This window comes from Crocodylus siamensis, chromosome 1 (assembly GCF_052110815.1).
Source record: "Crocodylus siamensis isolate JL-2025a chromosome 1, ASM5211081v1, whole genome shotgun sequence".
Taxonomy (NCBI): Eukaryota; Metazoa; Chordata; order Crocodylia; family Crocodylidae; genus Crocodylus; species Crocodylus siamensis.
The window spans coordinates 340,484,894-340,556,982 of record NC_143395.1 but is presented as its reverse complement, the minus strand read 5'-3'; the positions used below and the strand labels follow the sequence as shown (position 1 = coordinate 340,556,982).

The 72,089-nt window shown below is 44.8% G+C and overlaps 1 long non-coding RNA gene across 1 annotated transcript; it reads left to right on the top strand.

Moving 5' to 3' along the window:
• The first annotated feature begins 16,756 nt into the window (after nt 1–16,756).
• LOC149874898 (uncharacterized) lies at nt 16,757–61,622 on the top strand. The gene is made up of 3 exons (XR_016438720.1): nt 16,757–16,811; nt 61,173–61,269; nt 61,469–61,622. It is a non-coding gene; the product is annotated as an uncharacterized LOC149874898 (long non-coding RNA).
• Nucleotides 61,623–72,089: the final 10,467 nt, after the last annotated feature.

Here is a 72,089-nt window from a genome sequence, read left to right as displayed (position 1 = left end):
ATGAGCACTCATGGTGCTCTGGCCAGTTCACAGAGGACTGGAAAAGGGCCAATGTGGTCCCCATTTACAAGAAGGGGAGAAAGTATAGGCCAGTTAGTCTCACCTCTGCCCTGGGGAAGACCTTTGAGAAAACTATCAAGGAGCACATATGCAGGGGTCCAGCATGGGATGCAATGATCAGGGGCAACAAACACAGGTTCATTGCAGGCAGATCCTGCCTGACTAACCTTGTTTCCTTTTACAACCAGGTTATCAAGTCCTTGGATACGAGTGTTGAGGTGGATGTCATCTACTTGGACTTTGAGAAGGTCTTTGACACTGTTTCTCACCCCATTCTCATAAAAAAAAACTAGGCAACTGTGGTATTGATGCCTACACAGTCAGATGGGTGGCAGTTTGGCTCAATGGTCACGCCCAGAGAGTGGTGGTGGATGTGTCATTTTCGACTTGGAGGGATGTGGGCAGTGGAGTTCCCCAGGGCTTGGTCCTTGGGCCTGTGCTATTCAACATCTTAATCAGTGACTTAGAGGTGGGCATAGAAAGCACGCTGTCCAGATTTGCTGATGACACAAAGATGTGGGAAGAAGTGGGCACGCCGGAGGGGAGGGACAGAATCAAACTAGATCTAGACAGGTTACAGAGGTGAGCAGATGAGAATATAATGAAATTCAATGCAGACAAGTGCAAGGTGCTGCATCTAGGGAGAAGGGACCTGCAACATACCTATAGGCTGGGGAACACCCTTCTCAACATCACAGTGGCTGAAAGGGATCTTGGAGTCATTGTTGACTCCAGGATGGACATGAGCCACCAATGTGAGGAAGCAGTCAGTAAGGCTAACCGCACTTTGTCATGCATCTACAGATGCATCACAAGCAGGTCCAGGGAAGTGATCCTTCCCCTCTATTCAGTGCCGGTCATGCCACAGTTGGAATACTGCATCCAGTTCTGGGCACTGCCTTCAAGAGGGATGTGGCTAACCTTGAGAGGGTCCAGAGGAAGCCCACTCACATGGTCAAGGGGCAGCAGGCCAGGCCCTATGAAGGTAGATGAAAGGCCTGAATCTATTCAGCCTCCACAAGAGAAGACTGAGAGGGGATCTGGTGGCCATCTATAAACTCACCAGAGAGGACCAGTGGAAAATAGATGAAGCTCTGTTCCCCCGGGCACCACCTGGGATAACAAGGAATAACGGCCACAAATTGATTAAGCAGGTTCAGGCTTAGTATCAGGAGGCATTACTTTACAGTTAGGGCTTCCAGGCTCTGGAATAGGCTCCCAAGGGAGGTGGTGTTCTCCCCTACCTTGGGGGTCTTCAAGAAGAGGTTGGATAGATATCTGCCTGGGGTATTATGATCCCAGCACTCATTCCTGTCCAAGGCAAGGGGTCAGACTTGATGATCTGTTCAGGTCCCTCCCAACCCTAGAAACTATAATAGTTGTCCCTTTAATCTGGATTGAAAATGTGGCAGGCCAATAGGGGGCACTCCTACACTAAGCTGCCTGCCTCACTGCGGCAGGTCAGAAACCAAGCTCTGAGTGCCTCCCCTGGGGTGTCTATGTCCAGCTGACCCCCTTCTTGGAATACACCCACAAGCCTGGGGTACTGTTGCCACCACCTGGACTCAGGTCTTTGTCTGGACCCTGTGCTGCCCAGGATACACAGACCCTGTAGGCTTAGGGGTTGCTTAACCACAGCAGAATATATCTGGGTGCTTCTTATAGCCTGAAGCATAGAAAGTAGCTTCCCTTAGTCAGCTGAGTAAAGGGAGCAAGAAGGCTTGCCCACTCCCTCTCAAGCATGTATGACAAGGCTGGCTATAATGGATAGCTTTATTGGGTAGAGAGGATAGGCGTGGGGAGGAGTACAAGTCAAAGAAGTAGCAAAAGAATAACCCTGAGCAAACAGAAGTGCCTTGGTAGCCTTTTGATATGGGACTAGAGTACGTTAAACTAAGTTCCTAGTTAAGTTTTTGATAAGTTACTCACTTCCTCATCCAGTGAATGAGAGAGAGCTGCAGAGGTCCATGCTTCTATGTGTGTGTTTTAAAATATTTGCCTATCTTTTTCCTGGAAGGACCCTTTTTATAACCTTTTTGACCTCACCCCCTTGACCCACCCACAATCAGGTATCTTCAGACCATGGCTGATACCAGTTAGTCAGTTTAAAAAAATCAACACCCTCAGATGAGAGCTTAGAGTTGCACAAGGCAGAGGGCTCCCCCCCACCTCAGGAATTTCTGGTAGTAAATGAGATGGGACTGTGTTTGCAGCAGTGAGGCAGACTTGGGGGTGATTTCTCCATATAAAGTAAAGAAGAAAAGGAGAGTTTCCTGTTGTGTACCAAGGCCTGGTTAACTAGCACCATACATCTACTAATGTTAATGTGGCATGGAACACTGTTTTGTCCGAAATGGCTCACTAGAAAATTGAAGATGGTGCCAGGTACCTGGAAGGGGTTGTCGATCATAGGATGATAAGGGGGATGTGACAGGCTGCAGGCTAGCAGTAGACAGTTGGGAACAAGCCATCCACCTAAGTGGCCTTATCTTATAGACAGTCAGTAGTAATGAGGGGAAATTGACCAACCAACCACATATAAAAAGACAGGAAGAGGAAGTGAGGGAGGAGGACCTAGATGGGAAATGTTTGGATGGAGTGGGAGGACTCCAAAGGAAGACTGCAGGGTGAGACCTAACCCATGCTGGGAGTGTTTATTTTGGGATTGTTTTATATTTGCAAGTGAGTTCCCTGAGGGGCTTCAATGCTTGTGTTGCTGGGGCCTGGTTAAGGGTGTGTTCATTTAAATGGTTTTATTTTTGGCTAAGCCCTGGGAAGCAGAAGAACCCAAGACCTATGTTTCTGAGCCCAGAAAAAGACTCCTGCTGGGACAAAATTAAAGGGCTTAAGGACTGATTTAAGCCAGATGGAACTGAGCTAGCTGCCCACCTGGTACAGGGGACCCACAGACATTTTGTGAAATTGTCACCTGTCTGTAGAACGCAGAGATTTTTGGCTACCACCTATTAGGTATCTGGCTGAACACCATAGGAACAGCTCTGCAATGCACTGGTTTGGCAGCAGCACAGAGCAGTATCAGATACCCACCCACAAGGCTGAGCTCCTGCATCAGAGAAAACTCCCTCTGTGTAGAAGCAATGATTTGTAGTGAAGTAAAAGCTGTCTGATCATTTAGATTATCCCACATTGTGCCAGCTAATACAAAGCAGTTACACTGAAGGACCTCATTTTGATGCAACTCCCCTCACAGGAAGATTTATATTGCTATCTGTCACTGTAGGTGAACACTAGTTGCCCACAGCTCTATGATAATTAAACCCCATGCTTTGAGGGGGAAAAATGATTGTCTAAAGAAAGCAAGAAGGAATTCCTCCCAACACACACAGAGACATATATCCCCACAGGCAGATACTTTCAACCCTTCTGAGTGGACAGCATTGGACTAGTATTATCTAGATGTGATGCTGATGACTTCCTTTGTCTTTTGCAACATCAGGGTATTGGCTATTGAAAAATGATGCTGAATAATGTAAACTGGTGGCTGTCTTTGGGATGGTAGTTTCTGTATCTGCAAAATGGATTCTAGAATATCATGCGCTTAATTCCCTCATGTAGCAATAAGCTGCAAATTCAGGAGACTGATTTTGAAGTCTCAGGAGGCCCCTTCCAGGCCTATGATCCTGCCCATAAGAATTAGGAGCAAGGTTAAGAAAAAAGTCACTAGAAGAGTCAATATAGGACCTCGCTCTTCTGAGTTCTATTCTCCCCTTCCAGCAACTAGATTAGGCTCCTTCATGATGCCAAAATTTGGACTCCAGGCTCACAAGTTATGCAGCAATGAAGAGCCACGATTTGCGGAGTGAAAAAATAGTAAATTGACACAAAAATGGATAATGCCACATGAATTGTTTAAGCTGTCCAGCACAACAACTTAAAGTACAGGGATTTTAGCTGGAATGTGCATGCCTTGTTTAGAAGGCCTGTCATGACATTTGTTAGCAAGATGGGAAAAGCAAATGCTGCTTTGATAATAAAGATAATTTAGTTCTAAGAAGCTAATCAAATGCTAAAAGAAGAGATTACATTTAAAGAAAAGGCCAAAGAAATGGGCCCTTTGAAATATGTTTTGGTTGCACAAACCAATCCTATAAGAAGTTATACTAGGATGTCATAGGCACAGTTCATTTCCTGAGGATCATTATAGTCTGGGAAACAATGTCCCTGTGGCTCAGCCAAGAGCCATTAAAACCAGCTGGTCATTAATCATCTTCTTGGTGAAGAAATTATTGCTACAGGATGATAAACTGGTATAAGAGAGAAAAACAAATGTCCCATAGATTCATAGAATTTTTTAGTTGAAGAATGTTAATGCTATCTGTGGGGGGGGTGTATACACACTCACACTGATTTTGAACACTGACACTCTAGGAGATGCTATATCAATATGCCTTACAAAAAGCTATGCTAAAATGAAATTAAGGTTGTCAAGCGATATCAGTAATTTCATATAAAATGCAGGCTAAAATGCAGCTCTCCAAAATCCCAGCCAACCCAAAACCTATAATATTCAGAGGTAGGCTTAAACATAAAAAGAAATCCAAACCATTACACTAAAGAAATACGGAGGTATGGTAACTGAAAAACTTTATCACAACCGGTTGTGAAACCGTAAAATAACAATGTTTATGATTAAGACATACTAGATTTTTTTCTCTTTTTTTCCCAAGTATTATGTCACAGCCTGGCAGACCTAACGTTCTTTATTTCCATAACCATTCCATAACCTTACCATTGCCACAGAGAGGAAAGAATAAGAAAAAAAGCCTAAAAAATGTATTTTTATTTTTAAAGCATGGAAATCTAATCTATGACCAGAAGTACCTGAGTACTTTAAGTGCAAGGATTTCTAATGCTTGTTAGAGAAAAATGGCAAATTTCCAGGGATACATTTTATTCTTAAGTATTAATACATATTTCAATCTTAACTCAGTTTTACTGTAGGGTTTTTTCCCCCCGGGAATGTCTTTGTTTGTAATAAAAACTCTCAGGCATGAAATGTTTAGTCACTGATGTTTTAGGAAATATATGGCAATGTAATCTTTATCGAGCGGTGGCAGTTGGTACCAAATAACCTAATAATGAGACCTGAGAAACCCACAATGGGAAGACTGAGCATAAAACACTTTCAATATTTCACACTGACTTTCCTTGTGGAGATTGCATTTCTCTGTTGCCATTCCCCTGTTTTTCACTCTGCCTTGTTTTCAATCCAGTACACTAAGCTGGGGCTTCTTTATAGACCAAGAAATCGTAGCGATGTCGAATGTAAAGAGACTTCAAGACATCATCTAATCAAGCCTCCGAATATGTGGCAACGTGGTCATTCCTATACATAGCTTCAGCCCTCTGTACTCCAACTTGTATGTCACATAGGTCATTTTCTGGGTCACAGCCTCTCTCCTGATGGTTGCTGTGAGTGACAAGGCGTAGGAGGCACTCCATTCTTTGTAAAAGGGTAAGCCCTTCTCTTTACAAATGACCTGTTGGAACATATTGGACATTTGCCACAGGGTGAACTTTTCTAATGCTTGAGCAACCACTGGTCCCAAGAAGACCCTACCCTCTGTTGCCCTCACAATCTTCTCCTTGACAGTATTTTACCCTCAGAACTCGCATCCCTTTCCCACTATTCTTAATTATTAAGGCATGAGTTGAAGAGAGAGTGGAATATGGAGAGAATGTGAAGTATGGAGGAATTCACTGGCTTATAATTACTGATCTCTGTAAGAAAAGGTCTTGTTGTTTTATACTCACTAATTCCAGATTTCTTCAGAACTGTCCTGCAAATATATCCTGTGGGTTTGGTTTTTTACTGCAGTTCCTCCTTTGCTGACCCCAGATTTTCTATCTGATAGCTTTGTTAGCATATAATAGTTCTGTTCAGGTTGGCCTGAATTTAATCAGTTTCCGGGATGAAATGCCAAAGTGAGTGAGGTTGGGAGGCTCAATGGAACATTTACAGGCACTGTCAAAACCCCAATATAACCTGACTCTGTGCCTTGTAAATAAGAATTTATGGATCATATAAAATATCAGGCACTTCTTCCACTCTGGCGTAGTTCCTTATTTTGGCTATGTATTTTTGTTTTGGATTTTAGTAATTCTTTCTATTTCTTTGGGAGTGTCTGCATGTCTGTTTGGCGAGGTTTATTGGGTAGTAGAAGGTAGTGATTTTTTATCCTTATTTTGACAGAAAGGATTTTGTTCACTGTTTAACTGACAAGACAAACTTTTAAAATTTTCATTATAGTCCCTTATTATATCATTTTTCTGGCCTCCCAACACAATTAGAAAAAAGATCCGCAAAATCTCAGGCAGCACTATGGGCAAATAAGACCATGTTTCCACCTCTCAACCAAAGGAGCAATCTTCAGGGCCTCCCTGCATTTAGAGATTTGCATGCACTTACTTCTTTATTAATGCATGACCCTTTGACATGCTCAGGTTAGCTGTTTCTAAGGTCTTCTCTTGGTTCCTCATGTTTTCTTCCCACGATGCCTGTTAGATCTCCCTCTTCCCCTCTCCCTCCATGGCTTTCTCTTCGAAAGTATCTCTGGCCACAAAACTGCAGCAGGTTGATGTGCTCCCACGCTGCTGAGCTGCTGATCCCATCTGAGACAGGCCAATGTGCTCCCACTCTACTGAGTAAGGTCCCAAATAAACTAACTGCTGGGGACAATATCAGAAATCAAAATGAGATGGTTCCTTAACCAGAACCACTTTACTAGCTCATCCCTCATAATCATGATAGATATATATATATAGAGAGAGAGAGGGAGAGGGAGGGAGGGACTTCTGTCAATGTAACCCAAACTTCTATTTGCTTTTTTTCCTGCAATAGTATCACATTTCTGACAAATTCAAGATTTACCATAACCCCATATCTTTCTAAAAAGTGCTGCCTAGGTAGGTTTTTCCCTTTTGTATTTGTGCATTCAGTTTTTCCTCCGAAGATGTAGCACCTTACATTTGTCTTGGTTGAAATTAATTTTGCTGCTGACAACTCTATTCTTCAGTTTATCCTTTTAAATTCCAATCTTCCAAAATGTTAGCCCCCTCTCCTGATTTTGTCATATTCAGATCCAATTAGCATAACCTCTGTCCCTGCATCCAAGTCATTAGTAAAAATGTTAAAGAGCACTGGAACCCAAAACACATTGTAATGCCTGCCAATCAGACATTAATCCATTTATAGTTACTCTTTGCTTGAGGTTATTCAGCCATTTGTGCATCTACCTAACAGTAATTCAATCTACCCCATATTTCACCAATTTACTTAGGACAATATCGTGGGACTGTGTCAAGTCCTTATTGAAGTTAAGGTATATTGTATCTAGTATATTCCCTTTATACACCAAACCAGTTAGCCTGTCTTTCCCAGCCCTCAGCCCTAGTTGAAGAATTTCTTGAACTTACTTCTCCAGATCACATTCTTATATGTACATTTATCTCTTGAGAACCCAATATCAGTTGCACAGTAGAGCTAAGGGTACTTCCTGTTCCTTTTCTCAGGGACTTGAATATGTTCCTCACTGGGCACATCTACATGAGACATTTACTGCAGAGCTGACTAATTAGCCACAGTAGTCTCAGCATCTACTTGTGTAGCCCTATTAGGCTGCAGGAAACTAATACATGCTGCCATAGGTTAGTACCTGTAAACACCAGTTCTATTCTATGACAACGTTATTTAGTGCACCACATACGCGTGTAGATGCTGATGGGGCTGGCTAGGGCACAAGGGTGCTTCAGTGCAGGAGATGCATGCTGGCTAGCTCCATAATGGAAAACACTTGTGCAGCAGCCAGCCCCTCTGTAGTACACTGAGCTGAGTTGGAGCAGCCCCCAGCTGGCAGGCTGAACCCCACAGTCTCCCTGCCAGGTGGGTCTGGTCTGACCTGGCTCAGTGTGCTGCAGACCCAGGCACACTTGTAAATGCAGTGCCCGGGAGCAATAAATTCTGGCATGAAAGGCCCCGGAGTTTATTGTGTTGCACTAATATCATGTGAAGACACACCCTTTACTTGCCAATTGTTTCATTACTTGTTTTGACCCTCTCCCTTACTTTTTCCATGAGTCTGTAGGGCTGTAACTGTACACAGTTGCTGTATCACTGGTGTGATCACTAAGCAAAATGCTGACCCCATTGCTGGTCTTTGTGTTGATAAAATAGCGTCACAATTTGCAGAGTGAAGCTAACTTGTTCTTGCTGATGTATTTCCTTTTATTGATACATGCATCAGTGCAGGCTGTGAGAACAAGGTTTAAATCAGTGTTGTTAATATTACTTTCCAGAGATATTCCCTACATTTGGAACAGAATTACTACTGGTATCTTATTGATAAAGTTAAAAATAAATAAATATGCCTTTACCCTGACATTCACTGTACTATTGTGCTGCACGAGTTCTCTCACCAAAGATATACTTGACATGACTAATTTCAGATGTTCTTGCTGTGGGAATACAGGTTACCCAGCAGTCATATTCTTAATTCTTTTTTTTTTAAATCAGGTCTGTCCAACTGGCAGCCTGCAGGCCACAGACAGCTTCCAAGGAATTAAACTGAGACCCCCACCCTGGCTTCCAGTCCATGCATTATTCCCCTTATCACTCATGCGTCTGCTGCTGAGCTCTCTGGGCTTCCCTTCCCTTCTTCAGCTTCTGCTGCCTACCCCCACACCTGGGGTGGCACAGCATGGCTCACAGGGCTGAGGCAGCTGATGGCCAGAGGTTTGGGAGTCCTGGGATGGTGGAATGACATGGGGGGGGACCTGGCTTGTGCCATGGTGAGATGGGTCCCATACAGCACAGGGTGGGACACTCACCATGATGCAGTGGGGGATGGCATATTACTGTAGTGCGGCAGGACAGCATCTGCCATGCGACATGCATCCTGGGGGAATGCAGCCCTCCAGCTGTTCAGAAGTTGGGCAGCCCTGCTTTAAATCACAGTTAACTCTAAGGAAGCACAAGAGACTATGTAATATTTGTGTGGTGGGAAAAAAAATAAAGTGTGTAAAGTTTATATTCAAATCTGTTTTTAAAGCTTCATTCTGCAAGCTGAATCATTAGAAAACTAGGCATGTAAGTTCATTTAACATCATTTTTGTTGCTTTTTTTTACATAGCTCTATAGATGCAAGATAACATTTCACCAACCATTGATGAATGTTGAGGTAAGCAATATGATTTCAGGGCCCAAATATTGGAAGAGGGCATGAAAGCTGGGGCAGATCTGGAGGGGAGGGATGAGAGAGAGGTGCGGTGGTGTAGTGGCATCTCCCTTCATCATCAATTTGCTGTGAAGAGCTCCAGACTCAGCCACCAGACATATGCAGTGAGCTCTCCTGCACTGCCACCCTCTCTTTTTGCCATCCTGGATGCACAGCTGCATGAGAGGTGATAATTATGACCCACAGCGAAATTAAAAAATCACAGTCCAAAGTTTGCCTGAGCTTAACATCCAATTAGATTAGAACAGTTAAGTTATAACTGCTTCTATAGCAAACATCACACAAAGGACAAAGGTAACAGCATCATGTCCACCCTTACTGCAATAAGAAAGTTCAAATTGCAAACCACCCGCAACTGAGAAGGCAGCATGGGAATAAGGGAACAGGATTCTGCACTATACAGACTCCATGCAACATCCACGTAATTGATTGAATGCATCCTGTTATTTGTAGTCCTCACTTTAAAAATATTTTAGATTTTCTTTCCATATTTTTCATTGTATAGTCACCATAGAGCAGAAACAGGTAGTTGGTGTACTTTAACTGAACCTTTCTGTACATTTAACAGATATCCTTTCAGTATAACTTTCACTTTGAATTTCCAGGTTTTATAACACTTGGCTTTGCGCTAGTTATAATATTCCTGTAATTTTTTTCTCTTAAGTTACTGAAATATATTCTCCCCAACTCCATTTTTATAATCTAATCTTTAATCTGTGAATTTTATATTCATGTTTCACCAGAAAGGCATAAATATAAAATGTTCTCCTCTAACAGGGTGTTGGTATGGAGAATGTAATGTTGTCTAATGTTTCTTTAAATTCTGAGCATGTAGTCAGACAGGGAAGAGAGCAGGGACATTTCTAGGCAATAAGCTCTGCTGTAAGGCACAGAGAGACAGAGGAGTTTTACAAAAAGGAATGTACTTCCTTTTTCTAAGGAAGCATGGGCATCTGGTGCCACCTTAGGGGAGCATGTGCCCTCCCCCCCCGACCAGTCAGCGACCAGGGGGGTAAAGTCCCCTCTCCGCAGTCAATCTCACCTCTCAGAGGTGGCTGCGGTGCTCCCAGAAGTGGCAGTGGTGCTTTTTCTGGTGCTCCCACTCTTCAGCTGGTGCTCACAGGGAGGGCACCAGCACTCCCTCCTGTCCCCCCTCCTGTTGCCTAAGCAGGGAATGCAGCCTGTCAGGGGTTCACCAGTGCTCTCAGGTGGTGCACGTGGACCCCCATATATCCCTTATGTGCCACCACTGTAAGGAAGTATTTCACTCGCTGACAGAAGAAAACTATTCTATGTTTCTTTAACATGGAAACAGCGAATATTGTATAAGTTTTAAGCAGCTATTTGAAATAAGGAAGTATGAAGAGGATTTCATCTTTATGCACCAGAATTAGAAGGTCAACCTCTGAACAGGAAAGCAGAATGGGAAAATTCACAAAACTGAAAGTGATGGAAAAAAACAAAGGTCTCAGTAAAGGGTGTGTTGTTGGCAGAACAAAGGCAATAACTAGAAAGAAGTAAGAATCAAGAAGTATTGTGCAGATCCTTAATGGTGATGGTGAAACATTTGAACCTGATATACCAAATAAAGGGGGAACCAACAGAAAGGTCTTAAGGGGAGACTCCCTGATGATGTTTGTTTGACAAGGGAGGAATACAATTTTGGCAGCAATGTTTTTAGAGGAAGCCAAAATGGAAGATGGTCGGGGTATGGCCAAGGATTTTAGCTGTTAGAACAGAAAATGAGTGTTGAATTTTTGTTATACTGAAGAGAAGAGAGTGGCAAGATTTAGTAACAGTCTGGACATGAGGAGAAAGACCCAGAAACAGCAAAGATAATTCCACAATGGCGAGGTTGAGTCAGAAGAAGTATGATAGTGTTACTTACATGAAGAGATAAAAAGGGTAAACAGATGGGAACTGATAAGAAAATGAGAAGTTCAGATTTGCTTGTCTTGAATTGGTAACAGGCTTAGTAGCATTGTATGCTTAAGACATAATCAGATATGCAGGATTCAATGGGAATGGGGACTGATTCGGTAAGAAAGGCAGATATGACTCATTAATGCAGAAGTTTTATTTGAACTCATACACATTGTTGAGGTGTTGAGGGAGAAAATAAAGTAAAGGCAGGTGGATATGTGAGAAGGAGCTTTGCAAAGACACACTAAAAGAGGGGGCAGAATAGAAAGGGAAGGTGTCAAGTGGAGGGGGATCAGCAGTGCTGAAAGCTGCAGAAAGTAAAAGAAAGATGAAAGTGGAGTAGTGGCCAGAATGAGTTCACTGGCTGCCCCAGTGAAAGAAATTTTAAAGGACAGAAATTAAATCCAAATTAGAGAGAATCTAGAAGGGAGTTAGAGGAGAAGATACCGGGAGAGCTGTTACTAAATGATCCATTTAAATTGCTGAATGGTTAAGTGGGAAGAGAAGGCCATGAAATGCATACTATGCATGTGGATCCATTCACCACACTGCATATTTGCAACATGGCAGAAAAATTACATACTGGGAAATTCCAGTATATTAAAAAAAAAGTGGAAAAAAAAGTGGGGTGGTACATGTGGCTGCAGCATGTGCCATCCAAAACTGGAGCCTGGCCAGTCATGGTGGGCTCTGGACAGCTGGGCTCCATGCACCCAGATTCCCACTACTGCTGCCCCAGGAGGCCCACCAGGGCCCCAGGTAAGGCTTCTGGGGCCAGCCCATATGCACAACTATGTGCCACTGCTATTTGTCCCTGGGGAAACACACATGTGCACTCATCTGGATGTGCCCTCTTTGTCTTTAAGCATTGGTATAAATCTCTCACATTTGTCTTGGCCTTGATAATCCCAGAAACAGTTACACCTCTCTCCATTTTGGTTACCCTGCATGCAGACTTTTGGTCTTACTTCCTAAGGGATTGAATCTCACTGCTCTATTCTTACACTCTTGAATCTACATACCATACCCTTTCTATGCCAAGTCCTTATTGCCAAAGAAATCCATCTGTGTTTAAGTGCCTGCTAGCTCCTTGCTTAAGGATCCTATACCCATTGACGGAGCAGCCAAACTGCTTTCTTAAAACAAGTATTTTTATTACCAAATGGAGTAAAGTGGTAGAGAAAATAATTTAAAAATATCAAACAGAATACATACCTAGTTTGTTTCATCTACTCTTTTTGTTTTATGACATGCTAAATTAGATGAGAATTGACTCCCCACAGATCCAACCAACATTCTTTTAGGAAGCCAAAGAGTTCTTGGGACACAGCCTAGCCCCCAAAAATTGTTTTCTAGAGCATTCCTTATGCTTTGGGGGGGATTTTTTTGTTTTTGTTTTTGTCTTTTCTTTTCTAGGTTTAAACATGCTAAATATGTCTATTCCCCAATGACAATTCATGACACCACCTCAACAATCTCCAGCTAAAACACATATCCTGGTACAGATCAATATTTCCTACTGAACATCTCTAGCTTGCCACAATCACCTGAACATTGAATTCTTATGGTCTGTTTCAGTGTTGCTCAACCAGTGGACTCAAAGGTTGTGTAGGTGGAAGTTCAACTCATTGCCCAATTGCAAAAATTAGTTGTTTGCACTTCAAATAAATGAATCAACAGATATCTTGAACAGTGCAATTTGGTAGGGTTTTCTTTTTCTCATGGTGGGACCAGGGTTTTTTTGACAAAATGGTGGGACGTAAGGTGCAAAAAGTTGAGAACTGCTGGTCTATTTGACCCTTTGGATAAGTGCTTGAGCTTACATACAAAAAACTAGAACTCTTGGTTCCAAAATGATACCTTATATTAGACCAACTGGAAAATGGCAAGAAAATTGTACAAGTACTCGTACAAGCTACCAAGTACACCCCTTGAGCTTACATACACATTCCTGAAAGAACAGTATTTTTATTGACAGAGGGTTTCAACTGCAAGAAAGCAACCACTCCACTTGTCTGTTTTGGTAGCTCTTAGTTTCCTGAAAAGTAATATATGTCACATCTTGCTTTCAGTGATTATCCTCTGCATTTTACAGAGGTCTCATTTAATTCAACCACATTTTTATTTGCTAATAAGATGATTCCATAAATTATCTTGTTGAAGTAGCTCTTTTAATTATTTCTTCTTTCAAAAGACTTTTTCAAAATTCCTCATTTCCACTGCTGTGAGGATCTCTTTTATTTTAATTTTTTATGTTGTCAGATTGAATTTAAATATTATTCCTGCTGTGCTCTGATTTTAATACATTATTTAAATATGCTGAGTTAATATTTTCTGAATAATTTTGAGAAAGAAAATCTATTAGGAGTAACTGTGATTCTTGAATAATATTATCTTTGCATATTCATGCTTGTGAGATCCACCAGTTCTAGTGTTGTTGAACTTCAAGAATCATCAAAAAACAATGCTCAGGAAGATTATATAAACACCCTTTCATGTCTCTGAATGTCTGTAGCTGATGTCAAAAGAGGATCTGTCATTCCCAGCCACCCCAGTTGTTTTGCTAGATCCACAGACTTTACTGGGGTAGAAAGCTGAGGAACCCTTAAAGCTACAGATGAGCATCAGACAGAAGACCTGCCAGGACTAGGGGCCCACATGGTCCACAAAAAAAGTCAGCATTACTAGAAGGGATGCAGCTAACATGGGAAGAAAGAAAATTGATATTAAGGCCTTTGGGATCTGCTCGTACTCCCCCTGGCTCCATGACAATTTTTCTTCTCTCCTTTTATGGCAGCTGAGGCATCAGCCTGAAATCCAGTTTTTAAAACATCTTCCTTTTGACATAGCCACCGGTTTATGGGTTGTTTTTTTTAATAAATATTTTGTAAGTTTATCATTTTGTAGTGAATTCTCATAAAATAATTTATTGGCAACATATTTTTGAAGATATCAACAAATGTCTTCAAAGGGAAAAAATAATGATAAGCATTGCTTTAGGCACAGAAAACAAACACCATCATTTTGACAGAAAATGTCTCAAATAAAGAGGTAGTAAAATGTCGCTTGTGCTTTATAGCATCTGTTTCCAATAATCAAAATGCTCCCTTGGGGGTGTGAGTTATCTAAGTGCTAAATTAAGAATGCAAATCATATTTCCAATCCTTTTTTCAAGTTTTTATGTTTGTATTTTAATAAGTTATTGGTATAATCACCCAAGTTACATTTCTTACTGATTCCTTCTTTAGGGGATCTTTCTGATTATGATTGCTCATACGCCAGTTAATGCTTTGAAGAAAAATAATGTTGCTACGATGATTACTAGACTGGGTGTACTAATGCTTATTAATTCATTCCTTCATTTTACTTGCATTGTGGCAAAGAACACAAATTTGAAATGTATTTATGGCTAAAGATAAAGCGGGGAATGAGGAATTCAGCAGATTAATCAGAGGATACAGAGCCTTCCAACTAACTAGCTCAAATCCAGCAGAGAGCAGTCACAAACAAAAGTCACTGCCATCACATCAGTGTAGTTGGTGGTCTTAGTCCTGTTGCTAGTGAATGGTTTTCTACATCACAATTGATTTAGAAACTGTTCTATCCTTTTATGTCTGAGGTGGTCCTTATAGCTCCTGCTTAAGGGACCAGTTCAGCACATGGTGAACCTGAAGGATGTAATTAGTCTGATTGGCTTCAAGCAGTCTAAATGACTACAGTGAGGCTACTCACCTGCTTAAGTGTTTTACTGCCTGCATCCCATGTTAAGGCATTTTTGGCAAGGCAATGTAAGAAAAAATGGGAGCTTCCGTGTGTGTCTTAACTGGAAAATGCATTCTTTACTACTGCCAGTGAGAAGTTTTCACAAACACTAAATTCACCTATACATGTTAAAAGTAAAAAGAAAAATCAGGCTGCAGATATGGATTATCTGATGAAAAAAACCAGAGCATGTTTTCTAACTGCACTGAGAACACCTAAATTGTAACTACCATATCCAGGCACCACAGAAACCAGGAATAAGGAAGCTATATAGCATAAATTTCTTTCCACAACTATCAAAAGCCAACTGAGCTGATAATATACTATTTTATGCAGCTTTGAACACATGGGTAATTTTTGTAAAAATTAGGAGAATAAACATGTTGCTTTAAAAGTATGAGATGTCCTTCTAGACTATAAGTAATATAGAGTGCAAGTGCACCCAAGGAGGGTTTAAATGAATTGCTGGAAGCACAGATAGTTCTTTCAAACACTGAAATTAACCAGGCAAATGAAGAGAGAAAAAGGTGGATGCTCACACTCAGGATAATAGTCTTTACATAATGCTTTGCACACATGGATCTTGGAGCACTTTACAAGAATCTCATCTCATTATTTCCATTTTACAGATGGAGAAACTGCGGCACAAAACATTGAAATGGTTGTCCGAAGCCACCCTCAAGCAGTACCACAGCCAAGAATAGAACCAAGCTCTCCTGAATCACACAGTTCAGTGCATGATTTGGGAAAAACGGTAAAACCATTGCAGATATCTGGTAGTGACTAGGTCTGGTTGGAGATTTTCCTGCATTTGGAAAATGACAATTTATTAAAATCAATACTTTTCCTGATAACGGATCGGTTTCAATGACTCCTTCATTGCAAAAGGTTCAGGATAGAATTTCTCATCAAAACCAAACATTCCCATGCCAGAATAGCCAAAGGAGCTCACCTAGGACATTTTGGAGATCTAGGTTCAGATTCTGTCCTGACATTCTCCTAAATGCCAGGTGAATGTACTAAATACTGGGCTATGAAGATCTGAGAGACCAGATGAGAAGACAGTTTACCAACCAGTTCTTGAAATTCATAGCACATTCAAGTGGCACTTTTAATCTTCTGGTCTCAAAGCTACCCATACAAAAAGGTATTTTGAGTCTAAGAATAGTCATGTGAATTGGAACCACTCAGTTACATAGAGTTAGCCATAGGCTTAAGTCACCTTGCTGAACTGATGCCAGTGTTTCACAAGGATAAGTATGCATGATCATTCCCTGAGCACAATGAGCCAGTAAGAGGCTCAGAAATCAAATCTTTTATCAACTGGCTCCTACCTGCCATTTGTTAAAAATCAGCATTGAAATCCCATTGGCTTGTCATAAAGTAATTTCTATGGGAGTATTCCATTACAGATTATTCTGTCATGAGATATTACAGTGAAAACAGAAAAGGCACTTTGTCTTGTCTTAGCTTTCTGCCCTAAAATGCTGTTCAAATGAAAATCCGTTTGGTTTTCATTAGAATTTTTGCTGAACTATTTGGAAATAATATGAAGAGTCAGCCACCACCCCTACCATTTGAGGCTTGCTGAATGCAACCAGATGGCCAGAAGCTTGCACACTTCCTAGTTTTGCCGTTTAAAAGGGCCCGCCAAACAGGGGAAAAAAAAAAAAAAAAAAAAAAAGCTCAGTTAGGCTCCAGAGCGGTGAGAGATGCACAGGTGAAGCCCATTGCACCCCCGCTCCCCCGAAGCCCCCCAGACACCCCCTCAGCAGCTGCAGAGCCCCCTGCCAACCCCCAGCACAGCCGGAGGTAAGCGGGCTCGTGGTGGGAAGGGGTTAACTCCTCGCTCCCTGGGAGGAGGCCGCTGCCTGGTGCCGGGCTGGGTCCAGCCCCCGCCCAGGCCCCTACTTGGCCCAGCCCCCGAGGAAGCCCCGCGACCGGAGCCGTGCAAACAGGCTGCATAAACAGGCGCTCGAGTTAGCATGGAGTTCGTGCAGGGGAGGGCGCGGGAGGGCATGAGACCCTGCCTGCAACCCCCGCAGAGTAGTCAGCCCCAGCCATAGCCAGCCTACCAGAGGCATGACATGGATGGGGACGCGCCGCACCACGAGGGTCCCCTTGGGCTCTGCGGCCCCCCCATTGGGCACCTCAGAGACGGCCACCCAGACGGAGCCCATGGTTCCGGGCTCCACGCAGACGGAGCCCCTGGCTCTTGGCTGCGGGGGCTGCCTGTCCCTTTTTCAGGCTCTGGGGCCAGGGAGCATGCCCACCTCCCCTTGCGGGGTCTGCTTCTTACTGGGGTCTCTGGCGCGCCAGCTGGCGGAGCTCCAGGCCACAGTCCAGAGACTGCGTGCCATCAGGGACTGCGAGCAGGAGATAGACTCCTATTGCCAGGCCCTTCTCCCCCGGGAGCCACAGGGGAGAGCACCGTCTCCCTCCAGGACTAAGGAGGACTCTGGGACCTCCCGCTCTGCCCAGTCAGGGGCATGGACCAAGGTGGTCAAGGGCCCGAAGGCCCGCCGCACCAAGGCCCCTCCCTTGCCGGAGCTTAGCAACAGGTTCACACCTCTTGCAGCCCCAGCAGAGCCTGCCCAGTTGCCAGCTCCTGCAGGCAACCCAGGCTCTACTGCAGCTACTGCCCCCACTCTCCCCAAGTCAAAGCAAAAGGTGTTTGTTGTGGGAGACTCCATCCTGTGGGGCACTGAGGGGGCAATCTGCCGCCCCGACCCCTTAGCCCACAGGTCCTCCAGCCCACAGACCACTACCCCATGCTCCTTATTCACGTGGGCACCAATGACACGGCTCGGAGCACCCCCAGCCAGGTCATGAGGCGCTACAGGGATTTGGGAGCAGGGCTCAGGGGTCTGGGAGCTCAGGTGGTGTTTTCATTGATCCTCCCAGTCTCGGGCTATGGGCTGAGGAGGGAGAGTAGGATCCACGCAGTGAACCAAAGACTGCGGAGCTGGTGTCATCGGGAAGGCTTTGGCTTCCATGACCACAGCCCACTCTTTGGCGAGAGAGGCAGCGAGCTGCTGGGAAGAGATGGCCTCCACCTCTCTCCCCTGGGGAGGAGGCTCTTCTCAGCCAGGCTGGCTGACCTGCTCCACCGGGCTTTAAACTAAGCCCGCTGGGGGATGGGGGGACTACTGCCACTGCTGGCCCGCTGAGCGGCCCTTGCAAAGCCAGCGGACCAAAGCACTTAAGGGAACCCACCCCTGCCCCAGCCCTGGCACAATCTGTGGCAAGGCAAGAGCCCCCAAGGGCACACTTGCCTGCCTGTGCACTAGCACCAGGAGCCTGGGTAACAAGCAGGACGAGCTCGTCCTCCTGCTCAGTGCAAAGAATTATGATGTCATTGGGATAACGGAGACCTGGTGGGACTCCACCCATGACTGGACCACAGGTATAGAGGGCTATACCCTGTACAGGAGGGATCGTGTTGACAAAAGGGGCGGGGGTGTAGCTCTCTATGTGAAGGAAAGCTACATGTCCCTGCAAGCTGATGTTGGCAACCAGCATGGACAGCTAGAGACCCTCTGGGTAAAAATTTGTGGGGAATATGGCACAGGGGACACAATGGTGGGAGTCTACTACAGACCTCCCACTCAAAGTCCTGAGCTTGACCAGGAGTTCGCCCAGGAACTGGCTGAGGCCGCTTGCTCCAGGACCTTGGTTGTCATGGGTGACTTCAATTACCCGGACATCTCGTGGGAAGATCACTCAGCAAAATCCTAGCGGTCGCAAAGCTTTCTCTCGTGCGTGGATGACCTCTACCCGACTCAAGAAGTCTATGGGCCAATGAGAGGCAAAGCGCTGCTCGACCTGGTACTGGCTACGGGGGACGACCTAATCGGCGACCTAGTGATCGATGGGAAGCTGGGTGACAGTGACCACGAGCTGATCACCTTCACCATCTGCCGTAAAGCTAGCAAGTCAGTCAGCAACACAGAAGTCTTTGACTTCAGAAAAGCCGACTTTGACAAGCTCAGGAGGCTTGTTGGTCAGGCCCTCAGGGACCGTGACCCCAGGGAGATGGGAGTTCAAGAAGAGTGGTTGCTTCTCAAGGAAGCAATCCTCTATGCACAAGCTAAATCTATTCCAACACAGAGGAAAGGCAGCAAGAAGGCACAGCAGCCCTCCTGGCTCTCCAGGGACCTAGCGGACCTCCTGTGGCTAAAAAGGAAAGCCCACAAAGGATGGAGGACGGGATTCACCTCCAAGGAGGATTATTCTGCACTGGTCTGGTCCTTCAGGGAGCAAACCAGGAAATCCAAGGCTGCAGCTGAACTCCAACTAGCTTCAAGCATCAAGGAGGACGACGAAGGTTCCAGCGACGGGGAGTACTGGGACTGCGACCCGACGGCGCCCGGAGTTTGCGGATCGGGAGTCGGCGCTGGGACCTGGGAGGACCCCGACGGGGCACCGTGAGCGCCTGGACCAACGCCGGACACCAGCGGGCCAGAACCGAAAGGGGGGACCCAGAAGGACCCAGGCCGGAAGCGGGGGTGCCCGCCGGCTAGGTTTCTACCCCGGGCAGGGGACCCGGTGAGAAGCATCACCGGGGCACCCCAGGCGAGGGCCGGGGACTTGCCCACGGGAAATCCCAGGAGGCGTAAGGCCGGGGTGTTAAGGGGTGGCGGAGCCCCGCAACGTGACCGTCGGGGACCCCGGGCTACGGAGAATCAGGAGCCGTCCCACTGAACCTTACAACAAGTCGTGGCGGGCGAGAACCAGGGCGGGGACCTGATTATCTTACATCTGCTCCGGACCCAGGGGGATAGCACCACCCTTCCCCCCGGGACGCTGTTCCGAAGGGGGTGCTCCCTCCCCCTCCGCTAGCCCGACGGTCACAAGTGGTGCATTGGCCGGGAAGGCCATTCCCCATCTAGGGGTAATTGCGGGATGCAGACAGCCGAGATGACGGCAACAGACCTGGTGGCCCAGACGCTCCAGGCTGTGACCCAGTTATTGGGGGCACAGCAAAGGATGATGGCTCAACAGGGCCCCCCGATCACCCGGATGCCGAAAATGACGGCGGAAGACGATCCGGAGGCCTTCCTGGAGGCGTTCGAGCGGCAAGCGATCATGCTCGGGCTGGATAAGGCCTACTGGGCGAGCCAGCTAGGGGCGCTAGTGGTGGGTAAGGCCCAAGAGGCCTATAGAGCCTTATCGCGAGAAGAGGCCCGGGACTATGAGGCTGTTAAAGCTGCCATTTTATACCGCCTCGAAATCAACCCGGAACATTATCGGCGGCTGTTTCGGGCCCGGAAGGGACCAGAGGAGAGGCGGCCCCGGGTACTGTTGCAGCGCCTTAGGGATCTGTTTGGTAAGTGGGTCAGCCTGCCCACGTGTACGCTGGCCGCACTGGTGGATAAGATCGTGATGGAGCAATTTATCAATGACCTGGAAGAGCGGACGCAGAGGTGGGTCCGCCAACACTCTCCAGAGTCTTGCGAGGCCGCTGTAAGATTGGCCGAGTCCTTCATGGCGGCCGAGTGGCACTACCCGCGTGAGAGGCGGGGACCGGTACCCAGCAGGGAAACGGAGCGACGTAAACCAGGCCCCAGAACCCCAAATAGGGATGGGGTGTGTTTCCATTGTGGAGAGATGGGGCACTTCGCCCGGGAATGTCCAGGGCGGCACACGGATAGGCGGCGGCCCCAGGGATACCCCCATAGGTTGGGAGAAAACCCCCGAGATCAAACCCAGGGGGAGCCGATGGATTGTAGCTTCGGGACCGGGAAAGGTGAACCTCGGTGGGAGCGTCCCACGGTGAGAGCCCGCGTGGAGGGCCGCCCGCTCTCAGCCGTCCTGGATTCAGGGTGCGCCCAATCGTTGATTAAGGCAGAGCTCCTTCCACCCGGGCAGCGGTGGCAAGGGGAGCCCATAAGGGTGGCGTGTCTCCATGGGGAGACACAGGCCCTCCATAGAGCCCGGGTGCGGGTGCACGTCATGGAATTCCGGGACGAGATATTAGTCGGGGTCGCCCCCAAACTGGCATGTGATATGCTGCTGGGTAGGGATTGGGCCCCTCTTTACGACGTGTTAGAGAGGGTTCGGGACCTAGAGATGGCCCGGCGGGCTCAGGGGGTCCGGGACGAGTGGTTTGGCGAGGCCGAGGGAGAAGAACCCCTCGTGGATTGGCAGGACATCGCGAGTGGACCACAGTTCCGACAAGGACAAGAGGAGGATCTTGAGCTGCACGAGCTGTGGACAAAGGCCCGAGAGGGGCGACGCCAACCGGAGACGGAGCCGGATGGGGGCAGCGAGTTCCAGGTGAGGCACAATCTCTTGTATCACATCCCGCACGGGGAGGGTGGTACCGGGGCGGGGGGACAGCTGGTGGTGCCCAGCCGTTTCCGGCAGGTGGTATGGCAACTGGCCCATGCGAACCCCATGGGGGGACACTTGGGCAGGGACCGGACCCTTGGGAAGATATCCCGATGGTTCTTTTGGCCCCGGATGAGGGAAGACGTGGCCCGGCGGTGCGCCGCATGCCCGGTGTGCCAGAGGGCTAGGGAGGACCGGCCCCTACGGGCCCCTTTAAGACCCTTGCCCGTTGTGGACGTGCCTTTCTCGCGCGTTGCTATGGATGTGGTGGGCCCGTTGCCCCGCAGCAGCAGTGGCCACCGGTTCATCTTGGTGTTTGTGGACTACGCCACTCGATACCCAGACGCCGTCCCGCTGCGGTCGGTAACGGCGCCGCGAATTGCGGAGGAGTTAGTACGCTGGATCTCCCGAGTAGGGGTGCCCCGCGAGATCCTTACGGACCAAGGGCGGAACTTCATGTCGGGCGTCTTACGAGGGGTATGCCAAACCCTGCGAATCAAACAGCTCCGAACTTCAGTGTACCACCCACAGACCAACGGGTTGGTAGAACGATTCAATGGTACCCTGAAAAGGGTGCTCCGGCGATGCGTTCAGGGCGACCCACAGTGTTGGGACCTGATGCTGCCGCTGGCATTATTTGTGCTGCGAGATGCCCCATCCGAATCCCTGGGTTATTCCCCTTTCGAATTAGTGCTGGGCCATCGCCCACGAGGCCTACTACAGATTCTTAGGGAGGAGTGGGAACAGGGACCCGCAGCTATCGGCAGCCCGTCCAGGTATCAAAGAGAGTTCCAGCAACGAGTCCGAAGGACTCGCGAGTTGGCGGCAGACAACCTACGGTACGCTCAGCAACGGCAGAAGGAGAGGTACGACTCGCGCTCCAAGGTACGGGAATTCCAGCCAGGGCAAAAGGTGTTAGTGTTACTACCCACTTCAACCAGTAAACTGTTAACCCAGTGGCAGGGACCGTTTGAGATCACGCGACGGGCGGGGCCTGTCGATTATGAGGTATATCGCCCGGGGCATCGGAACACCCGGCAAATCTATCATGTCAACCTCCTGCGGGAGTGGCACCAGCCGGAGGGCTGGGCCGCCTTTGGAGAGAGGGAGCAACAAAACGTAAGGAGCCCGGAAGCAGCGGGAGGAGGAAAGGCCCCGGCGACCCTGGAGGAGATTAAAATAGGAATGGAGCTATCAGGGCCCCAGAAAGAGGAGGTAAGGACCCTCATAAGGGAATTCCAAGGGACCTTCTCTGAAGAACCAGGGTGGGCTAGAGCAGCGTATCATTCCATCCCAACCCCACCCGGCGTCGTGGTACGGGATCGTTGGCGGCCTATACCACATCACCTGACCAAGGAAGTACGCGAGGAAGTAAAGAAGATGCGGGCACTGGGGGTGATTAGGCCATCAAGGAGCCCGTGGCGGAGCGCCCTGGTTCCTGTACGCAAACCCGACGGGAGTCTGCGGCTATGCGTCGACTTCCGGCGAGTAAACGAGGTGGCAACCTTCGACGCTTTCCCGATGCCTAGCGTAACAGAACTGATAGAACGCATCGGCGCCGCCAAATTCATAACCACCCTGGACCTCGCGAAGGGGTATTGGCAAATACCAGTGCGATCGGAGGACTGCCAAAAGACGGCCTTCGGAACCCCCTGGGGCCTATACGAGTTCGTCAGAATGCCGTTCGGCCTCCATGGGGCCGCCGCTACGTTCCAACGCCTCATGAATCGGCTGCTGGCACCGCATGCAAAGTACGCTGCGGCTTACCTTGACGATATCGTTATATTCACGCGCTCCTGGGGCCGACACGTGTGGGCCCTCAGGGAGATACTCCAGGAGCTACGACAAGCCGGCCTAACGGCGAACCCCCGCAAATGCGCGGTGGCACAAAGATACACGAAATACCTAGGGTTTCGAGTGGGCCAGGGGACTATACGGCCGTTAGAAGACAAGGTGCAGGCCATTCGGGCCTTCCAACCCCCGCAAACGCTTAAGCAACTCCGTTCCTTCTTGGGACTGGTAAATTACTATCGGAGATTTGTGCCCCGATTCTCCGAAGTAGCGGCCCCATTGTTCGAAGCTTTGAAAAGCAAACCCGGGAAAGGACTCGAATGGACCGGACCAAGGCTACAGAGTTTTCAGGCCTTAAAGAAGGCCTTATGCGAGGAAGTGGTGATACGTACCCCTAACTTTATGAACCCTTTTACTTTGCAGACCGACGCCTCCGAGGTTGCTATAGGAGCCGTCTTGACACAACAGGACGCTGGGGTGGATCGACCGGTGGCCTATGCCAGCCGGAAACTGCTCCCGGCCGAGACCAGGTACTCGACAATAGAGCGAGAGTGTCTGGCAATCCGGTGGGCGGTGGAACACTTCAGGTATTATTTATTGGGGCGAAAGTTTACATTGATCACCGACCATGCTCCCCTTAGATGGCTTAGCTCTACTAAGACCGATAACACGCGGATTATGCGATGGGCACTAGCCCTCCAACCCTTTAAATTCCAAATTAAGTACCGCCCGGGAAAGGATAATATAACAGCCGACTTCCTCTCCAGACGCCCCGAACCGACGACCTCCAGTGGGGGACCTGGAACGCGAGACGAACATCCACAGAGAATCAAACCCGAGGCGGAGAGATCCCTCAAACCGCCACAAGGCAACTGGCGGGGGGGGTTATGTCCCAGGGGGACGGGGCGGGGCTCGCCCGCGGAGGCGGCGGAGCCCGAGCGGGACATCCGCCGCTTGTTTACGCCGGAAGCCGGCGCCCGTGCCGGTGGCCGGGAGCCGGCAATAAAATCAGCCGGCCGGGACGCACCCAGGGGGAGGAGCCCGAAGGGGGGATTCCCTGCCGCGGAGACAGGGAGCCCAGAAGAGGAGACGGCAAGGGGACCTGCACCCGGCGGGAGCGCGGACGCCGACGGGGAGGGGCTACTTACCCCATTGGGGGGTAGGGCAGCGGCGGCAGCCGGACCCCGAACCCAGAGCGGGGAGTGGCGGACCGGCCCGGACGACGAAGGTTCCAGCGACGGGGAGTACTGGGACTGCGACCCGACGGCGCCCGGAGTTTGCGGATCGGGAGTCGGCGCTGGGACCTGGGAGGACCCCGACGGGGCACCGTGAGCGCCTGGACCAACGCCGGACACCAGCGGGCCAGAACCGAAAGGGGGGACCCAGAAGGACCCAGGCCGGAAGCGGGGGTGCCCGCCGGCTAGGTTTCTACCCCGGGCAGGGGACCCGGTGAGAAGCATCACCGGGGCACCCCAGGCGAGGGCCGGGGACTTGCCCACGGGAAATCCCAGGAGGCGTAAGGCCGGGGTGTTAAGGGGTGGCGGAGCCCCGCAACGTGACCGTCGGGGACCCCGGGCTACGGAGAATCAGGAGCCGTCCCACTGAACCTTACAACAAGTCGTGGCGGGCGAGAACCAGGGCGGGGACCTGATTATCTTACATCTGCTCCGGACCCAGGGGGATAGCACCACCCTTCCCCCCGGGACGCTGTTCCGAAGGGGGTGCTCCCTCCCCCTCCGCTAGCCCGACGGTCACAAAGGACAACAAAAAGTCCTTTTTCAGATATGTTGGGAGCCGGAGGAAAAGCAAGGGCAATGTTGGACCCCTGCTAAACCAGATGGGGCAACTGACAACTGATGCCCAGGAAAAAGCCAACCTATTAAATAGGTACTTTGCGTCAGTCTTTCATCAGTCCTATGGGACACCCATGCCTGCTATGGGACAGGGAGATCCAGGTGATGGGGATCCCCTACCCTCCATAAATGCTGACCTTGTGAAGGAACACCTTGAGAAGCTGGATACCTTCAAGTCAGCCGGCCCTGACAATCTGCACCCCAGGGTACTCAAGGAGCTGGTGAGCGTCATAGCCCAGCCCCTGGCACGGATCTTTGAAAACTCCTGGCGCTCTGGTGTAGTGCCTGAAGACTGAAAGAAGGCCAATGTGGTACCAATCTTCAAGAAGGGGAGGAGAGTGGATCCAGCTAACTACAGGCCCATTAGCCTGACTTCTGTCCTGGGGAAGATCTTAGAAAAGTTTATTAAGGAGGCCATCCTTAATGGACTGGCCCAGGCTAACATTCTAAGGGTTTGTTGCGGGTAGGTCTTGTTTGACCAATCTCATTTCCTTCTATGACCAGGTGACCTATCACCTGGACAAGGGAGAAGAGATTGATGTCATATATCTTGACTTCAAAAAAGCTTTTGATCTGGTATCCCATGATCACCTCCTGGCCAAACTGCCCAGTTGTGGCCTTGGCTCTACCACGATCCGCTGGCTGGGAAACTGGCTCCGTGGTCGGACCTAGAGGGTTGTAATTGATGGCAGTCACTCATCGTGGTGCTCTGTGACCAGTGGGGTCCCTTAAGGCTCTGTCCTGGGACCCATACTGTTCAACATCTTCGTTAATGATGTGGACATTGGAGTCAGAAGTGGACTGGCCAAGTTCGCCGATGACACCAAACTTTGGGGCAAAGCATCCATGCCAGAAGATAGGCGGGTGATCCAGGCTGACCTGGACAAGCTCAGCAAATGGGCAGACGAGAACCTGATGGTGTTTAACACCGATAAATGCAAGGTTCTCCACCTTGGGAGGAAAAACCTGCAGCTTCTTTATAGGCTCGGCAGTGCTACGTTGGATAGCACTACAGAAGAAAGAGACTTGGGGGTCATCATTGACCACAAGATGAACATCAGCCTGCAATGCGATGCTGAGGCTAGTAAAGCAACCAAAATGCTGGCTTGCATCCATAGATGCTTCTCGAGCAAATCCCGGGACGTCATTCTCCCCTTGTACTCAGCCTTGGTGAGGCCGCAGCTGGAGTACTGCATCCAGTTTTGGGCTCCACAATTCAAAAAGGATGTGGAGAAGCTTGAGAGAGTCCAGAGGAGAGCCACATGCATGATCAGAGGTCAGGAAAACAGACCTTATGATGGCAGGCTGAGAGCCCTGGGACTCTTTAGCCTGGAAAAGCGCAGGCTCAGGGGTGATCTGATGGCCACCTATAAGTTTATCAAGGGTGACCACCAGGATCTGGGGGAACGTTTTTTCACCAGAGCACCCCAAGGGATGACGAGGTCGAACGGTCACAAACTCCTGCAAGACCATTTCAGGCTGGACATAAGGAAGAATTTCTTTACTGTCCGAGCCCCCAAGGTCTGGAACAGTCTGCCAGCAGAGGTAGTTCAAGCACCTACATTGAACACCTTCAAGAGTAAATTGGATGCTTATCTTGCTGGGATTCTATGACCCCAGCTGACTTCCTGCCCTTTGGGAAGGGGGCTGGACTCGATGATCTCCTGAGGTCCCTTCCAGCCCTAATGTCTATGAAATCTATGAAATCCACAGCTGTAAACATTTCCAGAGTGGTTATATTATTGATCAGTTACCATGCTATCTCAGTAATTATTACATTCAGAAGGGAAGCAGTAATCTCTAACCAAAAACAAATCTACAAAGAGGGCTAATGCACAGTTGGTATCAGTTGTCATCACTTCATTAACTTCAAAAGAGATGACATATTTTATGGTGGCAAAGTATCTGCCCCAAGTAAAAGTTCCCTTTAGTTTATCTTTTACTGAATAATTTTATGTAGCACATTGTTCAATAAGAAGCTGAAATGTGGGGTTTTGTAAGCAAATTATTAAAAACTAGCTGTATTTTTTACATGATGCTTGGTCCCTCTGCAGAGAGAATCTTTGCAGACTCAAAGGAGGGTGATTATTAATGTATAGCAGCTGTCTGTTGCTTTGGACTTGACAAACATTAATCTTCATAAACCTGTGAGCTAAGTTAGAAATGAGAAAAACTGGGGCAGGGATGTTAAATGACTCATTCCAGACCATGCAGCATATCAGCGATAGAAATAGCATTAGAATCAGGGAATTCCTGGCTCCAAGCCCTCAGAGTTCAATACTTACATGCTGATATCTCATTTTTCTGTAATGTATTTATTTCACTTCTTTTGCTTTTAATCACAGAGTTCTTACCAAAAAAAACCTTATTAGTGTCTCCATTCAAAGTGGTGTCATCTCTCTTGAATTTTTTCAGTCAGTATTTGTTCCGCCTAAAATAGACTTAACTAGTTTAAATATATCTTTCTAAATGTATGATTATAGTACTTTTATAATTGGAGGGTTTACTCTATGTAGTATTTGAAATATTTCTGTGCCCAGCATGTGTAATGAGGCATCTGGAAGAAACTTGGCTGCTATAGGAATAAACATGTTTTTAAACTATGTTGAAAAACGGAAGTAAAAGTACAGTGACAATAAAGATATCTGTACTGGACAAAGGGTTAGCAAACACAACCTTAGTCTCCCCCTGAAAATGGGACACTGGGTGGAAATGTTTTATCCACCTTTGCTGCAGCTGAAGATTCACAGTAGTGTTGCTTCTTACCCATTTGTAACACAAGGAATTACTTAAGTAGTTGAACATTTAAATACTTTGTTTAATAAAAAAATTGAAGACTTAACTGTGAAGCTGAGACTCTAAAAGTAGTAATTTCTCATCTTAACATGAGAAGATCCATTTCTATTAATGTAAAGAAACCCTATCATTTAAATGTCCATTTAAATATTTTTACCAAAGGGAAAAAAGGGTATGAAATATGACTGTAAAGCATTAATCTAGAATTTGCTGTATTTGCATTTTAGTAGTGTTCAGTTCCATTGGGGTTTCTCACTCTATTATCTATAGTTATACTTCATGGAGTAATTCAGACATTTAGGGAGGTTAAATCACATTGACAATGGCCACCCAATCTAACTTAGTCTGCCCAGGTGTGGATCTTACACTTGAGGTTCAGACAGAAATTACATTTGTTACGTGATCAGCTCCTTGAAAATGTTCTATGGCTGTGTCCTAGCAGAAGAGCATGGCTGCAGAGCACTCTGATTGCACAACAAATTAACTCATATTCTGTGAGGGTTCAAATGAAGGCACTCCAAAGCAGAGCACCTTCATTCATTTGTGTTTCCTCAAGCAGCTGGGCTGCTGTAGTTCAGCCCTGCCTCTAGTGCTGTCTCAGAATGGAAGTGGGGAAGAAGGGAGGGGAGGGAGCTTGGGCTACTGTTTGCCCCTCTTGCACTGGACCAGGAGCAGGTGGATTAGGGCCCTCTAAGCCCCCTCCAAACCACCCACCCCCACTCCAGCACAGGCTGAGAAAACAGCCTGAGCTCCCTTCTTCCATTTCCTTTCCCCACCCCATTCCATCCTGAGACAGCACCAGAGCTGGGAGAGTTGGGGTGTCGGTCAGCTAGGGCACAGACATGCAGCCTCTGTCACTGGATTGGCTGCAAATTGGAGCTCGATTCCACCACCCTTCTGATGCAACAGCTAATATCTTGTGGGTCAGGAAGATTGGTCTAACTCATGGTGCTTTCTGTGAAGCACTGTGAGTTGGACTGGGGAGCTGCACTTCTATCTGCACCTTTAGAACTCTAATTAGGTCGATTTAAGTGCAGGAAAATTAGATCAGCTTAAAAGTGGCTGACCCAATCTAAGTTTAACTGTACCTGAGAGGTAGTCTAAGTTAGATTGGGTCCTTTCAATATGAGTGAACTTCTGTACAGTTTCCAGTGCAGCCCTGGGGCTGGGAAAGCCCAGGTGCTGGCCCGAACTTTGCAGCTACAATTTTCCTACCCTCTGCTAGCACCAGTGCACTGCCTGGGAGCTGGGGCCACTGGGGCTGAGTGCTGCTGGGCTCCAGCTGACTGCTGGAACCACCCCAGCTGCCAGACAGTGCGCGGCACCTTGCTGAGCCGTGGGCAGCTGCTGCACGGGTGCCAGCCAGGGGGAGTGATCTGCTCCATGTTGCAGGGGTGGGCTCTGCCACAAGCCCTCGGAGGCCCCAGTCACTGCTGCCAGAGCCTGTGAGTATGGTGCATTTGTTTTTTAAAGTGCCAGGAGACAGGGTCAGGTGCGGGATGAGGCTGGGCAGGGTAGCCATGGGGGCTTCTGCCATAGCTCCTCTGACTATGACTGCCTCTGCCTCAGTGGGGAAAGCCACAGGGGCTATTTCCTGCTGCCACTTGCCCAGATGGTGTGGAGAGGGGGACATGATGCAGGTGTGGCTCACTCCGGGTGGCAGCAGGGCAGAGCCCCCGCTCTCAGCACTGCTGCACCCACATCAGCCCTGGGAGCAGAGCCTCTGCCTTGCTGCCACTTGCCAGCTGGTGTGGAGGGGTGTGGGATGCAGGCACAGAAGTGCTGGGAGCAGGGGTTCTGCCCAGCTGCCACTTGCCCCCTTTGGCCTGGAGTGAGCTGCAGAAAAGGACCTGGAGATTACAGTGGACAATAAGTTGGATATGAGTCAGCAGTGTGCTCTTGTTGCCAAGAAAGCTAACAGCCTACTGGGCTGCATTAGTAAGAATATTGCCAGCAGACTGAGGGAAGCAATTTTTCTGCTCTATTCTGCACTGGTGAAGTCACATCTGGAGTAGTGTGTCCAGTTTTGGGCCCCCACTATAGAAGGGATGTGGACAAGTTGGAGAGAGTCCATCAGAGAACAACAAAATTGGTTAGGGGGCTGGGGCACATGACTTATAAGGAAAGGCTAAGGGAAATGTGTTTATGTAGTCTACAGTAGAGAAGACTGGGAAGGAGATGGAGGGCATTTGATAGCAGCCTTGAACTACCGAAGAATTGTTCCAAAGAGGATGGATCTAGACTGTTCTCAGTTGTGACAGGTGACAGAATAAGCAGCAATGGTCTCAAATTGCAACAAGGAAAATTTAGATTGGATATTAGGAAAAAATTTCTCCCTAGGATGGTGGTGAAGCACTGGAATAGGTTAGCCCTACAGGTTCTCCCTAGAGAGGTGGTGGAATCTCCATCCTTGGAGGTTTTTAAGTCCTGGCTAGACAAAGCCCTGCCTGGAATAATCTAGTTGGGGGTGGTCCTGCTTTGAGCAGGGGGTTGGACTAGATGACCTCGTGAGGTCCCTTCCAACCCTAATTTTCTATGATTCTATGATTTCTATGACTTCACTGGTCATTTTAATCTACCAGATTCCTGCTAATTTCTCTTCATTTAATCCTGGTACCTTTTCTTCTGCAAAGTTACTATCTGTTAGATATTCCCGGCAATATCTCTCTTCTACTTCACATCCCTGTTGACTGATTTTAGTTTTAGCTAAAACTTGGCTGTAATAATGTTAACTCAAGTGAATATTATATCTCAGGTGTGGAAATGACTGACAGAAAAATGTTGGCTACACTGCCAAGATGCTTAAGAAGAGTAGATATTGTTTTACAAATCCAAAGAAGAGGTGTACATTTAACTATAATGACTACAGGACTAATAAAACAGCATCTTTGAACTTTTTTCGCCTAGCTTGCTGTGCTTTTTAAGTTGAATATATAAGACAGAAAATTAGTACATGTTCCAATAAAATTATATTTGCTTGTGTTTGCTATTAAACTGAATAATATAGCACTGACCCCCTAGCATATTTATAAATCTTCTAGCTTTTCTTTAACTGGAGAAAAATGTTTTGTGTTTATATGCGATGAGACATCACATCACCTCCACCCACACCCCCTTTTCAAAATCTTAGATCTGCCCATCTACACACATACCCATAGATATGCACACATTTCTACTAATGTTTCAACAGCCTCATTTCTTTCCAACCTTTCCTCACACAAGATTTATTTCTGGGGGTTATTCTGGTACAGTATTTTGTGCATAACTTCAAGCAAGGCTGGTTTCTGTTAACCTTTCCTTTGTCTCTGCAGACAATATTATCCCCTTGCTACATGCTATTTTCCTTCGCCAGCAACTTTTTATATTATGATGTGGGGGAGCTTTTAGAGTGAAATCTCATACGGAGAAAGCCTGAATTCACTTCACATCCTGAAACAACAATCAAACAAAGCCATGGCATAGACTAGAAATGTTTGGCCCGTGCATTCAGTGTTTTCTCTAGTACTCCACTGAGAACAGCCCTATTTAAAGCATAGCTTTCCACACAGCTACTCTGTACCCATCCATTCAGATGTACAACTTAGTAAAACAGGAAGCTAGACTAATCTCCAGACATTGCATTTTTATCTACAGTACTTCCACATGTTTGTACTTCTTCCAGTAACCAAAGCATAGCTCTATATGATGGATGGAGCAAATCTATGGGGGACAGACTTTGCAAAAAAAGGCAAAGTGTAGCAGATCCTTCACAGATGCTTCTCAATCATTAGTCAGTCTTCCCTTTTTTTCTTCCTTTAGTAAAATAATTTAAATTAAACAGATTAATTATATGTATCAAAGTGTTGCCATGTGAACTCTGAACACTTTGTTCAAGAGCTAGGAGGGAAGCCAACTGCTTAGTTCCTTAAAGAATAACAGATGTGTCCTTCCAAGTCTCATTCTAATGGAATTTAGGCTGTGGGGAGGAGTTTAAAAATTACTGTCAGTTGTCTACATTCTCTGCCTCAGTTCTGCTTGTGGTTTTGCCTATTTTAGTGCTTCTTTTATTTCCACATCTTTCAGTACCACTACATGAATTGTCTAGCTAAGCTGAAGTAATTTAGCATTTACTACTTACTTTCACTATCAAGTCAAACAAAATCAATTCAAAGAAAAATGAAATCGGTGGACTATACATTCTATCACCTCTGTTCCATAAGCATTTTATATTAAAACCTGTATTGTCAAGTCAATTGCTATCTTTAAAAGGTCATATATATATATGTATATATATATACACACACACACACACACACACGCACATGCACACGCACATGCACACGCACATGCACACGCACATGGATATAGATATATAGCACACATACACACACCGTGGTTATTTGCAGCATTCATTTTCTTATTGCTTATATCCTGGTTTTTCAATTTCAAACATTCACCACAAACTGGAAAAAAAAATCAGTGGACAAAATCAGTTTTATCTACAAGCAGTTAGCACAAAAAATCAAAACACAGGTAAAATGAAATGAAGTGAGAGATGTCCTTGCAGTAGAGTACATAATGCAGTAGGTTATAAAATTGTTGGGATCTGAGTGAAGACCTGAAAAAGATATTAGGGAAGGTTACAACACAAGCTTATTTTCATTTAGTAACTGCACAAGCAAAAGATTTGTTTTATTTTATTATAGAGACAAAGCTTTCCCTTTAATTCAAATAATTTTTCTTCTTTATGAGGTGCAGACAAAAACAAATCCTGGCTATTAAAATCTTGTATTTTACTTGGCTCTTTTGTGTGTCTGTGGCTAAAGACTGTTGAGAGAATCATAGAAGAAACTCCTTTAAGAAAAAGTAACCTACTTTACTCTTTATTTTGTGTGCTAGTTGACCCTTCCACTAATTTATTACCACAGGTAATACTGGTAGAACAGACTGTCTTTAAGGCTACTAACACTTCCCACTATATGACCCTGTTTTCAGTTATTTAATCAAACATTAGCCAATAGGGGCTATCTTGTTTTCTTGGTGTCTCAGCAAAAGTGGTTCAACCATTTCCAAAATGTGGTTAGGAGAAATGTATTGTTTTGTGTGTAAAAGAAAATGTATTGTTTTGAGGAAAAACAGCATGGGATCAGTAAAGACTATACCATAATATCATCATAATCTATCATCATACGCACAAGACTGATGAATAAAGTTTGTATGTACAATCCAGTTCTGGCATTTCCTAACATTTGAGTGCTTGACTTTGCAACATTAACATTATTTGAATACAGATTTTTGCATATGATTTCTTATTTAGATTGCAAAATGTGCTAGTTTCTCTCAATTTCCCCTGGGATCTGAAAAGGGATGTACCACTAAAGCACCCATGTATAAGTTTAAGAAGAGATATGGGTGTGCTCTGATGGAAATGCTGACTTAGAGAATGATTTGACTCTATCCCAACTAGGCAGTTGATCCATTAAAATATATTATCCTATGAAATCCATTCTGCTTAAGTAATAGGAATGGCAAAAATTAAAAATCAAGAGGAGTGGAGAATGACTTGGGGAATCACGTCACTTCCCTCAAAGTCTGGAATTTCTTTATAGAAGTCTACATAACAAACTTATCCACAGGTATGAAAAATATACTAATCACTTTGTAACACGCAGGTTGATAGCTAGATATCAAATAGAACCCAGGGCATTATCATGTGTTTTATAGGCCTTAATGTTTGTATGAAAAATGTAAAGGAGCAAATAAAGCCACATTGTCTTGTGGACTCAACTCATCAACAAGCAGTACAGACAAAAGAAACAGCAGAAATAGCAGATATCTGCTGATTGTCTGGGAAACAGTCTGACAGTGATTGAAGGTATGTTAGCTCTAGTTCTATTGCTAAGTTAATTTTAAAGAGCTCTGCCAAGTGAACATTGTTAGAGATAAACGCATTTGTGTCAAAGGTTGACAAAGGTCCACATCATTTAAGTTGACAAACTGGAAAGAAACTTCAGCAACATCCTCCTCCCGCTGTTAAACCTTGAACCTTGTTAAAAATGGAAGGAAACTTTCCAACTGGAAAGCAGAACTGAGTGTTTACCAAAGTCTTAGATAAATGGTACTTGATCCATACAGGACATGTTGACTGAGCAGTAGTTGAAAATATACTGCACAGTAGCATGCCGCAACACGGAGAATGCTAATAAACTACTGTGTAGTATTATTAAGCTACTGCACAATAGTGTCACTTAAAAGACATTCACCAGCACTACTGTGCAGTAACTCTGGTTACTTTACATTTATTCAGTACTTGTATTAGCAAGTACTAAATAAATGTATTGTATCAGCAGTACAATCTAAATGCATTTAAATTTATGTGCAGGACTGGAAAGATATTCAATTCTGCAAAGGCCTTTAAAATTAACATAGCAACAGAACTAGCGCTAACATACCTTCAATCACTGTCAGGCCATTTCCTAGACAATCAAGAGATACTTGCTATTTCTCTTGGACTTTTTCTCTGTAATGCTTGGTGGTGAACTGAGTCCACAAGACAATGTGGCTCTATTTGCTCATTTACATTTTGAATTCAAACTTTAAGGTCTATAAAACACATGATAATGACATGGGTCCTATTTAATAGCTAGCTATAAACCTGCATGTTACAAAGTGATTAATATATTCTGCATACTTTTACATAAATTTGTTTTATAGACTTCTGTAAAGAAATTCCAGACTTTGAGGGAAGTGATGTGAATCCCCCAAGTCATCTTCCACTCCTGATTTTCAATTTTTGCCATTCCTATTACTGTTACTTAAGTATTAGATAGTACTAAATAAATGTGCAGTTATACCTGTGCAGTAGCATCTTGTGTAGACGGGACCACAGCGAAGGAGATGAGTGCTTGCCCTTAAGGGAGCAGATTTCATTTTGTCTCTTTTGTAAGGCTATCCAGTGCTGCATTCACCATCAGACTCATTTTGCACCTATCATCAGGGATCCTGGTTTTCTCTGATAAAAAAAACCCCTGAATTTTTGGTTTAAAAAAAGTAACTCCAAAATGCACATTTTTCCATGATTAAAATGAAACACCACTAATTAGTGGAGAAAACCAGGATCCCTGGTTATCATGATAAAGTCAGCCTATGTATGTCATCAGTTACCACTAATGTCCCATCTATTTTATTTTAACTTTTGTGCAGAATAAATGACTGCCCAAGATCAGATTTCAAGAGCGTCTCCCCCGTTGTTTTCCCCTTAGGTAACCCACTCCATCCTTTCTCCACCATTCACATTGCCACTGGCTTTTCCCTCTCTTACTATTCATCCCTCTGTGCTGCATGTATGCACAGAGTAAAACAGAAAACAAAAACTAAATAGTTCTTTTTAACAGAGTGCTCCACTGGATGCATGCAGGGAGAGTGAGCCATGGCTTGTTGCTGACCCATAAAAAGCAAAAAGGGGGAGGAAGGGGTTGGAGGAAGAAAGACTGGCAGCTTCAGAAGTGGTCAGGAGACAGCAGTTTCCTGTACAGCACACACTTAGCCACATCTGATAGAGGGAACATGTGCCCCTTTTAACCTTCCTTCCCCTCCCTGCTTCATATTCTGCTGCTCCCTTATGCTAGATGCATTTGTTTCTCACTTAAACTTCCCAGAACAACCACTACTTTGCAACCTTTGCACTCCAGTTAACTGCTGACCCTGATCGTTACTTTTCTATGGTTCCTTTTCCCTGTTCTTGCTGTTCTCCTTGCTGTTCTTCAGCCCTAGGAACCGATGCACCAACAATTTTTCCACTACCCCCATTCACACCAGAACAGAGGAGGATATAATCTCTATCTTCACTCTTCCCCTCTCCAGTGGTGCAAAAACCACAGAAAGGAAAGCCTAGAGGTTTTTGTCAGTGTAGGCAGCCCTAATTATTTCTTCCTTTTCCCCATCCCCCTGTATGTCATATAGAGGGACTGACTTTTCTGCCCCCCTCCCCCTAGAATATGTAAACTGCAATTCTAGTTGGCTCTTTTTTATGAAGTGACACAAAGCCAGAGCAGGGGGGCTGGACCTGATGATCTCACGTGGTCTCTTCCGACCCTAAACTTCTGTGAATCTGTGTGACTCTGTAAAGAAATGATGTCACCAGCTCTCCCACACTGCACACCTTGCAAGGGCTGGAGAAAAATTGCCCTTCTAAGATGATGGAGGAGTTGAGCAAAGGAATTTGTGGGAAGTGAGAAAATTGTGAATAGGAAAAGGGCTGGTCATTGAAGCTGAAGAAAGAAAGCATATGGAAGAGTTTGGTTAAAAGATTGCTTAATTGAAAAGGATGCTGTGCTGGAAGGGAAGGATCAAGAAGTGAAAGGAGCAGCTGTAGATAATTTGATATCTGTCATCTGACATTCAATTTTTCTTTCTTGCCTTTGCCTTCTGCTAATTTCTGCTAATAATTACCACTTCAAATTTTAAAAATTAGCAAATACTCCCCTTTTTATTTCTCTCCTAATCCAATATTAACACTTAAAACCCCTTCACACTTTTTCCCTTCTGTTCCAGCCACCACCCTTACTCTCCTGTCATTCCTAGCCTTCCATTGCCCCTCATACTCTGTCTTTCCATAGCCCAGTAAGAACCTACATTTTTTACCCTCTCCTAAGCTCCTTCTTCCCTTCTTCCCTTCAGCCATGTTCTGTGGTTCTGTTCTTCATAACTATCTTCTCAAAACCTGTAAATCCTATTAATCCACTTCCTTTCCTTGCCTCAATAGCTCCTCTAGCATTCTCATCTCTGCTTCCATTAATAACAGTTACTGTCACTGCCACTCTTTCCTTCTTCCCTTGCCTCCCTCGACTTTTTAACTCATTCTTTTAACCCTTTTCCTTTCATTCAGTTCTTTCTGTCTTTCACTTTCCTTTTACCCATTAAGAGCTTCCTCCCATAAGTACTTAACTCTTCCTTTAAAAGTCTCTCCTCTCCATTTCCATTTACTCTCCAGCTACTCCTTCATTCTGCCTTTCCTGCTTTACTCAAATAATTTTACCGTAGACTTATTGCTTCCTTTCCCCCCCCTTCTGTTTACCTCACTGTCATCTGATCTTTTTTCCAACAAAAGAAGTTGCCCTTTCTTTATCTCTGGATAACCAATTAAATAAATAGCCATATATCCTCTGGTAAGTAACCTCAGCTCAAAGGCTGTTGCCCTTAGTAAGCCAGTCCCTTACTCACTACCTGCACATGTCATAATGATAGTCACTCTCACATGCCATCGCTAGAACCAAAAACAAAGTAGATACTGCACATATCATCTTGTCTAAATAACTTCTTATTCGTCTTCAAAATTAGAGCCAGAATTGTTTGTCTTCAGAATTTAGTTTCTTTATTTTTATTCAGATTTAGAATGAAATGCTTTTAAATAATTGACCATCATTCTTTATAACACAATGAAGCCTGAATTATGTTCATAAATTTTATTGAAACTCCATAGATTAATTACAGTCAGAAAGAAAATATGAATAGTGAAATCCTGCCTCCATTGAAGTTAATGGGAGTTTTGCTATTGAATGTATTGGGGCCAGGATTCTTTCCCAAATGAAATACCATATTTCATCATGTACAACACACACCTCTTCCCTAAAAGTCAGCCCCCCACCAAAAAAAAAAAAAAAAAAAAGGAAGAGAAGAGAAGTAGAGCACAAGTATTAAACAGGGAAGCTGGGTTTTTTTCAGTGGAAAAGAAACATGCCTAAAGACATTGCACATGTTATGCAGCTGCCAAGTTGTCTTCTGCTTGTGTTGGCTTAGCAAGCTGAAGAGGCAGAGTACTGTTTTAACCCTCTCACAGCTGTTGCTCTTTAGTAGAGCACTATAACTTGTGCCTGAGGCTCCAGTCAAGCTGCTGGTAGCATCTTGATGATGTTTATGATAGACAAACACTATTATTAGGAATATATTTAAAGAACTACCTACAATAAAGAATGCAAGAGAATAAAGAATGACAACCCTGTGTGGTGTAGATTAAGTTCTTCTGGGAATATGAGTGTCCAGGTAATGTGGCACCCCAGAAGACAGTCTGGGTAAGGTAGCAGGCAGCAGAAGCTTCCTGCCACACAAAAAAGTTCCTGCTACCTTACTCAGATTCTCAGGATGCCAGACTTCCTGGAAGCTCTGGGCGTATCTCCATTAGTGTACATGTGAAGTTTGGTGTGGCACCACAAACAGCATGTGTCACATGCACACATTTGCCATACTGCAAATTTGCAGTACTGCAAGGTTTTTTGACATCAGGAAATCCTGGCCAGGCTTCATGCACCAAGATCAGTGCTGTTTCCTGCAGGAAACCCCCAGGACACCAGGTAAGACTGCTGGAGCCAGCCCAGTTGCTGGCCCCAGTCTCCCCTACCCTGCCCAAGGCAATTTGCCACTCAGAGAGTGCATGCAGGGGCATGCCTGGGGACAATAAGCAGCAGCACAGATATGTTCTTCTACTATTTGTACCCAGGGAAATGCATGTTCTCGCTCATGGGAACAAGACCTCTGTGTTTCCAGGAGGAGTTACCATATGTCACAGTCAGCCGTGCCTCTGGCAAAATACTTTTTTCTGCATTCTGCCTTCCAAAAAAAGAGGTGTCTTTTATTTTGGGGGTATGTTTTCTGCAAGAAAATATGTTACTCTACTTTTAATTCTGTTATACTCTTTCTCTTTAATTCTTCATATTATTTAAGCTTTTTCTCTCCAAGTAGGTTTCCCCTTTGTAAGTGACTTTCGAGATAGCACAAGTGTCTACCACCCAGATTCAACAGACATCACAGTGCAGGGAGTCCTTTGTCGAAAGTATTATCAAATCAAGAGAGATTTTTATATTTTAACTGGAAAAGCTGTGTACAGTCCCATGAAGTCAGTATTCTACTGTTGTTCAATAAAACAAAAGGGTTGAGGATTTCTTGAATATGTCATTTTTAGTGAAAATAGTCTATATATGAAAGTTTTCCAGATTAGAACTGGGTTTCCTCAACAACATGAGGAAATAAGCAAGAACAAAGGCCTTTGATTAGAGATATTTAACAATCTGAAGTACTGTATAACAGTTTGTAGGTATACTTAAAATTCCTCTGGCAGAATATCGGCAGTATGCCCAAAGACACACAAATGGAGATGCAGGAAGAAAATAAGGAGAGGTATTTTCACTATATTTAAACTTAATGGAGATAAGAAGAAATAAAGGGCATTTGACAATCTGGGGATACTACTTTCTTCTATTAAGGTAAAAACTCACATTAAGCTCCTCAGGGAAAGTGCTAAGTCTCCAGTGTGTCTGCACAGGGCTTTGAGATCTTTCAAAATATGGGATGACTTTGCATCACAAGTAAGTAGTTAATAATATCGCATTTAAAAGTTGGTTGCCCTATAGCTACTGTTTATGAAGCACTTTGAGCTCCTTCAGTGGGCCACAGTAGAAACATTTTAATATAATAAAGGGCTGAATCTGTTTGTATGTCTGTCTGCTCATAACAGTTTTGGGCAACTGCACATGCACTGCCGAGAGGGCCAGCAGCGCTTGGTTGCAGGGGCTCCACCTTCTCCAACAGGGAGGGACTTGCCACTGCCTCAGGCAGGGAGGTGGGAGCCCTGCTGCTCTGCAGGAGGAGGCAGAGGCAGGCACGGGGGAGGGAGCCACCACCACCTCAGGCACAGGGAAGCCCTGCTGCTCTGCAGGAGACGGTGGAGGTGGAGAAGGAGGTAGGTGGACTGGGGAGATGGAGCTGCTGCTGCTCCTTCCTCAGGGACAGGGAAGCCCTGCTGCTCTGCAAGAGGAGGTGGAGGTGGAGGTGGAGGTGGGTGGGTGGGGGGAAGGAGTCGCCTCCATCTCCTGAGGTGGCCTGCTGCACAGAAGGAGGAGGAGGTGGGCAGAGGGAGGGAGACACTGTGCCAGATGCTGGAGGAGGAGGCAGCAGTGATGGAGGGACTTTTTCCATGGCCAGTCCCGAAGGGTGAGCAGGGGAGGGACATGTAAGCACTCCCTTAACCACTCTGTCGTTCCTGACAGGCAATTGGCTAGTATGATATATTCCTACAGTAGGTGTTGCATTTTAAAATATGCATCTACTTTTCCTCTTTTCCTTCCCATCTTCAAAGGAAAAAACCTTGCTTTTCCTGCGTCGTTTCACAGACTCCTTTTTTATTTTCGTTTTTTTAAGCAAGGGGAAAAGGCCATAGGTCAGATTTATTCCAAGATAACTCTATTGAATAAATTGACCTATTAACTGTTATTAAGATCCTTACACTGAGCAAAGTTTCAGTATCAGTAGGACTCTGCCTGTTTCCACCAGCAGAAAATTTGGTTTTATATTTTTCATTCAGCATTGACAGTTGAGCAGCCTAAATCTGGATCCACTGATGGTATAAGAAAGAAAGATGGCAAAAAAGAGCATGATGATTGCATTACAGATGGCAATTCTCACTGTTGCAAAGTATGATTTTTACTTGTGGTACAGGTTTGTTGGTAGGGGTTAAAGACAAGCTCATTTGCCTCACTTTTGAAGAGAAAAGTCATTGAGCCTTCACAACTGGTTTAAGAGGCACTGGAATAGAACGTGCCCCATGGTATAGTAGGCAAGTAGTGCTGAGGAGGGAAAAACAGTAGCTCTTTCGTTTCTTCCTGCTGCTGCTTTTGGGGCTGAACCACCAAGAGAGAAAGCAGTTCATAAACAGTTAAATTAAACATCATTAAATATTTCAAATTAGGCTTAATTGCAAAATAAAAGACAGTTCAGTTAATATGTCATCAATGATATTAGCTCCTATAGATGTCTGACCCTGAATTTTTGTAGAACTGAGTATACTAAAAAGTCTTACTATGCCACAAAAATGCATAAGAATTTCCTTTAAAGACTTCCATCTGTTTGGTTTTTTTTAATTCATTGTTAAAGACTGCCATATAAATAGGAGTCTATCCAACTCATAGAGGCAGCCAGCTGATTTTGTGGGCAGATTGTGGGGCTGGCTGCCATTTCTGAGGGCTTATCGTGGCTGGGGCCCCCTGGTGGCCCTGCCCCTCACCACGGATTGGCTTGACAGGCACCCCTCTCAGCCAATCATAGTTTCATAGTTTGTAGGGTCAGAAGGGACCTGAGCAGATCATCTTGTCCAACCCCCTGCCATGGCAGGAAAGAATACTTAGACATTCATCTAACCTCCTCTTAAACACCCCCAGGGTAGGAGCCAGCACCACTTCTCTTGGAAGCTGGTTCCAGACCCCAGCCGCCCTGACTGTGAAGTAGCGCCTCCTGATATCTAACCTAAATCTACCCTCTGCCAGCTTGTGACCATTATTCCTGGTCACTCCTGGCGGTGCTCGGGGAAACACCTTCCCCAATGCCTGCTGATCCCCCCCTGACTAGTTTATAACAGGCCACAAGATCCCCCCTCAGCCTTCTCTTTTGGAGGCTGAACAGGTTCAGGTCCCGCAGCCTGTCCTCATAGGGCCTGCCCTGTTGTCCCCTGATCATACGAGTGGCCCTCCTCTGGACCCTCTCCATGCTGTCGACATCCCTCTTGAAGTGCGGCGCCCAGAATTGGATGCAATACTCCAGCTGCAGCCTGACCAGTGCCGCATAGAGGGGGAGGATCACCTCCTTGGACCTGCTCGAGATGCATCTGTGGATGCATGACAAGGTGCGGTTGGCCTTCCTGACTGCCTCTCCACACTGCCGGCCCATGTTCATCTTGGAGTCAATGATGACCCCCAGATCCCTTTCCGCCTCCGTGCCGATAAGAGGGGAGTTCCCCAACCTGTAGGTATGGTGCCGGTTGTTCCTCCCGAGGTGCATCACCTTGCACTTGTCTGTGTTGAAACCCATCCTATTCTTGTCCGCCCACCCTTGTAACCTGTCGAGGTCTGATTGTAGCCTGTTGCATCCTTCCAATGTACCCACATCCCCCCACATCTTAGTGTCATCAGCAAATTTGAACAGGTGCTTTTTACCCCGTCATCCAAATTGCTGATGAAGATGTTGAACAGTGCGGGCCCAAGGACCGAGCCCTGCGGAACCCCACTGCCCATGTCCTTCCAGGTTGAGAAGGACCCATCTACTACCACCCTCTGGGTGCGGCCCTCCAGCCAGTTGGCGACCCATTTGACTGTGTGGGTGTCTACACCACAGCCCCCCAGTTTCGTAATGAGAACAGGGTGAGAGACAGTGTCAAAAGCCTTCCAGAAGTCCAGGAAGATTATATCCACTGCTACCCCTGCGTCTAACGATCTGGTGATCTGATCGTAAAGTGCCACCAGTTTGGTCTGACAGGACCTTCCACTGATGAACCCATGTTGGTTGCCCCTAAGCATGCAGTCCCCTGCTGGCCCCTCCTGGATGTGTGCCAGCATAATTTTCTCGAACAGCTTGCCTAGGATCGAGGTGAGACTAACCGGCCTATAGTTTCCTGGGTCCTCCTTCCTGCCTTTTTTGAAGATGGGGACCACGTTGGCCCTCTTCCAGTCCTCCGGTACCTCACCAGAGCACCACGAGTGCTCATAAAGTTGTGCCAGGAGACTTGCAGTGACCCCGGCCAGTTCCTTTAGAACTCTAGGGTGGAGATCATCCGGGCCGGCTGACTTGAATACTTCCAACCCCTCCAGAAGCTCCCTAACTAAATCCTCGCTAACCCGTGGTCCAGGTGTGCCTTCCCCGGGGCAGTGAGGGACAGGTCTGCAGCCACCTTATATGCCAGAAGCCCTCCCTTCCCCCCCTGCAGGCTGTGTGGCCAAGCCACAGTGCCATGAGGACTGTTAGCTCACTCTGGGGAGCCAGCATTTTATTTTCAATATGTTTTCTTTTTTTTTCATGGATTTCATGGACATTGCCTGCTTTTGCATTTTTGATGACATCTGAGAAACTGCAATTTCGGTAGGTCCCTACATATAAATTACACGCCTGCCCTCATCCTGTGCAGGCTTGGGGGGGGACCTGGTGGCTGCCTATAAGTATGTAAGGGGTGTGCATCAGGATCTGGGGGAATGTCTGTTCACCAGAGCGCCCCAAGGAATAACAAGGACCAATGGTCAGAAACTCCTCCATGAGTTGGACATAAGGAAAACTTCTTTACTGTCCAAGCCCCCAAGGCCTGGAATAGACTCCTTCCAGAAGTGGTACAGGCACCTACTCTGGACTCTTTCAGGAAACGTTTGGATGTTTATCTTGCTGGGATCCTTCAACCCTACTGACTTCCTGCCCTTGGGAAGGGGACTGGATTTGATAATCTTCAAGGTCCCTTCCAGCCCTAATGTCTATGAATCTATGACTCCTGAATTTACATTTCTTCAGTCCATTCCACTATGCCCACTTACTCCTTGCTGACTGAGCTACTAAAATAAAAATATATTCAGAATTGGATTCAGACCAGAGAGGGTTCAAAATGACTTATGAGGAATAGTTCCTTCTATGTTATCTACCACTGTCATCTGCCAGAAACTAAGCGGTCTGTTTCCAGAAATATATGGGTTTTAATTCCCATAATGAACAAAATGAAAGCTTTTTGTCCACTAAAACAAACACTCCTAATTACTTTCCCAAATCATTTATATGTTTTCAATTTAAATATACTATTTTATTAATAGTAATGAGCATTTTCATAGAGAGACTCCCCTCCCCCCCAAACCAGGAGGTTGCAGACATTTCTTGTCAGTTATTTTATACACAGTATAATTAGCAAGGCAAACTGTACTACTTCCAGTTTGATTCATTTGCTGGTGCTTATTCTGATTCATTTACAATTATGACAGTAATTGGCATAACTGTGTAGATGTAATTGGAAAATCTCCATAAGTGGATATCCTAATTATAGATCTAACCCAGTGGTAGATAGTCACATTGTATAATAACAACTTTCTTCATCTATCAGGAAGTGCTATGAGGATTTCTGAGAGACAAGACTAATGACGGCCACATTCTACAGATAAATTCTACCCAGATAGAAAAAAATCTAGCAAGACAACTTCTGAACAGCTGTGGGTGAGATCTAATGCAGTCAGTGGCAAAATGGTATCGGTTTATTAACTTAAATAGGAGTGGGAAAAACCTTTAGTTTTATAGCATACCCACTTAAATGAACAAAGCTGAACTCTAATTCACTGTAGCTTCACCCAAACCCCCCTTGTATCATTAATAGTTCTGAAGCAAGTGCAAAGAGAGTGGGCTAAAGGAGTCCCCAGAGTGTTTAGGTCCTACTCTGGGGTCTCACTGATCTTAAGTGGCTTAGGCAGCCCTGCAGTACAAGGAGTTGGTTAAAGTTAGGTCTACCCTTTCATAGGGGTAGCATAGGAATCTGCAATATTTTTCGGCAGAGTGCCAAGTACACCTGCAATCTTGACTTGTAAGGTATTGGTGTGCCAGGGGGAACCACAAGATGCTCAATCCTTGTTGTGGCAGCACAGCCCTGGCCCCTTCCACAAGGTGCAAGTGCCAAGCAAAACGCCTTCGCATGTCACGCTGTGGCACTTTTGCCGGGGGTTGCCTTACCCGTGCTGTAGCATGTGTTTAGACAGCTTGCTCCCTAGCAACTCCCACCTTTGTTACCCTTAGCTTCTTTCAGTGTTGATGTAGACTTAATACTGTAAATATTGGACTGACAATTCCTTCCATAGTTTATGCCATACAAGCAATTTAGAACGGATACAAAAATCCATTTAAATGTATAGACAAGGTGCTTTTGGTGAATCTGATATCTTTTATTAGATGAACTTAAATAGTTGGAAAAAAATGTTGGCAAGCTTTCAGGTTTAAAAACCCTTTTTAAATCCGAAAGCTTGCCAATTTTTTCCCCAACTATTTCAGTTGATCTAATAAAAGATATTAGATCCACTCAAAGAACCTTGTCTGCCTGTGTCCTTAGACCAACATGGCTACAACCTACATACCTGTATTTAAATGTGTAACATTTGGTATCAGATAGTTCTAGATTTTCACTGAAATGCAGAACTTTTCATTGCTGATTTCACACTTAGTCCATCTATTCATTATCTAAGGAAAATAAGTTAATGGTCTCAGGTCAGAGATCCCAGTGCAAAAGACTTCCCGTTACAATTTGTGCAAATCTGGAGTTCCAGCAAGCAGATTAAGGATTAGATAGATATGGAAACAAAGCTACTTTTATATGAACACGGATATCTCAAATGCCAGTGTAACCACAGCATCAGGTTGTTGTGGTATAATGGAGAGACACCTTTGATATGCAGACTGCTTACCCAATACCTTTCATGAACACTAACTACACCATGGCTGAAAGACCCAGTTAATCTGAATGTTTATTCAATTCTCTGATTATTCTTATTTTAACTATTAGAACAAATTCAGGACTTTTTTGACTGATTTAAATGTAAGCTGTAAGAAGATGATGTAAGGAGTTATTTATATCCCAGAGGACTGCAACACAAACAAAATAAAATAAGCAAATAAACAAAAAAATCCTCTGGCCCTTTAAATTACAACTAATGCATATTTAATTAAGTCAATTTTAGCAGAATGGAGATTGTTTAAGAATATCATTTCCTTTCTATTGCTACAGTGAGGAAGAGGTCTGGGTTAATGCTTCCTGGGGCACTGACAGACATTCAATTAATGGTGCAGTGATATCTGATACTTGATCCAACTAATCACACCTCCTGCCATGCACATGTGCATGGCAGGAGGTGCAATTCTGGGTTTGGGAATAAGATCCCAGTCACACCATATTGCTGGTGTTGGGGAGCCTGGGATCATGACCCGGGGCACCAGGTTCCTGGCAATCAGCTGATCGTCAGCTGGCTCTGGGGACCCACAGGGCAATTTGAGCCCCCCTGTGGTCTCTAGAGCTAGAAGACAATCAGATGATCATGGGCAGATCAAAGCTGGAGTCCTGAGGCAGTCCCAATGTGCAGTCAGGTAGCAGGGATGACTCTGGGATTTGATCCCCAGGGCAGTTCCTGCCAGTCCACAATCAGCTGATCAAGACGATCCCAGGTTCAAGCTCCAGATGTGTCCTGAACTCCTAGTATTCAAGCCCCAGGGCCCTGCCAGCTGATGATTAGCTGATAGGAACTGTTTTGGGCCTCAAGCCCTGGGTGTACCCTGCATGGCATACCCCAGGTTCAAGCTATGGCACCATACAAACCAGCCACAGAGGTATTGCACATGTTTTAGTAATATCTCTGTGCCTAGTTTGTGATTTTATGGCACTATAAATTCTATGAACATGTGACCAGTCACCTTATCTGTACCAGAAACATAATGGGTGCATCAACACATGTGTATTAATGTGCAACAATAAACTCCAGCACATATCGTGCTGGAGGTTATCACTTCCAGGTGCCGTGTTTACAGACGTACATGGGACTGTAGCATGTTGAGCCAAGTCAGAGCAGATCTGGCTGGAAGGGAGCCCAGGGGCTCAGCCTGTTAGCCTGGATCTGCTCCCCACAGCAAAACATGCTACAGTGGGGCTGGCTGGGGCATGAGGGAGCTTCAGCATGGAGCTAGCCAGCAGGCAGCCATCACACTGAAGCACCTTTGTGCCACAGCCAGCTCTGCCAGTGTTGCTGCAGCATTGCTACAAGTACTAAGCTGCTACAGAGTTTATTAGTTTCCTGTGACCTAATGGGGCTGCACATATAGATGCTAAGATGTTTACTGCAGAATTAATTAGGCAGCTCCTTCGTAAACGTCTCATGTAGACGCACCCAATGTGTGCTAGGGGGCCTGGAGACACCACCTTGGAAACATCAAGCTTAATGTTAACAACCACAATGAGATTAAAGTATTGTCCTCAGACTTTTTTTTTTGGACATTCCTATCAGTCTATGAATGGAACTACTATTTGTGTGACTCAGATCCAAGGCAGCTATATACCCAACTAGTTTAACAACTTTATAGTCATTGTTGTCATGATAGGTAAAATAAGTATGCACATTTGTTAATATACTCTGGTCAGTTTTTCCTTGGCTACATTCTAATGTATCATAAGTACACAGCATATTGAAATAAGCAATTTGTTTTGAGTACTTTTTGTTTGCATTCACAATGGATACTTTGTTCTGTAGTAACAGGTTTATTTTCTTTTGTATGCCTACCTGAATTAATCATCTTTGCATAGGCAGGCTAGGTTCTTCCTCCTCGCAGCCCTCTCTCCAGGCTCCTCACTGCCCCCTTTGCTCTGGGGCTTCTCACTGCCCCTCTCTGATGCCTATGAGGCCTCCTCCAACCCCTAATAGCCTTACCCAGTCCTCCAGTCAAAAAAGCGAACACAAAAACACAAAGCCCCTGGGCTATAACAAAACCTAAACCATCCAGCCAAACAACATTCAATCCCTACCGAGAAATACTCCAACCCACAGCAGTGATCAGGGGATGCTCATGCAGTCAGGCTTCTGCCCTCTGTCTGCACTGGCCGAGCTCCCCCTGCCCTTGGCCGCCAGAGGGGAACTGCCCTCTGGGCCTCATGCCTGGGGCTTAAGAAGGCCCAAGACCTGCCACTTCCTGTCAGCTGGCTCCACCGGTTGCCCCAGCAACCAGCACCTGTGACTCTGGCTGCTCTGCTGACTGGCAGCTGAGCCTCCCCCTTCTTGCCAATGGGGGCATCTCCCGAGCTGTTTTCTGCTCTCAGGTGCAGGGCAACTGAGTGCTCTGTGACAATATTCAACTTCATTATCTAAAGAAAGGACATTTTTGCTTTCATGAAGCAAAAGAAAAATTACCCTTATTCTACATAACACAGCAGACAACAGATTGAAAGTTTGTGAAAGTACAGTAATACAAGTGCTTCTTCCTCCCCTCCCAGCATCATCCAGATAACCAACACTTTAAGTTATGCCTCTGAAGCCTTGCTATTTCATGTGAAACCTGGACAATGTGTATCTCTGTACTCATTAATAAATATCTAAATAAAGAAATGAGTACAGAGACACAATTTTACTCTATTTACATCCACTGTAAGGACCAAATCAGCTGCTCCATTGATTATCTGAGACTCCTTTACGGTCTTGAGAGACAGTTTCCTTCAGTCGGACGGCTTTAACACATAACAAGTACTTTTTTCAAAATATAATCAGATAGTGACTAGCAAATTTACCTAAAATTAATTAAAATACTCCAGTGGCAGATCAGCAATCTCTGATTTGTATGATATACTTTATAGTCTTGGTGTTGTCTTTGTTTCACAGGTCTATGCATTATGCAGATTGCATTTGTCATAAAAATACATATTGAGTCAATGGAAAATTCCTACCAGATTTCAACTGCAGTATAATCAAGTCCAAAATAAGAAGTTTATATGTGGTTAACTCTTTCTTCAGCCTGTATGCTTATGTTTAATAGGTATATTTAATATTGGAAAATAATTCACAATAATCCACACATTTTTGATCTCTGGAAAACCATCAGTGGTCTCTATCTTCAAGGGGATAAGACAGAGTTATTCAAATCATCTTAAGATGTAAATCTAGGTAATAGTTTTTACTTTGTAATATGAAGGCCAGTTTCTTTCATGTACTGGTTAACAGGCATAGAGCATGAAACTGTTCAAATCTTTGGGACAGTGAGAACTCAAAAACAGTTTTGTCACAACAATTAAACTTTAATCCCAGGGTAAATAGCAAACTGAGCAAAGGGTTGAAACAAAAAAAGGCCTGTATTCTTTGCCTTACTTGCACTGTAATTTTTTCTTGTAAATGTTTAAAGTTCCCCTCAGCCCAGTCACTTTCTTGCCTGGGTTAGGAAAGGTAACCCTCTTGCTCTGGTTGTGAATTGCTGTCTACCAGATATTCATCTCCAGTCAGTACTCAGCAGCCACTCAACCCCCTTTTTCTCAAGGTCAGCTACTTTAAGGTTGATTCTTTGATTTCAGTGTCAAGCCTGGCAAGGATAAATTAGACCTGGTTGGAGGCAGCTCAGGGCATCAATAAACACTACACTGTTCTCTTAAGAAGCATTTTAATCTGTCATTGTTTCAATTCCTGTTTGGTTCTTCCAATAGCCTCCTTTGATTTTGTGCCTTGGAGATTGGCAGGATAGATGTAAACAGATTCACCAAAAAATAAAGCATGCAAGTCTCTCATTCTCCCTATCATCCACATTTATGAAGCCACAGATGCTGAAACACCCAAAGAGATTTATTCTGAGGTTAAATAGTAGCTAGACCAAACTTCAGGTGTTATGTTACTCTGCCTTGATCTTAAAAATTATGTCTACTTTCTTAGGAGCTAGGGACAGACATTCAAAAAGCCTGACCCTGAATTGATTCAATCTTTGCAGGTTAGTTTAACATGGCTAGGCTGAACCAGTTTGCTAGTACATAGACATTGTGGGCATATGCCTGCAGTGGCTCAGGTTAAAAGCCAGGGGGTGTTAGAGCAGTCTTCTCTCCCCTTTCACATTGCTGAGCTGTGGAGGGGTGTGGCCAGGCCCCAGCAGGATGCCCTGATTAAGGAGGGGTTTCCTCACCTTGCCACTCCTGACTAGCAAGGGAGCCAGGAGGGCATTGATAACACAACATTTAGCACCCCATCAAGAAAAAAAAAGCCTCTCTCTTAAACAGCTTTTTCCAAGGAAGGAATGGAGGGACATTACCATTTAGCCTGTTGATTAGCTTCAGAAAGCCCTAAGTGGACACTGTCCTATCTGCCTTTGTCCTGTCTGCCTTACACAGACACCTGTCAGCATTAGCTAGGATACCACATGCTGGCTACAATCCATGTTTTGGGAAAGGGGAACCCCTGCTTGAGTAAGGAATGGTGAGGGGGTGGTGGGGCTGGGGGAAGCTAGGTAAGACTTGCTGTGCCTGCAAGTCTCTGCTGGAGCACCAGCCAGGGACCAGAGGGGCAGGGCCAGCCCTGCTGTGGAGCAGAGAGCCCATCCCAGAGCTGCAAAGCGTCTGGGATTCTGGCGGAGTCTGGTTTAAGTTAAACCAGGAAAGGATCTGGGACAGACATTGCATAAACCAGTATGACCCAAATCAGTTAAGTCTGATACAGCATTCAATCAAGTTTATCGCAAACCAGCTTCAGCCATTTTCAAACTGGTTTATGTGTACTGAATGTCTGTTTTGTTACAGATTTAAAACAGTTTATGATTGCTTAAACCAGTTTATGTGTAATGTCTGTCCCTAGCTCCACTGTGTACTCTTTTTCTTAAAGGCCAGTTAGAAATCAGACCTATATCCATGTTCTAGGATGAATGCAAATACTCAGCTTAGATCTAGAATCTACCTAGTATTATTTTTGACAAGTTCTGTCTTTGAACTGAACCAGAGTTAATGAAAAAAGGGCAGGATACTGTTTCAAATTTGCTTGTATGTGACATTACACCAGACAGAAAATACATGTAAGATGACTTTGAAAACCATGGCAAAAAGTATGTTATTTACTTATGAAAAGATTAAACAAAGCCCTTTAGGGTCATATAATTCCTTTCCTTGCCCCAATGCACTCCTTGATCTAACCAGCAAATGCATATTATTATTGTTATTGTTGTTGTTACACTGTATAGAGGTACTTTTATACGGTGTTTCAGTTTTCTATAGAGTGTTTACTATGCCCACAGGCCTTCAATATTCTAATGAGCTTTGTGCTGTCTTGGGGATTTTGGCTTCTAATTTCTATTCCTTTCTTCTTCTTGTTCTTCTTTTATTTATGTATTTATTTATTCTGAAATTACAATACAAGCTGGCCCTTTTTTGGCTTTGCCTTTAAGTTAAATGAGTGCTCCTGTCTTTTCTGACAGAGATCTGTAATAACCAGCTCTTCAGGAGAGTGTTTTTGTTGAAATAAAATAATAGATCAGAAAATAAGCAACCTCCCTCTCTTTTTGCTAGAAATTGCTATTTTAAGTAAAGCCCTGTGTCTAAGGCTGAGAAATCTATAAAGGTAACCTTGAAATTCATTTGTAAACCCAGGATTTTATATAAGGCCTTGTGAAAGAAAACGGGGAAGGAACTGGAGCTGATACTCGCTGGTAGACACACTACAATGCTTTGACTGAGGCAGTGTTATAGTTTAGAAGTTAATGTGTTGCCAGGAAAAATTAATTTTGTAGATAATTAATGGAACTATATGATTATACTCTCAAGTCACCATTACTAACTTTTTCTTACTTTTTCTATGCCTTATTCACTAAACCACTTAAAACTGTATGTAACTGTAGAGTCAGGACAATGTAAGAAAGAGATAAATGCTAGTTCTCTCACAATTGTTCTTCCTGTAACCTCACATAAAGAACTATACATGGCAGATGGAAATTTCTTCCTTTTCTATGTGATTAACAGGGATCCTGGTTTTCTCTGTTTTAAAAAAATCCCCAATTTTGGGTTAAGCAAAGTAACCCAAAATCCACATTTTTACATGAACAAAATGAAGCACTACTATCTATCTGTCTGTCTATTAGTGGTGTTTCATTTTAATCATGGAAAAATGTGGATTTTGGTTACTTTTTAACCCCCCAATTTTTTTTTTTAATCAGAGAAAACCAAGATTCCTGGTGATTAATACCATATAAGGTTAAGATCCAATGAGACAAAGCCCTGGCTGAGATGGTCCTACTTTGAACAGGGATTGGGCTAGATGACCTCCTGAGGTCCCTTCCAAGACTCATTTTTTATGGTTCTATAATGTGTCTAAATTCTTGAGTTGTTACTTTTCCAAGTACTTCTATCATTAATAGTCTGCAATAATGTATAGTATTTTACTGAGGTGGAAATGTTGACAATGTTCTTTCCTTATGCAAAAGTCCCACTTTAGGTAGACTGTGGTCAAAATCAATACAGATCATTACCCAAAATCAGAACAGCTGAACCACATTACAGCCTGACATTTCCAGTTATCCGATACCATCATTTCACCTTGGCTGGTGCTAGAAAGAACTGCCCTAGGATCAATGATCATCCATGTGTTTCATGGCTTCTGGACACTCATTACGATGGAACTATAGTTGTTTCAGAAAATTCCCAAAGTTACCTTTTCATGCTGCCACTTCTATTTAAGCAATTCATATTTGTGGCATTTAGTTCTTTTTTTAAGTTCTGACATTTTTTCCAATTTCTATTTGTTTAGCAGTCATGACTGTTTCACTGAGCATAACCTTGAAGAACATATACATTACTACAGTGTTCTTACACTTAACATTTTTTTTGAAAAATTTCCAAAGAAGGATTAAAAAACTTAAAGATGATTAAATATAAACATCTTTTAATCACAACTACCCAGGGGTATTCCCTTTGAAAAAAAAACCTAGACAACAGTGCTAATAATATTCACTGCTCACATGTTAAACATTTTGGGTGCTGATAGAAGTGATATTTGTTGTGTGATCGGGGCCCTGAAAGTCCTCTACAGCCATGCCCTCACAAGCACATGGCTGCAGAGTGCTTTAAAAGTGCCCAATTGCATGACAAATTAACTCTCATCTGAGAGTTCAGATGAAGGCACTCCAAAGTGGAACACCTCCCTTGAGGGGTTCCAATGAACCTTCAAGGGGCTCTATTAATCAAGTCTGCTCTGACGTGTTCTAATTAGAGCACTAAGAAGCATGTGTATAGGCACCCTTGTTGGCTTGAGACCTTAATTTCAGAACCTTGATCTTTAAATGAGGCTGTTGTCTACAATTTCCTATGCTTAAGGGGGAAAAAAGGAAAAACTGTATATATTCTTTGGAACTAAACTGAATCTCCTACACTCAACAAAACTGGAGCACTTACACCCACATCTACCCACTTGTAGGGTAACTGATACCATTAGTAGTGTTTTATCCTCCATGTGAGCCAGCCAGTAAAAAGGCAGGGGACATGCACCTTGACAGAGGATTTCACAGCTATTGTTAGACAGTAGAGGGATAGGAAAACTGGGTTCTATTATTAGAGGACCTAAAGAAAAAATTCACTCTAACTGGAATGATCACCAGGTTCAATAAACATAGGTACATGTGAATAAGAACTAATCAAAAACTGTAATTGAAGAGCAGCTGGTAAACTCTGCAGTCATTTGGTATCTCTAATTAACTGACTAACCTGAGGGATCATTTCCCATTTCCCAGTTTCTGTTGTCTTTTAAGTAAGGGAGTGTGTCCCAATATAACTTCTATCACTACACTAATATTTACCTGCCTTTCTTTCCCTCTTAACCTCACCTTGTTGTAGACATTTTCCTCTATGTACTGTAGTCTTTTTCCACCTTCATCCCTCCCCCTGTTGACTGTGTTTTTCCTCCCACCTACTTTCACCAGCCACTTACTTCTCCTGGTTCCAGGTAAGGGAGCATTGAGAACATGAGAAAGAAACAAAGAAAGAAAGAACGGCTAACTGTAGAAAAATTATTGCTGAGCCCTGAAGACCCAAGTGCTCAGTGACTTGGAAGCTTCAGAGGATTTGACTGTCAAACCCTAATAACCAGGGGTCCTGGTTTTCTCTGACAAAAAAAATCTTCAATTTTCAGATTTAAAAAAGTAAACCAAAATATACATTTCCCATGATTAAAATGAAACACCACTATATATGTACTAGTTTCATTTCATTTTAATCATAGAAAAATGTGGCCAGGATCCCTGCTAACAAGTCACTACTGAACATATACAACCTGTGATTTCCTGAGGTTTAGAAATTAGCCAGTGATGTAGTATAGTGACATAGGGTGCCTGTACATGTGCACCTTCATGTTCTAATTAGAATGCATCAGAGCAGACTTGATTAATCCTCTGCATTCCAATTAGAACACTCCAGTGTCGCTGCAGCATCATGTGTACTGAGCCCCTGTGCATTTAATCAAATGAGGTTTAGATAGAGCACCCTATGGCCATTTTTAAATGCATGGGAGCTTAATGCATGTGACACTGCAGTTTTTTAATTAGAGTAGCTGCCCAGGAACCCCTTCCCCTCTAATTAAAATGCTCCCCCAACCCCCGCCTCCAAGCACATGTATAGGCAGCCAATTGGTCTTCTCAGAGAAACACCTCTAAGCTCCCCCTTTCACATACTGTGGGCAAAACCATACATTTTCCCTAACCCTGTTTTAAGAAAGAGCTTAAACAGTTTTTGCCAAATCGCATGAAAAAAAAATTGCCTGAGACAGATGCCTTTCGAAATGGTTTGGCCTTTTGGCATAGTAATAAGCAACTGAAGAGACTCTTAAAATTGATAGTGTTAGACAACCTAAGTTTAGGCATTACTACAGGTTCTATATTTGTATGTGTTAAATAGTGATGTCAAATGACATCAGTGAATATTATAATCTGTTACACCATAAACCAACATGCTTTCTGTATTACTGAAGTTGAACTTCAGCCATTTAGTCCTCATCCAAGCTCCATTCTTGGAAACAGATAATGAAAAAATCTAAATACCTCTTCAGACTGGGTCAGCTGAAATGAAGAGAAATAAAGAGTCATCAGAAAACTATTGGTACCACGCCCCAAACTGTCTCACTATATCTACAATTGGCCTTGAATGATTACATTGAATGATTAACACAAGAGATGTTGTGCAGAGAGACCTCAGGTTAGAAAACTAAGGCCATAGGGAGGCATTCATTTGTACTGCTCCACATTTCCCAGAAATCTTCCACAGAGTGGGAGCATGCAAGCTTTCAAACCTGCAGGCACCCTTTCTCCCCTGCTTCTGGTGCCTTCCCCAGACTAGGGCCACCCCACTCTTGGGAAGATGTGGAGAGCAACTGCTGATCCACTCCTCCCAGCCAATGGAAAAGTTGGAGCAGCAAGAAAAGTCTGTGGAAGTGGTGGTGACTTTTTCCTGAAGCTAATCTCCTCCTAATCATGGGAGAAGTCCAGCTGTAAGATCCCCCAGTGTGAGGATCCCAGTCTGGGGAAGGTATGGAGGAAGCTGCAGCTGGATTTCTCCCACTAGTGACAGGAGTCCAATCACCGCTGCTCTCTGGGCATTACCCAGGTTTCCTGTTCTCGAGAAGACCGAGGGGGGCAGCAGCAGCTGAGTTCGTTCCCTGATTGGGAGAGACTGAGCTTCATGGAAATGTCTGCACATCTTTTCCATACCAGTGTGCCAATCAGGGGGGCATAAAGCATACAGACCTTCTAGTATGAGAGCAGCCTTTCTGCTGCTACAAATGTAACATGTCTGAGACCAAAGTTTCCAAGACTCCCTTTGGCCCCTCAAAGTTTGACAAACAGTTTTGTCTCCCCCTGAGGCATATCACTTATACCTTGTGGTCACTGGCATCAAAGGCAGAGGATATACCTTAAGGAAACATTATATACAAATGAAAGGTATTATATAGCTCACTGGTGCCCAACACATCCAGAGTAGCATAGGACTGGTCCATGGACCTAATCCTGCATGTAGGTCCAGTCTGTGGTCTGAAACAGTGAGATGAGTTGGTCTTCTGGCCCAATCTGTTGTGCAGGGCCAGTTCCTGTGCCCAATCCACTGTGCAGGGTTGATCTGTGGGCTCAATCCAGTGCACAGAACCAGTCTGTGGGCCTGATCAGGTATACAGACACACATCATCCAGCCCATGGGGCTCCTCCAAAGACCAGAAATTTGTCAGTGAAGGAGCAATGGTAACATCAAAATTCTTCATATAGTTCCTTGTGTCTGGGGATCTTGATGCAGTTTGCAAATGTTAATTAAACCCATGTGGTTTAAGTATATGTTTTATATCTCTATTTCATGGGGGGGAATTCTTAAAGGAGTTCCTTAAGATCAAAGTCAAAGCTTATGAAAGAAAAGGATTAAAAAATGTTTTAATCCTGATTCTGAAGCTCATTGCATAGGTACAAGTTATTCCTTCCCCTCATCATCTATGGGACTAACTGTGGAATACTTATTCATGTAAAAATGTGACTAATCCCATTAGCTTCATTGGGTCCGTGTCTATAACATTATCTCATGAGCTCAGTGTAGCTCATAATATGTATTTGAATGATTATGTGTGTATGTGTGCCTGTAGGTGTATATTCTGGCAAGAATCAGCAGATGGCACTGTTACAAATAGTATTACAAGTTCTTCTTAGTGTATCAAGAATGTACATTCTCTTAAGCAATGCTGTGTTACTGATTAGGGTTTTGTCATGCAGCCTTTGTAGGGGAAGTTGCTGAAAGCAGCAAGGGAGTTGTTTCTCTGTCTTAATCTTGCTAACTAACTAAAGTCAATTTTGGGGCACTGTTGTTTTCCAGAATATTTGTGTTTCATCCAAGACTTCTAAAAGAGGGTGTTGTTTATGAGTTGGTTACAAACACCTCTGCTCCATGACTGGTATATGTTCCATGTAAATGAACAACTTACACTAAAAAGATCATGATTTATCTCCTAAGAAAGAAATTAGGTTTTGAACTCTGCTACATCCAAGTAATGAGACAGTAATACACATGCTCATGTAAAAGACTACTCTTGTGATACATTGAGGGTTAATGGGATCAATTAATCCCCCCACTAATATCTGTGCACAGAAGAGAGCGGAATAACATACTAAGGTCAAGCCCAAATGCAATCTGATTAGTACATCTCACATGTGAACCAGCAAGAGTAGGATGTGGGTAACTGAAGACAGTCCCCAGTGGGGCTTGGAAAAGTAGGAAAGGCAACTATACTTCTGCTATACTGAAGGGGTGGTTGTTTCAGAATTTCACGTGGAATTGTGCTGTTCCAGTGTGCTCCCTATGCAGGCCAGGCCTTTAAAGGTAAGCTATTGACTCTCTAGCTTTAATTTCCTCCAGGATGAATTCTTCAGGTCACAGCCCCATATCAGATGAGTAACCTGATGATTCACTCTTTAGAGAATTTAGTGAAGATGCTGCTGATGTTTCTTTGCACTGTCCAAATACTGTTCCTTCTGCTCCTATAACTACTTTTTCAGTAAAATGTTTTCAGTAAAATGTTTCAGTAAAATGTTCAAAAAAACTTTTGCAGCTCCCAAAGCTAACCACAAACAGGAGTATTTCAACTTCTCACTCTTGATGCAATTTCCTGAGTTATTTTCCTTCTCTTTTCCCATGAAGGTCACTTCTGTATCTGCACATAAAAATTCAATATAAGCAAAAAATCTTTGTCTTAAACACTGACGTCAGATGATGTGTATATCCTACAGTGAAATGTATCCAAATCCTACCTACCTAATGGACATGTCCAATAGTATATATTCAGTGTTCTGAATAATTCAGGGAAGAGAAGAAAAGTGAGTATGTGTCTTTAAATCTAATAGAGGAGGAAGATTTGGGTTCTACTCCCTGCCCACTTAATACTGAAGGCATAACAGGCAGGGTCTATGTCCTAAGGGTGCTGACAGAAGTGACATTTGTTGTGTGGTCAGCCCCCTGAAAATGCTCTACAGCTGTGCTGTGACACATGGCTGCAGCAGGGCTGCAGAGGCCTTTAAAAGCACCTAATTGTGCAACAAATTAACACTCTTCTAATGAGGGATCAGATGAAGGTGCTCCACTTTGATCAGATGAAAGTACTCCAGCTTGTATTCCCTAGAATCCATCTGTCAGTGCAATCAGGGCTAGACCAATGCAGTCCAGCCCAACCCCGGTGCTGTCTGCAGGAAGGGAGCTGGGAGGAAAGAGGGGGAGGGGGAAGCTGTGGGCTGGGGTTTGCTTGGCCTGAGCTGGAGGGATGGCAGGTGGATTGCAGCCTCCCTCCCCACCAGCCTTAAGGCTCCCTCCTGCCCTCAACCTTTTGTTTAGGCCAGGCAAACCCTCCCTCCCCACTCCCCCCCACCCTGTATACAGCTGGGGTGGAGGGCAGGGCAGGGGCTGCATCAGCCCAGCCCTGATCACAGGACAGGAAGGCAGGCTCAATTCCTCCACCCCAACCCAACAGGCAAATGAGCTATGAGTTAAAGTAGGGGCCTGCATGTCTATCAGTGCCCTGAGTGGCAGCAATGGCAGAAACCCAACTGGCTGCTATAGCTGTGGTAGCAGCAGTGGTGGCCACTGCCATGCATACACCTCCTCTAGTTGGGCATCCAGGGATGGTGCCCCAGTTACCCACTGCTTGACAGGCTACTGCCAAATATATAAACTAATCTTCAGACTAGGAACTGGAACTCATGTCTTCCAAGTGTGTGACTGAACCAATGAGTCATAGCATCCTATTTTCTTTCTAGCCCAAGGAATATTTTTATAGTCTGTGCAAAATAGACTAACTTTTGCAACAGGGATTGAGAGACCCCCATCACATGCATTTGCCACTATGTAACCTGATGACTAGAGTTGTCTACTGACAGCTGGAAGATATATATTCAAGTTCCCTCAGGAAGATGTGGGAATTAAACCATAGTTCTCATGTTACATGTGAATATTTTAACCATCTCCTGCCCCTCCTCAGTCTGTTTTTTTGAAAGAAAGGATTGATTTCACTTTGTTTTCTGAAACAAAGATCTGAGGCACCTAACCCCAGGAGTGGGCTTGGAGCTTTGATTCCTTTAGCAGGATAAGCCTAGAACAGAAAAGCTTACAACGTTGTTCTCAAAAAGATACCTTATGATTAAAATGAACCACCACTACTATAGATAGATAGATAGATAGATATAGTAGTGGTAGTTCATTTTAATCATGGAACAATGTGGATTTGGGGTTACTTTTTTAATTTGAAAATTGGGGATTTTTTCTTTTTAATCAAAGAAAACTAGGATCCCTGCTTATGACATGCCAGAGCAGTGTGCTGGGAAAAAGTAGTAAATGCAATAATACAGTGTGCTGGAATGAGTTATTCCTGTTAAGCCAGACCAAAAGGATTCTTCCAAAACTCAGGCTTTCACTCCTTTTAATAAACTAATTGATTGTGGTAACTTCTTAAGTGCATCAAAGACTCATTATATAAACTCCAAGCAAGTCAGAAATAATGCATTAACCATGCTGAGAAAGTTGGTCCCAATAGATTTTATTTTCATCATATTATGGTCTCAAGAAATAAAACTCGAAGGTAAATCAAACGCTGCTCAGTGTAACTCATTCCTAGACTTAGTCTTTAAGTAAGAGTCTACCGATACACTAGCGGTGCAGACACACAGTATGATTATCACTGATTTTTTCCATAATCAATTTACTCCAAAATAAGGAGAGGACACATGACTGGTTCTCCCAAACTAACTGCCTATAGCAGGCAATTTGTCTGTGCCTGGCCTGAAGATGGTGGGGGAGATAGTTTGTATGGAGCAAACAAAAAGCTATGTGAGGATGAAATTGACTGATATAGCATACACTGGGGCAGAGGTGGAACTAGGAGGGAGGCTGGTGCCATGTCAAGTGTCAGTTAACCATCCACACGCAGGATTGCTCCTGCTGCTGGTCCCAGGGTACACTGCAGCTAGCTGTGGCCTGGCTCCCTGGGGATTACAATTCCAATGTCCCCTTTAAATTGCTGTGAGAGGCTCATGCACTGCTATACTGAGGTATACCTACTCCTCACTTTCTGAAGAGTAATTTTACTTCAGAGTGAAGTGACTTATACCACTGTAAGATAGTGCATGTGGTTGCCCATTTTTACTTTGTTTTTTTTTTTTTAACTATACTGCTGATATGTTATGCGTGCTACTCTTAATTTGCCCCATATCTTTCTTTTTGGAAAATAGTGACTTGACTTAAGCCTTCCAGACTTAAGGAAATAAATCATGGACTGCTACATAATGTAAGACAGACTTTCTTCTTAGGATGAACATATACGAAAAATATTCATGAGCTATATATTACAAGTATTCACACATATATCTTACAAAAAATATAAACTAACTTCATTCAACAAGACCACACTTTTATGTGTTCAAATCACTCCATTTTCTGTTGTGTCAACTCTGTTCTTCAACATAAGAGAGACATTGCTTCTCGGCCTTTTGACTCACATGAAGTGTGTTCTCAGCAAGAACTAAATAAGAGTCATATAATGCTCAGTGGTACATTATTAACTCTCTCTATGTTACCTAATCTGCAGCAAAAAATAAAGCCAAAGGGTAATAATATCAATTTCAGACTTCTGATAATAAAGACCTCAATTTAGTGAAAGTATGGAGCAAAAAAAAGTCCAGTATTAAATTTTCAGGAACAATGAAACTTGTCTGTTCTGATTTACACTGTCTATACCCTTCTATATTGTGGTTCACCTAGGGAGTGCTGCATTCTTCCAGCATAAATTGCATTCCTATGTTAACTATACAGTGCAAAGGTGTTCCTTCTGTGAGGGCACATTGCAGACTTTGGGTTAATTTCTACAGAGCTATTTCCAAAGTTGCCTGTGAATACAGCAGACTGGACTCAATGGCCTCTTCCAGTCCTATGTTCTTATGGGTTGGTTATGGTCAACACAATTCTGAAGAGCCTGGAGTTTGCCTGGATAACATTCCGCCCTACAATATTCTGCCCCCGCTGTAAGCACCAAGGATGTTCAAGTTGGATTCTTTTTATCATGAACAAAAAAAAGGGAAGAACTGACAGGTTTTCTGGGGGAGCTCTGAGACTTTCAAAGTTGCTTGCCTCCTTGGTTGGAAATTACTTGAATTTCATGATTTTCAAGGGACCATTCAAAAGGCATGCATTTTAGCAGACTTGGAGAGGGATGAGGGTGTGCTTCTCTTAGTGAACGGGGAGGAAAAGAATTGACTAGCCAACTTTTTATAGTAATGGTTATTTTAATACTACCAAGATTTTATTGTATCAGCATGTTAGGGAGTTTAGAGATTTACATAGGCACCTTTTTATTATTCTGTATCTGCATAAAATATGGACTAACTCTGCTTCAACTGAACAGAGACTGCAGTATGTTCCCTATTCTGTATTCACTAACCCAAGCCATTCAGTCCAAAATGTTTGCTGCCAACAACTCCTAATAGTTCCATTTCACTCACTGATACAGGAATATACCAGCTGTCATCTGAATAATGCCACTTGGCTTGAAAGCTGGAGGTTGGCTCCAGCTGCCTATTGTTTCATAGTAGCTAGGGTCAGGAAGGACTTGAACAGATCATCTAGCCTGACCCCCTGCCACAGCCAGGAATGAATGCTGGGTTCACAAGACCCCAGACAGGTGATCATCCAACCTCCTCTTGAATTTGCCCAAGGTAGGGGCGAGGACCACTTCCCTGGGAAGTTGCTTCCAGATTTTGGCCACCCTCACTGTAAAATATTGCCTTCTGATCTCTCACCTAAACCTATTCTCCATCAGCTTATGACCATTGTTCCTTGTCACCCCAGGTGGTGCTGGGGAGAAAAGGGCTCTACCTATTTGCTGTTGATCTCCCCTGATGAGTTTGTAGGTAGCCATCAGGTCCCCCCTCAGCCTCCTCTTGCTGCAACTGAACAGGTTCAGGTCCCTCAGTCTCTCCTCATAGGGCCTGTCCTGCTGCCCTCTCACCAAGCAGGTGGCCCTCCTCTGAACCCTCTCCAGGCTGGCCACAGCCCTCTTGTGGCCCACATGTTGAGCTAACTCAGAAAATCTATCCCTTCTTGCAGATGCTAACCTTATGTAATGAAATCTGCCAGGAGCATATGTATGACTCTACATCCTTGGCCTGGACCTTTTAGTGATCCTTCATGTTCTTTTGTTCTGGTAAGTAGTCTAGATTTGTCATATTCAAACTACACAAAGCACAGCAGTTCACATTCATTGGTGACCTTGTGCATGGGCAATTAAATTAGTTTTGCTGGCCTTTGATTCTTCTGATAACCCTCTGCTAATAACATGAATACAAGTTCTTACAAGACTTAATATACCAGCCCTGTTTGACCCCCACTTTTCTGTTCAACAGATCCTACAGAACTGAGAGAGGCTGTGCAATGCCCCTTCTTATGCAAGGTATTTTCGTAAAGTTCAGTAGCCTCTCACTTCCTGTTTCAGGTGTGTATTAGATGATGACAAGAGACCGTAAACTGCCTCAGATGTTCATGTCATCCATGCAGAGACAAAGCTTTGTTGCTTTTCTGCTTGTGCAGGCCCCGGTTCCTGGAAGAAATCAGCAGATGGATGAAAAGCAGCTCACATTCTCTATCTCTAAATTCCCCCTCTAACCTCTATCAGCCTTGCTGCTTCTCCCAGTTTATGGACACTTATGCCTTTGTGATCATTATATCTTTCAACACCTATTCTTTCCCTTCTGACAATTTTATTTTTTTCCCTTTTCCTTGCTGCTTTCAGCTCTACCCACTCTTCCTCCCCTCACTTAATAGCAACAGCTTAAATTTGGAACTGCAGATTTCCCACATTCTTTTCTTCACCTTTTAAAATTTGTCCCCAAAAATGGATCCAGGATTTTACAAAGAGGGATACAGTTTCAGCAACCAGTGCTGCAGTAGTGGCTGCACCCCCTACTCCCCCCAACCAGGAAAGGAAGATGATATTGCAGAAACAGAAGCTAAGGATTTAATTCCCAAGGAAAGTAAGCATTCCCCTTTCCTTTCCCCTCCATTTTCAGAGGCACAAAGCCTCAACCTTCTCTCCCTGTCTAGTCTCATTCCCTTCCTCCCAGTCCTGCTTTCCAATGCCAGGTGCTGTCCAGGGTGAGAGGAGCTCCTGCCCTTTCCAGGTGGTCTGCACTCACTGGCCTTGGCGGGGAACATCCTAGGGCAGGGATGGAGGGGCAATGTACCTGCCCACTGCCACTGCTGCCATAGTCCCAGATTGAGCACAGCCCCTGTGTAGTCAGGTAGAGCAGGAGCTCTCTTTACAACCCCCCTCCCACCCACTGTACCATCAGCAGGTGGGGCAGGGGGGATTGGGAGGGGAAAAAAAGAGAGAGAGGAGTGGATATACTACTCTAATTAAAGTGCCTCCCCCTCCCCACATGCCCAGAGCATGTGTAAAAGTGCCCTATGAGACAAAACCCTGAGCTATTTAACCTTCCCTCCCCCAATTCATTATTCAATATGTTTTCTTGGAGAAATGGAACAGCTGCTGTACAAAGTCACTACAATATGGTATTCCCACCACATGGCCTTACAAAGTAAGCAGAGTTGTGTGAAAACTTTGCAAATGTATAGTAAAAGTATTTCATTTTTGAGTGATGCCTGATTTAATTTTTGAATAATGTTTCAGATCTGAGCCTTGCCCAAACTGAAAACATTGACAAGTCTATAGTGAAGGCAGAAGTAGCAATGGTTTCTTTACCTTAAATGTAAGGCTACTGCCGACCTTTAAGAATGAGGCAACATCCCTTCCTGCTCATATGGCTAGAATCAGCACTATCATGACTCAGTCACTGTCAAGTCCTAACTTTTTATTTAAGTTTTGCAGAGTGACAACAGAGGACACCAGCTACCTCCTCCAGTGAATTATCCATCTGGCAGGCATCAGAGCTCTCAGAAAGGGAAAGAAGAAGGGCTAGAGTTGCTGATACTTATAAGAAAAACAGTCCTTGTGACAGCAGTGAAGTAGAATAAGATCAAGAGTCTGGTTTTCTAAGGGTGCATCTACACATGTCAGTTCAAGGCACTTTAGCCCAAAGTATGTCTATGCCCATGCATGTACTTATGCACTTTCTCAATGCACCTTAAAAATAGCTATTTTAAGGTATTTGCACCTAAATTTGATACCTGCTTTTGTGAATAGCTAACGCGCTTTAACGCATGTGTAGGCACATTAAGGAGCATTAACCCTGTGTAGGGACTGACTTGGGACTAACTTTAGTCCCACATCAGTCTGCACACGTGGCATTAACGTGCTTGAACATGTGCATATGTAGATGTGAGCCTAAATTGCATTAATGCGCATTAAGCTAATGCTCATTAAATTTATTCTTCTCTTAGGAACTACCACTTACTTCTGTGTTCCTTACTCTAATAAGAAATGTCTTATAGTAGGCCCATTAGTTCACAGCCCTTCTTTTGTTTCTTTAAATTACTGATGTTTTCTCCTTTACATTTACTACTTCTCCTCTAGTGAAAAGACCTTTTGTTAATTTATCTGGTCCATAGTTGGGTATTCTGGGATTAGAAACTAGAATCCATGGGTACCTATACACGTGATGGGCCTCTGCTCTGACATATGCTAATTAGTATGCATTGGAGCAGACTTGGTGAACTGATCCTGCTGTGAATCTCCTGGAGCATGCTAATTAGTGTGCTCCAGCAGCCTCCACGTCGTGTATATTCAGCATCCCCACATTTCAAAATGGCAGCAGGGTGCTTTAACTAACACTTGTCAAACAAGCTTTAATTAAATTACCCCTGCCCCCCAGTTTGGAGTGCTGGACACTGAATATACATGACACTGTGGGTGCATTAATTAGAGTGATTCTCAGAGCCACTCTAATTAAAGTGCCCCCACCTTGACCCCAGAGCATGTATATAGATGCCTCATGAGCTGGAAACAAATCCTTTTGGAACATCAGATTCTGAGTACTGTTAAAGTTGGATACATCAACAGGAACTATATTTCACAATATATGATGCCTGATATAAAGGAGACTAACATTGTCTTATTTATCAAGTGTGTTCTAACTGGTTAGGCAGCATTAGTTAGTCCTAGCAGGAGGTGATTTTTTTTTAATGCTTTGCAAGTTAATGGTGATTACAACTCACCATGAGAACCTGTATTGGGAAGAGCAGAGCATGAAGGACGGGTAGTTCAGGTTAGTAGTTCAGGTAGCTCAGGAGGCTAGTATTTTACAAAAGTATTATTATTTAAATCAGGGAGGAAAAGATGTTTGTGCGCTTGATAAAATTTGGTATTGGCTGGCCTTTTTTTGTCCTCTAACGTATGAGATGTGGGATGCTGTGAATTGCTCAACCTCCCTTTTTGTCATGCTGCACAAATATATACATTAGCCAACTGATGGCTCACTGCTTTTGTGTTCCATTTTGAGAATGCCATCTATAAAAATGGATGGTCTGTCAAATCTTCATTCAATCAAGAGAATGTCATTTCTCCGAAAGGTGCAACACCCAATCAATAGGATGATTTATGCCACTGTTGTAGATGACATAATTGATGAGTTAATGCTCAATTTAAAAAAATGTAATTTTGTCTGAATTAGCTGTTCCCCTTGCGTATTGCTTTGTATCAGGTACTTGGACTGAGAGGAACAGGTACGAGGAAGTGGAATTGAGGGTACAGAGGGTGAACTATTGAACCTATACTATGGTTCCTGCTTCTTGGGAACCTGAAGAGCTTACCTGAAGTGATTAGTCATGTTCAGGACACTGCAGACACAAGGGACATGGCAAAGGTGGAAACTAGTGTATAGCTTTTCTCTGTTTCATGCTTTCCCTTACAGGACTCTCAGATCTCTGGATGATCCTCTACATGAGAATTTACTTCTTCTGCATAGCTTGCCTCTAATTCTCTATTATGTATGTAGCATGTAGTAGCATGCAGCAATGGGAAGCTCAGCCAAAGGTAGCCTGGCTCCTAGTGGAACTATACTATAATCTGCATGAAATAGCAGACCAGCTCCAGGGATAGTAGAGAAACAGATGGAAGACAGACTTTTTATAGGTTCTTGCCTATGACTTTATTCCCACCATTTCTCTCCTGCAGACCTGAGAAAAAGTCACTTGTTTTTGCTAACTTTCCTGAGTACAAAAAATAGTTTCAGTTAGCCAGACAGCCTGAGTCTGTTTCATTTCACCTCACCTTAAACAACCCAGCTTAAAACTACAAGCGGCCATGAAAAACTTTACTAACATCATTGGCGTTAGCTATTACAATGGAGAAATTCTTAAGCATAACTTTAACAAAGGGTTTGCTTATTTAAGCATCCCTTTTTCCATAAGGAACTACATTATTTTACAGAACTCCATGTCCTGAAAGAGAGGCAAAATCTCAAAAGTTTTAATGTATCTGACATAGCTCCATTCCTAAAACTCTAAAGAAATTACATGTGGTGGAGCATTATTTATTTGTTTTCCTGAGGAAAAGATTTGATGTGAATATAAGTAACAGCATAACTATTTAGAAGTTTTACAAACTTCACAGTGCATGTTGGGTCATAGACACAGTATACTCTTTGAATAACATTTCAGTTCAAATTATTTCTTGCCTTTTTAAATAACACAGGTATGAAAGCACAGTGATAAATCTGATAAGCAGGGATCCTGGTTTTCTCTGATTTAAAAAAAATCCCCAATTTTCATTTAAAAAAGTAACCCAAAATCCACATTTTTCCATGATTGAAATGAAACACCACTATACATAGATGCCACTGTTAGAAATATTATTAAAAAAGCATTATCAATAGCAGATTTAGAAAAAAAACAGCTGCTACCCATCCTTAATGGGAGAGGGAAGGGGGGGGGGTGGAAATTGAAGGGAAAAGCCACCAAAAGGCCCTTTGTACTAAGGCATCACTCCCTCTCTGTCCTGCAAATTTACTATCTCTTTGTCACACTAAATCACACTTTCTTTCATGACCCCACATTCCTAAGGCTAAGATAAGAGCAAATGCCATTTTTTGCCTTCAGGATGAACCTTGAGTAACCTTGAGTCCCATCCACGCACGCGTTATAACCTAATGCATATTAAGCCTACCCGCCCCGCATACTTAAGTAGTTAATTGTAATGCACATGGGACGTATGAAGCGACATGTTTACATATATGTTTGTATGAACCGGAAATGAGTTGTAAAAATTCCTCCTTCTGCACACGTGGTCAGGAGAGAGGGGATAAAAGCCTGCTAATGATTATGCTCGGGGGCAGAGGGATTTGATCTTTTGTCTTCTCCCTCTGACCCTATTTGCAAATATATACCTTTTGTATTGCTAATAAAGTGTGTCTGAAGCTGAAAGTTTTTTTTCCACCTCCCGAGAAACGAACCACGATCTTTTTTAATTCAACAATTGGCGCCCAACGTGGGGCTTCTCGAGGACTACCCCGGAATTCAGTGACAGAGCACCTCCAGTACCAGGGATTTGTGCACACCGAGCCGACTTTGGACTCACCCTGGTATTTGAGGTTTAAGTCCAAATATCCGGGAAGTTAAAGGAAGTATCCTATGTAAATTCTGAGTTTCTGGAGAGGCAGACACACTTTGGAATTTGGATCGAGATCTCTGGGGTATCTGAGTGAGTATACGAATTCCCTTTGCCTAATCTGGTGTACGGATCTAAAACAAAGGATGTGTAAGTTTGCTGAGAAATTCTAGGCTTAGCTCTCATTGTAAATCATCTGTTGTTGAGATCTTTTTGGTATTTGGTGTGCATTGGGCGCATTTTTGTGGGCAAATGGGTACGAGTAGCTCTCGTGTAGAAAACAATATTGATACCCCTCTAAAAGTCTTATTACGTCATTTTAATAAATTTGCAAGGCCGGCCGATTATGGAATAAAAATGAAAAAAGGTGATTTAATTAAGTTTTGTCAACTCGAGTGGCCAACATTTGGGGTCCACTGGACCCCGAAAGGATCCTTTGTGCTAAAAGAAGTGATAGCTATCCATGAAATTGTTATGCAAAATGGGTATTGGAATCAGTTTCCTTATATTGATTGTTGGTTGTGGGTGGTTCAAAATCAGCCACCTTGGATTAAGAATTACTTAGCAAAGTCTCATGTGATGCTTGTTAAGAAAAAGGCTCGGGGGGGGCCGCCTGTACTTCCTGAGTCTAATGAGGGGGGAGATTCTGAATTGGTTGAGTACCGGACCCGTGCTCCGGTTGCCCTGTCGGGTAGCGAAGATGAGTCAGACGCCTCCTCGGCATCCAGTCCTTCTGCACCACCGCCCCCTCCCTTAGAGAGACCACCACCGACGTACCAATGCATACCTAATGAGTTAGAGCGTGAGCCTCAGCCAAGTGCCTCATCTAAATCAGGAAATAAGGGTTATTATTTGCGCAAGCCTGTAGAGTCACAGCCGGTGTTGAACTGTCCGATGCGAGAGGTTATTGGGGAAGGAGGCACTGCAACTTTCGTCTACACCCCATTTAGCACTTCAGATTTATTTAACTGGAAAAATCAGAGCCCCTCTTTTCGTGAAGACCCTGAAAAGATGAGGGATTTGTTTCGATCTATTGGGCAGACTCATCGACCCACTTGGGCTGATGTCCAGATGATGCTCCAGACCCTCCTAACCCCGGAGGAGAGGAGATTAGTGTTAGGTACAGCAGAGCGTATTGCGGCAGCCAGAGTTGAGTCAGAGGGTGCTGCTGGTCGTACTCTGCGTGATACCTACCCGGTAGAAGAGCCGGGATGGGACAATCATACTGCAGAGGGCAGAGAGCTGAGTGCACGGTATTTGGGAATTATAGTGGAAGCAATGGGAAAGGCAGTGCCTCGGATTACCAATCTGTCTAAATTGTATGAGGTGAGACAGGGAAGAGAGGAGGATCCCTCAGCTTTCCTTGGGAGGCTGTATGAGGCGTTTCGCAGGTTTTCGGATCTGGATCCAGAAGCCCCAGATAACCAGCGCATGGTAAATCTTATGTTTATTGGTCAATCTGCTGCTGATATCCGTAAGAAGTTACAGAAAACTGAGGGAGGTGCTGGGAAACCGATTTCAGAGCTGGTGGAAATTGCATATAAGGTGTATGGGAATCGTGAGCAAGTGCAGGAGCGCAAGGAGGATAAAAAGGCTCAGCGACAGATGGCAGCACTAGCAGCTGCTATAACTGGAGGGAACCCTGGAAAGGCTGGGATACAGAAGAGGAAGGGAGAAAGAGTGGGAGCAGATGTTTGTGCTTATTGCAAGGAGAAAGGACACTGGAAGAGGGAATGCCCGAAGTTGAAGGAGAAGAGAGAGGGGGAACCGAGAGGTCACCTCATGCGGGCAGAAGATAAGGGTGAGGATTCAGAATGAAGGGGACGGGGATCTAAGACCACTACCCTTCGGGTTGGAGCCCGAGAAGATCCCATGGTAACCATTAGGGTTGGTGGCAAAACCTTTGAAGCCTTGGTGGATACTGGGGCTACATTTTCAATGATTCCAGAAAAACCCCCCTGTGCAGGAACTAGTGAACAGCATGTACTTGTAGAAGGGATTGAGGGAATGCAAACTCGACTCCCTGTTTGTAAACCACTCCTCACCAAGGTGGGGGACCATTTGCTCGAGCACTCCTTTGTGTATTCTCCAAGTTGCCCGGTTGCACTCCTTGGGCGGGACTTACTCACAAAATTGCAAGCTGAGATCTTTTTCAGAGACGATCAGATGGTGGTCCAGCTACCTGTCAAGCAGAGCTCGAACTATCAGATGGCTCTCCTGGAGGACCGACGCCCTGCAGTAAGTCCAGAAGATCACATGACTGCAGTAGACCCCTCAGTATGGGCTGATGGAACCCCTGCGCGAGCTAAGTTCGTCTCCCCGGTAAGGATCGTACTCAAGGATAGGGAGGGGCCCGTTCGGGTAAAGCAGTACCCACTCAGCCGAGCGGCCAGAGCTGGACTCAAGCCGTTAATAGAGAAATACAAGAGGTACGGATGGCTAGTGGAAGGGTCTTCACCCTATAACACCCCCATTCTTGGAGTGCCAAAGGCAGATGGGGTCTCATACAGACTGGTCCAAGACTTACGGGCAGTAAATAAGAAGGTCCTTTCAGACCATCCTGTAGTCCCGAACCCTCACACGATTTTGACACAAGTACCGGGGGAAGCTGAAATATTTTCAGTGCTAGATTTGAAAGATGCTTTCTTCTCTATTCCTCTTCACCGAGAGAGTCAAAAATTGTTTGCTTTTGAATGGGAGGATCCAGATACTTTCCATAAAGCCCAACTCATGTGGACAGTTCTTCCACAAGGATTTATAGCAGCCCCCCATATTTTCGGGCTTGCCCTTCAGAAGGACTTGGGGGAATGGAAGGGATCACACCCTGCAGTGACTCTCCTCCAGTATGTGGATGACCTGCTAGTTGCAAGCCCAAACTTGCAGCTCTGCGAGGAAGCCACCAGGTCACTCCTAAACACTCTGGGAAAAAAAGGATATAAAGTCTCTAGAGAGAAAGCCCAAATATGTCAGCCTGAAGTCACATTTTTGGGATATAAGCTCTCAAAAGGAGTCAGAGCCCTGAGTGCAGATCGCATACAGGCGATTCAAGGTCTAACCCCACCTAAGTCACCCAAGGAGCTGCGAGCATTCCTAGGGCTAACTGGGTTCTGTCGACTATGGATACCAGATTACGGTGGGAAGGCTAGACCACTGTATGAATCCCTGACTAAGGAGAGTCTCACTAAATGGAAATGGAATAAAGAAATGCAGCATGCTTTTGATCTGCTGAAGGCAGCATTAACCCAGCCCCCAGCCTTAGCCATCCCAAACAGTAAAAAGCCATATCGACTGTATGTTCATGAGAATCAAGGGGTTGCATCAGGGGTGCTGACACAGCCATCGGGCCCGACCTGGAGACCCGTGGGATATTATTCAAAGGTTCTAGATCCAGTTGCACTCGGGTGGCCAGCCTGTCTTCGGGCTGTGGCAGCCACAGCAGTGGTTGTTGAAGAAGCCCAGAAGATAGTCATGGGTGCGGATATGGAAATACTCACTCCTCATGGAGTTCCCCAGATCCTAGGGACTGAGGGAGGGAAATTTCTTAACCCCTCCAGACAATCACGGTATGAGATATTTTTGCTCTCTAATCCAGGACTTACTTTCAAACATACTACAGCCTTAAACCCTGCAACCTTGCTGCCAGAGCCAGGGCAACCGACGCATGACTGCCTTGAGGTCCTGAATCAGACCACGCAGGTGCGACCTGATCTTGCTGAGGATCCAATTGAAGACCCAGATGTTGAATACTTTGTGGACGGCTCCAGCTCTGTCATCGATGGAAAAAGATGAACAGGATGTGCAGTGGTAACCTTGGATAAGGTAGTATGGAGGGAGTCATTGCCGAGCTCATGGTCGGCACAGGCCGCAGAACTCACTGCGCTCACCCGAGCATTACAGCTGGGGACAGACCAGCGAGTTAATATATACACTGACTCTCGCTATGCTTTTTCTACAGTCCATGCGCACGGACTATTGTGGAAAGAAAGGGGTTTCATTACTGCCTCTGGGAATAAGATTGCTAATGGCCCCCAGATTATCAAACTACTAGAGGCACTCCACCAGCCTAAAGAGGTAGCAGTCATTCATGTGCGGGCCCATGGGAAGGCTGCTGAGAAAAAGCATAAGCTTGGAAATGCAAAGGCTGATGCAGCAGCAAAGGAAGCTGCATTTATTGGGGGAGAAGCGGAAGAGGTATCCAAGCAGGCTATGTCCCATGCCATATGGCCATACGTTCAGGATTTAGTCCCACAGTATTCCCCTGAAGAAGATAAATTTGCACAGAAAGCTTGTGCAGAAAAGAACTCCCAGGGGTGGTGGATAGTACCAGGAGGGAAAGTCATGATACCCAGGCCATTGCTTCGGGAGGTGCTGCAACAGCTCCATGCAAGAACCCATATGGGAGGTTTGGCCATGGGTGATCTAATGATCCGCCAAGCAGTAGCCCCAGGGCTATATGTAGAAGCTCAGCGCATTGCTACCAGGTGCATTACACGCCAGAAAGTAAACCCTCGAAGGAAACCCCCTGTGCCAATGGGAGGTAGACCCTGGGCGGCGTACCCTGGACAGGCATGGCAGATTGATTTTGCCGAGCTCCCACGATCCGGACATCACGGGTTTTTACTTGTCATGGTAGACCAGCTCTCTGGTTGGGTCGAGGCTTGGCCCACCAGGACTGCCACTGCAGCTGCAGTAGTGAAGTATTTGTTACAGGAGATCATTCCCCGGTATTCCCTGCCTGAGTCCATCGAGTCGGATCAAGGACAACACTTTGTGGGAAGAGTGGTTCAAGAAGTCGCACAAGCTCTCAAGGTTACTTGGAAACTACACACACCATGGAGACCACAGAGTTCAGGACAAGTGGAACGCATGAATAGGACTTTAAAGACTTTGCTCACCAAAATCTGTATTGAAACACGCCTTAAGTGGCCTCAAGCATTGCCGCTAGCTCTTACTTGCATTCGAAACACTCCCCGACGGGGCCTCAAATTGACCCCATATGAAATTATGTTTGGCAAGCCACCTCGAGTCTTACCACCTGGGATGCGAGAAAATGTAACTTTTGAATTAGGTAATAGTGAACTTCATACATATGTTATTGCCTTGCAGTCTGTCTTGTTTTCTCTCCACAGGTATGCAGCCTCCTTTCAGCGTCTGCCTTTAGATGTACCGGTACATGACTTCTCCCCGGGAGACTGGGTCTTGGTGCAGCGGTGGAAAAAGGAGCCTTTGACTGAGAGGTGGAGTGGCCCTTTCCAGGTACTTCTAACAACCCACACCGCTGTAAAGATTACTGGCCATGATCGTTGGATACACCATACTCGTGTGAAACGACATCCACAAGCGTCAGAGGACAACATCTCCCAAGACGAACTCACTCCGGAAGCTGAGTCGTCTTCGGAACAAGAAGCCAGCAAGTGGAGCTGTGAACCTACTGGTGATCTCCAAGTGCGCCTGAGACGGCTTAA